Source organism: Phalangium opilio, unplaced genomic scaffold, assembly GCF_054372755.1.
Source record: "Phalangium opilio isolate 3A_F unplaced genomic scaffold, DU_Popi_V2 ptg000019l_1, whole genome shotgun sequence".
Classification (NCBI taxonomy): Eukaryota; Metazoa; Arthropoda; class Arachnida; order Opiliones; family Phalangiidae; genus Phalangium; species Phalangium opilio.
Genome location: NW_028324152.1, coordinates 5,880,226 through 5,950,689, shown reverse-complemented (window position 1 = coordinate 5,950,689; position 70,464 = coordinate 5,880,226). Strand labels below are relative to the sequence as shown.

Below are 70,464 nucleotides of genomic sequence, written 5' to 3'. Positions count from 1 at the left end.
TCACATGCAGAACCATATCCCAATACTGGGAGTACAGTTCTTATATGGTGAATTACACCCCTTACAGCGAGGGAAATTCTCGCATGCAGTGTGAAATTGCTTATAAAGTCAGACTTTTAAACATCCGTAAACGGCGGAAAGTTTAAACCTTGTGCAATTGTATAGGGTACTAAGTGGGTTTTGGAGGCTTTAATGGCCAAGCAGTAGATCCATACGTTGTTGTTAAATTTAATGATGTATATTCATTGAGAGTTTTTTGAGTACCAGAAACGCGTTTAACCTAATTATCTCTACAATATTTCTAAAAAAATATTTATTTTGGACTCTAATTACGCTCGAAATAAAGATGAAACATGCCATAAGAGAATTAAGCAACAATTCCGACTGCCAGCTTAGATTCCATGTAAATCTAAACAACGATTTTAATTACTCTTACTTTACTTTTAATCTATTTTATCCTTTAAATAAACACCTCACGGATTATTAAAGGCAAAAAAAAAAGAAAAAATATGTAAATATAACATTTCATTTCAGCACATGCTGAGCCTTAGCTACGGAACAAGTCTTCGTTAAACGTTTTTAATAGGGGTGTGCGAATACCACTTTTTGGGTATCGAACCGGTTATCGAATACCAAAAAATTTTCCTTATCAAATACCGAATCGAATAGTTTATTCCAAATCGAATACCGAATAGTTGGGCCTTGGTAATTTTTTTCCTTCCCGATTAATCGCGAATAGTTAAGCCTAGTAACCGCGAATATTTAACCCTAATATTCGCGAATACTAGGCCAACTATTCGCGGTTAATCGGGTAGTAACCCTAATATTCGCCAATAGTCAATACAAAGTAAGGAGAAGAACATTAGAAGCTCCTAAATTTCAAAATACCCCTCCTCATTGGTGGTCAAGTATTTCTTAAAATTTTCCTATGCACTTGCTGGTAGTTTTTGATGGGAGACAAATAAAATTGGATGAAATTTTTTTAAATAAGGTGGGTCTCTCTAGAGCCAAGGACCTAAATTTATGGTAGTCGAACTTTAACCGAATAGTCAGTTCGGTATTCGATATTCGAATCGAATAGTGAAAATGGGCTTATCGAATACCGAATCGAATTATTCGGTTCGGTATTCGATTGAATTATTCAATTGAAACGGTTAACCGCACACCTCTAGTTTTTAAATTTTTTAACCATTAAGTTAAGGAAAACTTTAGCTAAACAATTTGGGTAAAAATATTTTGAGATAATTATACGTAAAGCATAATTGCAATATATCTGGCCCTTTGAAATTCATCTCTAAAATTCTTAACTAATTTCGTTGGAAAATAAACCCTAGACCTTCTTTGGAAATATATCTCTTGAATTCCAAACGAATTTCTTTGGAAAATAAACCCTAGATCTTCTTTGGAAATTTAGCTCTAGAGTTCCTAAAGAATTCCTTTAGAAAATAATCCCTAGACATTCTTAGGAAATTTAGTCTAAAATTCCTTAAGAATTTCTTTGGAAAACTAATTCCAAGACATTCTTAGGAAATTTATCTCTAGAATTACTTAGGAATTTCTTTAGAAAATAAACCTTTTACATTCTTTGGAGATTTATCTTTAGAATTTCTAAAGAATTTCTTTAGAAAATAATCCCAAGACATTCTTAAGAAATATATCTCTAGAATTCCTAAAGATTTCTTTAGAAAATAATCCCAAGACATTCTTTGGAAATTTATCTCTAGAATTCCTAAAGAATTTCTTTAGAAAATAAACCTTATACATTCTTTGGAAATTTATCTTTAGAATTCCTAAAGAATTTCTTTGGAAAATAAACCCAAGACATTCTTTGGAAATTTATCTTTAGAATTCCTAAAGAATGTCTTTGGAAAATAATCCCAAGACATTCTTTGGAAATTTAACTTTAGAATTCTTAAAAAATTTCTTTGGAAAATAATCCCAAGACATTCTTTGGAAATTTATCTCAAGAATTCTTTAGGAAATTCCAAGGAAGTCTTTGGAAATAGTTTCTTTAGAAAATGATCCCAAGGGCTCCGTAGGGTTCCAAAGAAATTCCTTTAGAACTCTTAAGAAGATTTTTGTAAGGGAAGGTTGGTGGTTCGAGCCCATCCGGGAGCGGTGTTGTGAGGTCTTAGATGTAACGTAAAATTCAGAGTTTTTTTAAAAATAACTGACGACCATTTAATTTTTGGGCTTCCGTGGCGCAATGGTTAGCGCGTTCGACTGTTAACCGAAAGGCTGGTGGTTCGAGCCCACCCGGAAGAGGTGTTGTGGGGTCTCAGATGTAGCGTAAAATGTCAAAACTTTTCCACAATACGTGACAACCATTTAATTCCTGAGCTTCCGTAGCTCAATGGTTAGCGCGTTCGGCTGTTAACCGAAAGATTGGTGGTTCGAGCCCATCCGGGAGCGGTGTTGTGAGGTCTTAGATGTAACGTAAAATTCAGAGTTTTTTTAAAAATAACTGACGACCATTTAATTTTTGGGCTTCCGTGGCGCAATGGTTAGCGCGTTCGACTGTTAACCGAAAGGCTGGTGGTTCGAGCCCACCCGGAAGAGGTGTTGTGGGGTCTCAGATGTAGCTTAAAATGTCAAAACGTTTCCACAATACGTGACAACCATTTAATTTCTGAACTTCCGTAGCTCAATGGTTAGCGCGTTCGGCTGTTAACCAATAGGTTGGGTGTTCGAGCCCACCCGGGAGCGGTGTTGTGGGATCTCAAATGTATCGTAAAAAGCCAAAGTTTCTCCACAATACCTGACGACCATTTCATTTCTGAGCTTCCTTGGCTCCATGGTTAGCGCGTTCGGATATAAAACCAAAAGGTTGGTGGTACGAGCCCATCCGGGGGCGGTGTTGTGAGGTCTCAGATGTAACGTAAAAAGTCAAAGTTTTTCCACAATACCTAACGACTATTTCATTTCTGAGCTTCCTTGGCTCCATGGTTAGCGCGTTCGGATGTTAACCAAAAGGTTGGTGGTTCGAGCCCACCCGGGAGCGGTTTTGTGAAGACTCAAAAGTAACGTAAAAAGCCAAAGTTTTTCCACAATACCTGACGACCGTTTAATTTTTGGGCTTCCGTGGTGCAATGGTTAGCGCGTTCGGCTGTTAACCATAAGGTTGGTGGTTGGAGCCCACCCGGGAGCGGTGTTGTGAAGTATCAAATGTAACGTAAAAAGCCAAAGTTTTTCCACAATACCTGACGACCATTTAATTTTTGGGCTTCCGTGGCGCAATGGTTAGCGCGTTCGGCTGTTAACCAATAGGTTGGGTGTTCGAGCCCACCCGGGAGCGGTGTTGTGGGATCTCAAATGTATCGTAAAAAGCCAAAGTTTCTCCACAATACCTGACGACCATTTAATTCTTGGGCTTCGGTGGCGCAATGGTTTGCGCGTTCGGCTGTTAACCGAAAGGTTGGTGGTTCGAGCCCATCCGTGAGCGGTGTTGTGAGGTCTCAGATATGACGTAAAAAGTCAAAGTTTTTCCACAATACCTGACGAACATTTAATCTTTGGGCTTCCGTGTAGCAATGGTTAGCGCGTTCGGCTGTTAGCCGAAAGGCTTGGTGGTTCGAGCCCACCCGGGAGAGGTGTTGTGCGGTCTCAGATGTAGCGTAAAATGTCAAAACTTTTCCACAATACGTGACAACCATTTAATTTCTGAGCTTCCGTGGCGCAATGGTTAGCGCGTTCGGCTGTTAACCGAAAGTTTGGTGGTTCGAACCCATCCGTGAGCGGTGTTGTGAGGTCTTAGATGTAACGTAAAATTCAGAGTTTTTTTAAAAATAACTGACGACCATTTAATTTTTGGGCTTCCGTGGCGCAATGGTTAGCGCGTTCGACTGTTAACCGAAAGGCTGGTGGTTCGAGCCCACCCGGAAGAGGTGTTGTGGGGTCTCAGATGTAGCGTAAAATGTCAAAACTTTTCCACAATACGTGACAACCATTTAATTCCTGAGCTTCCGTAGCTCAATGGTTAGCGCGTTCGGCTGTTAACCGAAAGATTGGTGGTTCGAGCCCATCCGGGAGCGGTGTTGTGAGGTCTTAGATGTAACGTAAAATTCAGAGTTTTTTTAAAAATAACTGACGACCATTTAATTTTTGGGCTTCCGTGGCGCAATGGTTAGCGCGTTCGACTGTTAACCGAAAGGCTGGTGGTTCGAGCCCACCCGGAAGAGGTGTTGTGGGGTCTCAGATGTAGCTTAAAATGTCAAAACGTTTCCACAATACGTGACAACCATTTAATTTCTGAACTTCCGTAGCTCAATGGTTAGCGCGTTCGGCTGTTAACCAATAGGTTGGGTGTTCGAGCCCACTCGGGAGCGGTGTTGTGGGATCTCAAATGTATCGTAAAAAGCCAAAGTTTCTCCACAATACCTGACGACCATTTCATTTCTGAGCTTCCTTGGCTCCATGGTTAGCGCGTTCGGATATAAAACCAAAAGGTTGGTGGTACGAGCCCATCCGGGGGCGGTGTTGTGAGGTCTCAGATGTAACGTAAAAAGTCAAAGTTTTTCCACAATACCTAACGACTATTTCATTTCTGAGCTTCCTTGGCTCCATGGTTAGCGCGTTCGGATGTTAACCAAAAGGTTGGTGGTTCGAGCCCACCCGGGAGCGGTTTTGTGAAGTCTCAAAAGTAACGTAAAAAGCCAAAGTTTTTCCACAATACCTGACGACCGTTTAATTTTTGGGCTTCCGTGGTGCAATGGTTAGCGCGTTCGGCTGTTAACCATAAGGTTGGTGGTTGGAGCCCACCCGGGAGCGGTGTTGTGAAGTATCAAATGTAACGTAAAAAGCCAAAGTTTTTCCACAATACCTGACGACCATTTAATTTTTGGGCTTCCGTGGCGCAATGGTTAGCGCGTTCGGCTGTTAACCAATAGGTTGGGTGTTCGAGCCCACCCGGGAGCGGTGTTGTGGGATCTCAAATGTATCGTAAAAAGCCAAAGTTTCTCCACAATACCTGACGACCATTTAATTCTTGGGCTTCGGTGGCGCAATGGTTTGCGCGTTCGGCTGTTAACCGAAAGGTTGGTGGTTCGAGCCCATCCGTGAGCGGTGTTGTGAGGTCTCAGATATGACGTAAAAAGTCAAAGTTTTTCCACAATACCTGACGAACATTTAATCTTTGGGCTTCCGTGTAGCAATGGTTAGCGCGTTCGGCTGTTAGCCGAAAGGCTTGGTGGTTCGAGCCCACCCGGGAGAGGTGTTGTGCGGTCTCAGATGTAGCGTAAAATGTCAAAACTTTTCCACAATACGTGACAACCATTTAATTTCTGAACTTCCGTAGCTCAATGGTTAGCGCGTTCGGCTGTTAACCAATAGGTTGGGTGTTCGAGCCCACCCGGGAGCGGTGTTGTGGGATCTCAAATGTATCGTAAAAAGCCAAAGTTTCTCCACAATACCTGACGACCATTTCATTTCTGAGCTTCCTTGGCTCCATGGTTAGCGCGTTCGGATATAAAACCAAAAGGTTGGTGGTACGAGCCCATCCGGGGGCGGTGTTGTGAGGTCTCAGATGTAACGTAAAAAGTCAAAGTTTTTCCACAATACCTAACGACTATTTCATTTCTGAGCTTCCTTGGCTCCATGGTTAGCGCGTTCGGATGTTAACCAAAAGGTTGGTGGTTCGAGCCCACCCGGGAGCGGTTTTGTGAAGTCTCAAAAGTAACGTAAAAAGCCAAAGTTTTTCCACAATACCTGACGACCGTTTAATTTTTGGGCTTCCGTGGTGCAATGGTTAGCGCGTTCGGCTGTTAACCATAAGGTTGGTGGTTGGAGCCCACCCGGGAGCGGTGTTGTGAAGTATCAAATGTAACGTAAAAAGCCAAAGTTTTTCCACAATACCTGACGACCATTTAATTTTTGGGCTTCCGTGGCGCAATGGTTAGCGCGTTCGGCTGTTAACCAATAGGTTGGGTGTTCGAGCCCACCCGGGAGCGGTGTTGTGGGATCTCAAATGTATCGTAAAAAGCCAAAGTTTCTCCACAATACCTGACGACCATTTAATTCATGGGCTTCGGTGGCGCAATGGTTTGCGCGTTCGGCTGTTAACCGAAAGGTTGGTGGTTCGAGCCCATCCGTGAGCGGTGTTGTGAGGTCTCAGATATGACGTAAAAAGTCAAAGTTTTTCCACAATACCTGACGAACATTTAATCTTTGGGCTTCCGTGTAGCAATGGTTAGCGCGTTCGGCTGTTAGCCGAAAGGCTTGGTGGTTCGAGCCCACCCGGGAGAGGTGTTGTGCGGTCTCAGATGTAGCGTAAAATGTCAAAACTTTTCCACAATACGTGACAACCATTTAATTTCTGAGCTTCCGTGGCGCAATGGTTAGCGCGTTCGGCTGTTAACCGAAAGTTTGGTGGTTCGAGCCCATCCGTGAGCGGTGTTGTGAGCTCTCAAATGTGACGTAAAAAGCTAAAGTTTTTCCACAATACCTGACGACCATTTAATTTTTGGGCTTCCGTGGCGCAATGGTTAGCGCCGTCGGCTGTTAACCGAAAGGTTGGTGGTTCGAGCCCATCCGGGAGCGGTGTTGTGAGGTCTTTGATGTAACGTAAAATTCAGAGTTTTTTTAAAAATAACTGACGAACATTTAGTTTTTGGGCTTCCGTGGCGCAATGGTTAGCGCGTTCGGCTTTTATTCAAAAGGTTTGTGGTTCGAGCCCATCCGGGAGCGGTGTTGTGAAGTCTCAGATGTGACGTAAAAAGCCAAAGTTTTCCCACAATACCTGACGACCGTTTAATTTTCGGGCTTCCGTGGTGCAATGGTTAGCGCGTTCGGCTGTTAACCAAAAGGTTGGTGGTTCGAGCCCACCCGGGAGCGGTGTTGTGAAGTCTCAATTGTAACGTAAAAAGCCAAGGTTTTTCCACAATACCTGACGACCATTAAATTTTTGGGCTTCCGTGGCGCAATGGTTAGCGCGTTCGGCTGTTAACCAATAGGTTGGTGGTTCGAACCCACCCGGGAGCGGTGTTGTGGGATCTCAAATGTAATGCAAAATGCCAAAGTTTTTCCACAATACCTGACGACCATTTAATTTTTGGGCTTCCGTGGCGCAATGGTTAGCGCGTTCGGCTGTTAACTGAAAGGTTGGTGGTTTGAGCCCATCCGGGAGCGGTGTTGTGGGATCTCAAATGTATCGAAAAAAGCCTAAGTTTCTCCACAATACCTGACGACCATTTAATTTTTGGGCTTCCGTGGCGCAATGGTTAGCGCGTTCGACTGTTAACCGAAAGGCTGGTGGTTCGAGCCCACCCGGGAGAGGTGTTGTGGGGTCTCAGATGTAGCGTAAAATGTCAAACCTTTTCCACAATACGTGACAACCATTTATTTTCTGAGCTTCCGTAGCTTAATGGTTAGCGCGTTCGGCTGTTAACCAATAGGTTGGGTGTTCGAGCCCACCCGGGGGCGGTGTTGTGAGGTCTCAGATGTGACGTAAAAAGTCAAAGTTTTTCCACAATACCTGACGACCATTTCATATCTGAGCTTCCTTGGCTCCATTGTTAGCGCGTTCGGATGTTAACCAAAAGGTTGGTGGTTCGAGTCCACCCGGGAGCGGTGTTGTGAAGTCTAAAATGTAACGTAAAAAGCCAAAGTTTTTCCACAATACCTGACGACCGTTTAATTTTGGGCTTCCGTGGTTCAATGGTTAGCGCGTTCGGCTGTTAACCAAAAGGTTAGTTGTTGGAGCCCACCCGGGAGCGGTGTTGTGAAGTCTCAAATGTAACGTAAAAAGCCAAAGTTTTTCCACAATACCTGACGACCACTTAGTTTTTGGGCTTCCGTGGCGCAATGGTTAGCGCGTTCGGCTGTTAACTGAAAGGTTGGTGATTCGAGCCCAACCGGGAGCGGTGTTGTGGGATCTCAAATGTATCGAAAAAAGCCTACGTTTTTCCACAATACGTGACGACCATTGAATTTTTGGGCTTCCGTGGCGCAAAGGTTAGCGCGTTCGGCTGTTAACCGAAAGGTTGGGGGTTCGAGCCCATCCGTGAGCGGTGTTGTGAGCTCTCAGATGTGACGTAAAAATCCAAAGTTTTTCCACAATACCTGACGAAAATTTAATCTTTGGGCTTCCGTGGCGCAATGGTTAGCGCGTTCGGCTGTTAGCCGAAAGGCTTGGTGGTTCGAGCCCACCCGGAAGAGGTGTTGTGTGGTCTCAGATGAAGCGTAAAATGTCAAAACTTTTCCACAGTACGTGACAACCATTTAATTTCTGAGCTTTCGTGGCTCAATGGTTAGCGCGTTCGGCTGTTAACCAATAGGTTTGTGGTTCGAGCCCACCCGGGAGCGGTGTTGTGGGATCTCAAATGTAACGTAGAAAGCCAAAGTTTTTCCACAATACCTGACGACCGTTTAATTTTTGAGCTTCCGTGGCGCAATGGTTAGCGCGTTCGGCTGTTAACCAAAGGGTTGATGGTGTTCGCAGTGGAACATTTTAATTATTCTAAATCAAATGGCGCCAAATTCAAAAGGGAAAGTAAGATTTTTACTCGCGGTTTTGCAAAATGATGTAATATCAAGTGTACTTTAGTCAACCGTCGTATTGTACTTTCTCATAGTTCAGGGCATGATCAGTGTTACTGCCCAATTTCTCTCTCTAGTTTCTAACAATGGTTAGAGACTATTTGATATGGCACGGACAACGTTATATACATTTGTAAATTCTAAGTAGCACAAATGGAAAAAAATCCAATTTTTTTATATTTTGGTTTGAATATAATAAACTCATGATAGTAGTTATAACGAATAGAAAGTCAAGGAAATGGCACCGGTAATGAACAGCAAAAAGAGAGGAAAGTTTGCTTCAAGTTAGCAGAGGGACATGGTAGTGAAAATGGTAATCTAGAATTTTGTTCGTTCAAACCTTAAAATATCATGAAAAATTCAAGTGAGGAGACAGCACTACCAAGAAAGATTGATTTTGGCAGATAACAGCGAGTTTCAAGGCCGAGGTCGCGCATGATGAAATTTCAACTCCAGTTTACATCAATTCTCCCTGGTCGTACTAAGAGCAGGTTAAGCTATAGTTTGCTCAGGTCCTGTTAGTCTCGAAAGGGTTATATAGTGCTTGAAACTTTTAAAAGGTTCTTGTCATGGCTAAACAGACCGCTATTACAGTTTTTTATTGTTTTATAGGTTATTTTGACACGTTATCTCCCAAAAGTAATTAATTTAATGATAAAATGTTTTCGGGGAATGGAATTGTGGTCGAAAAGCCGAGATAAGTAAATTTTGGAAATTGATTACCAGTAAAATAATTTATTTCAACGGAAAACGGTAATGGAACGTTGTTTTTTCTTAAGCATGCATTTAAGTTTCAATTAAAAAGAAAGATTAATATCTGATCCTTCAGACAAGTGATAACCTCAGTCTTATCGATACTTTTTAGGTCTTGATTCTAATCAAGACATTTTTGATAAATATCTGTTCCTTCAGTCTCCATTTTAATTAAGAATGTTAAGAAACTGTTTTACATTTTCAAAATCTGCACTAAGCAGAAACATATATAAAGGGGACCATAAATTTAGCTCAATCAGACATTTATTTATAATGATACTCAAAAAAAACTTAAATCAATAAAAGTTTGTATTTATATTGTAATTAACATAATACATTTTTTACCCCAGAAATAGGACCAAATTGACAATTTTACAAAATTTTTAAAAATGCTGATTTATGTCCGTTTAACATTTAGCTCAAAATTGTCATAAGGCCAATATGAAATTCGGATATCCTTAAAACTTCACACAGACGATCCGAGATTGTCAATTTCAAACTTTTATGTAGCAAAAGTACCTACAAGAACCCGGAGCAAGTACCTACAAGCACCCGGAGCAAGTACCTACAAGCACCCGGGGCAAGTACCTACAAGCACCCACAAGTACCTACAAGCACCCGGGGCAAGTACCTACAAGCACCCACAAGTACCTACAAGCACCCACAAGTACCTACAAGCACCCGGGGCAAGTACCTACAAGCACCCACAAGTACCCACAAGCAACCACAAGTACCCACAAGCAACCACAAGTACCCACAAGTACCTAAAAGCACCCACAAGTACCTACAAGCACCCACAAGTACCCACAAGCACCCACAAGCACCCACAAGCAACCACAAGTACCCACAAGCAACCACAAGTACCCACAAGTACCTACAAGCACCCACAAGCACCCACAAGTACCTACAAGCACCCACAAGTACCTAGAAGCACCCACAAGTACGTAGAAATACCTAGAAGCACCCACAAGTACCTACAAGCACCCACAAGTACCTACAAGCACCCACAAGTACCTACAAGCACCCATAAGTACCTTCAAGTACCCATAAGTACCCACAAGTACCCATAAGTACCCACAAGCACCCTCAAGCACCCACAAGTACCCATAAGTACCCACAAGCACCCACAAGTACCTAGAAGCACCCACAAGTACCTACAAGCACCCACAAGTACCTACAAGCACCCATAAGTACCTTCAAGTACCCATAAGTACCCACAAGTACCCATAAGTACCCACAAGCACCCTCAAGCACCCACAAGTACCCATAAGTACCCACAAGCACCCACAAGTACCTAGAAGCACCCACAAGTACCCACAAGCACCCACAAGCACCCACAAGTAGCCACAGGTACCTACAAGCACCTACAGGTACCTACAAGCACCCACAATTACCCACAAGCACCCACAAGTACCCACAAGCACCAACAAGTACCCATGAGCACCCACAAGTACCCACAAGCACCCACAAGTACCTACAAGTACCCACAAGTACCTACAAGTACCCACAAGTACCCACTACCCACAAGCACCCACAAGTACCTACAAGTACCCACAAGTACCTACAAGTACCCACAAGTACCCACAAGTACCTACAAGCACCCACAAGTACCTACAAGCACCCACAAGTACCTACAAGCACCCACAAGTACCTACAAGCACCCACAAGTACCTACAAGCACCCACAAGTACCTACAAGCACCCACAAGTACCTACATGCACCCACAAGTACCTACAACCACCCACAAGTACCTAAAAGCACCCACAATTACCTACAAGCACCCACAAGTACCTACAAGCACCCACAAGTACCTACAAGCATCCATTAGTACCTACAAGCACCCACAAGTACCTACAAGCATCCATAAGTACCTAAAAGCACCCACAAGTACCTACAAGCACCCACAAGCACCTACAAGCACCCACAAGTACCTACAAGCACCCACAAGTACCAAAGGCAGTTTAGTGTGGTGGACCTTTTCCATTTTAACTTGTCAGCTCACACAAAGCTAGGTCCCCTTGTTTTTCAACCGCCACGAAATATGAACCAAATAGCTTTAAAAGTCCTAACATCATAAACTGACTCTTTACACTGCTTAAATATCGCAGATTGGAATGGTTTTGAAAATTTAATTTTAAACATACTTAGACTTAATTATAGTCAATGAAAATTGCTTAGCGGAATGTTAGGTGTTGTACCTTCCGTTTAAAACCGTTTTTAAGTATAGTTTTTCTAAAATCGGATTAACCGGAATGTTTCTTTCTTAAAATTTCCCATGTTATTTCTATGGGAAAAATTCCTGTTTTTCATAAAAAAAGGTGTTAAAAATTTTATGGAAATGAAAACCACCCTTAGCAACTTTATTTTTTATAAAATTAACTAATTAATGGATCTCTTTGAAATTGTAACCACATGTTGTGGGCCAGAATTGTAGTTCTGTGAAATTTTTTCAAAACATTTAATGCAATACAAAAAAATCTACATCCAAACAAAAAACCCTCCTTATACATTAAGAGCAGTATGAAGTCATATCTAAGAGAGCTACCGCTCTCTCAGAATATTAAAAGATATTAATGTATAATTGCAAAATTTTATTAACCTTGTATTATTTATTGTAAGATTTATTGTTCCTAGATCTATTATTGTGTATATGATTGAAACATGTAAAATTACGAAAGAAGGATGTTATAAGAGGGTCAAAGGACAAATTGATAATAACTAAAATTAAGATTAAAAATGTAACTTCTTTATATGAAATGTAAAAAGACCGAACTTAACACCGACGCGGCACTAGTTATCGGATCGTGAGCTGATTAACTGAATGCCTAATAAAATGCTTTTTAACTTTAATAAGTCTCTTTTGTAAAACGTAACACAGACTACGCGGGAAATCAATGGCGTTTTATCTAAGGCAGAAACCACTGGCAAAACGCCGTGCGTCGTGGGTAGTCCACGGGATTCCAACCTTGAACCTTTTGAAAATGGTAAGGATGAAACTGGTGACTTTTGAGGATTTTCCACACGAGCACGTGACCAACGCCTAATCGCTTAAACACCTGGCGGGTACTTGCTTCTGGTTCGTCCTCGAAAATAGTAAGGACTTCGTCTTCTACGGAGTCTGGGACTTCTTGTCCTCTAGGTTGAGGTCCAGCCGGTTGGATTCGTCGGTCCTGTCGTAAACGTCTGTCCACAGCCTCGAACGTCAGTCGGTTTGGTAAGCGTCTTTGCGGAAATCTTTCCTGATAAAAACCAGAAGTTGATGACTCCTTATCCTGGGAAGTATTGGACACTAAGGCATTATATAGTATCCATCCCTGCAAGTCAAAATTGCCTATGGCAATCGTGAAAGTGGGTCGAAAGTTTCCTCCCCACTAGGAAAACTATCTAATCTACTGAAAAAAATCCCACGCCGAGAGGCTGTGGCACTCAAACTGTGGGGCGTGTTCAAAACTTCTTCAGCGCCAATCGTTGAAAAGCCGTCTGGCTAGAACTCTATGAAAATCCATTACAGTCCGTGGGCCTAGGACCCCACACTGGTTTGACCGGAATTTCTAGCAGTCTATTAAAACAGCTGTTCTTGTCACCGTTTCTGATTCGTTACCTCAAACCACAGGACACACCTTAAAGTTTCGTTTCCTGCCCGCTGCTGGCGCGCAAATCAGCCTGCCAACTCAAAATGAGGGAAATGCCGTAGGTGGCGCGGTGATCGGACCTAATAAGAAGTTGGCTAACAGAGATGGTTCCGGATATGGTTAGAGTTCAATACTTCCCAGGATAAGAAGTCATAAACTTCTGTAAAAACGTACAGCTGCCGCAGCATTCCCCTCGGCTAGTCCATACATTAGGTGCATATCCGCATATTCGGCATTTGTAAATATATTCATTGCTATACGACGTCGCTTAGTTGAAATGTGAAGGTAATAATACCAGTACATGTATTAGACCCGTCTTTAAGTCCTTTCGTAAAAAACGTATCTTCATACAACTTTGTTTTTCCTTCCTTAAAAAACATGGCTTGCACTTTGTTTTAAATAGAAAAGCGTTTTATCGGAACGTTGACCTGAGGCAGACACCACTAGCAAAACGATTTTAATAAAAACCACGTACAAGCCCTGACCTCTGATAACAATGAAAGTCTTCACAATTGCCGAATATGCGGATATGCATCTTATGTATGGACTAGCCGAGGGGAATGCTGTGGCAGCTGTACGTTTCTATCAGGAAAGATTTCCGCAAAGACGCTTACCAAACCGACTGACGTTAGAGGCTGTGGACAGACGTTTAAGACAGGAATGATGAATCCCACCGGCTGGACCTCAACCTAGAGCGCAAGAAATCCCAGAGGCCGTAGAAGGCAAAGTCCTTCCTATTTTCGAGGACGAACCAGGAGCGAGTACCATATTTTCTACAGCCCAGGTTAAACGGTGAGGCGTACCTACAATTCATACAAGACGTTTTACCGGAATTACTTGACGACGTGCCCTTGGGTTTGGTGCGCAGAATGTGGTTCGTGCATGACGGTGCACCACCACATTTCAGTCTCGCTGTCAGGGCTCACCTTAACGCGACGTTCCCTTTTCGGTGGATAGGTTGAGGTGGACCAGTGGAATGGCCTGCTCGATCACCCGACCTTAACCCGTGCGATTTCTTCCTTTGGGGCCACTTGAAAGACATAGTTTATCAGAGTGAAGTACCTGATGTGGACGAGCTTCGTCGACGAATCGTTTACGCCTGTCAAACTATTCGCGATACTCCGGCCATTTTGCAACGTGTTAGGGAATCTTTTGTAAGGCGTGTTCAAGTTTGCCTTAGCGCGGGTGGTGAACACTTTGAACAATTCTTGTAGTAGTTATTTGTTACAGATTAAGAATTAAGAACTAATAAAAAATTTATATTGGGATCGTATCATGGCGTTTTCTCTGTGACACATCAAACACTAACGTAATCAACAAACTCAACCTTCAATCGAAACCATTTTACTGGGTGCTGAGGAATCTTAAAACACTATGACACTTGATATTAGCTTTACATTACCGCCGTACGCGTACTTCTACCCATTTATACCCTTCTGCTATCTAAAGTTACAGTAGTGTTTCTCAAATTCAAGGCTATTTAAATTGTCTATGACTTCGAAACAGGTTGGGTAATGGCAATAACCCTTACTCCACATTTTGGGATATTTTCTCGTTTTTGGGGCAAATGTTTGGGGTGCCATATCTCCGAAACTAAATGTTGTAGACCCCATGTTCTTTGATACGTTTCACTCAGTTTGGTCCAATAAACACGCTCCTTAATTTGTGATGGACCTTTCAAAAACACCCTGTATATTTAAGATCATAAGTTCGGTATGGGAAATGGTTTTATAAAAAACTAAGGAGCTTCGCCATCGGGTGTTGCATTGTACTTCGTGTTGTACGAGGGTGTTGTATGCAGGGGCGGACTGGCGGCGTTTTCGTTCTGTGGGCATTGTAGGCTCGCGACCTCAAAAAGGGCTCAAACAACCTAAATAATGGCGCTGTAGCCAAGGATGTTTGGCTGATCGTTTGTCAATTCTTTTCAATTACCGGGACTCCGATTGACAAACGAATTTGAAATACTAATTTCTTACGTATATTAATTCTGAGTTTAGATATTAGTGCAAAGGAAAAAACCGAGCATGGTTTAGATAAATGAAGATGATTTTACCACATACTCGTTAAAATTTCTCTTTATAATCTTTAACGCTTCCATATAATAATCTTTAGTTTGGAAATTAAGGCTCTTTCGCAACTAAAGCATACGATAGCAACATATAAGGAATCCACTACAATTAAAGGGATAGAATCGATGTTTTGGCTACTAATGAAAAGATTTCATATTTTAAAATCAGATAGAACCTAAAATTACGTTTTCAAAAATATATTCTAGGAGAGCGATAGCTCTCTTAGATAAGACCTCATACCGACTTTAATGTATAAGGATGGTTTTTTGATTGGTTATAACTTTTTTTGTATCGTATTAACTGCTTTGAAAAAATTCCACAGAACTACAATTCGGGCCCTCAATATGTGGTTAAAATTTCAAGAAGATCCACCCATTAGTTTATTGTATAAAAAATAAAGTTGCTAAGGGTGGTTTTCATTTCCATAAAATTAATCAGCCCTTTTGGTGAAAAAGTTAAATTTTCCCATAGAAATAACATGGAGTTTTTTTCAAATTTAGCCATTTTGTGGCCACCTTTTTGACATGAAATATTCGTTTGTTACGTTTGGGAACGGTTTGATATCAAAATTTAAACCTTTTTCTAGGACCATTTTTAAGGTTTTTGAGAAAAATTAATTTTAAGTATGTTTAATTTTAAATTTTAAAAACTACCCCAATCTGCGATATTTAGATGGATACACTGTTTTATTAGGAAATATCAGCGCAGCCAATATTGGCCTTTTTTAACGTATAGTTGCCTCATAATAATCCGATTGTTTCTTCTTAATGCCTTTTGGTTGGAATGGCCTATCGATAGTGAGATAAGACGGCTTTAATATTGCTGCAGTGACGTTGACGCGGCCGCTACAGCGACGCCATCAAAACACACGGGTCTAAATTGTCGCGGATATAGTCAAATTCAAACTAGCTTAATGGACATTTTAACTTTTCCCTGCTAATTATTCTGGATTACCAATAAAAGATAATTAAACTAGACTCCCAATTAAAGATAAATAAACTAGATTACGAATTTAAATAATTAAAGTAGTTTACCAATTAAACGTTCTTAAAATAAATTATCAATTAGAGTTAATTAAACTAGACTACAAATTAGAGGTTATTAAACTAGATTACGAATTAATGGTTACTAATTAAATTACGAATTAATGGTTACTAATTAAATTACGAATTAAGGGTTACTAATTAAATTATCAATTAAGGGTAATTAATCTAGATTACCAATTAAGGGTAATTAATCTAGATTACCAATTAAGGGTAATTAATCTAGATTACCAATTAAGGGTAATTAATCTAGATTACCAATTAAGGGTAATTAATCTAGATTAGAAATTAAGGGTAATTAATCTAGATTACCAATTAAGGGTAATTAATCTAGATTACCAATTAAGGGTAATTAATCTAGATTACCAATTAAGGGTAATTAATCTAGATTACCAATTAAGGGTAATTAAACTAGATTACCGACGACTGGTAATTAAACCAGATTACCGACGACTGGTAATTAATTCAGATTACCGACGAATGGTAATTAAACCAGATTACCGACGACTGGTAATTAAGCTAGATTACGGACGACTGGTAATTAAGCTAGATTACGGACGACTGGTAATTAAGCTAGATTACGGACGACTGGTAATTAAGCTAGATTACCGACGACTGGTAATTAAGCTAGATTACCGACAAATGGTAATTAAGCTACATTACCGACGAATGGTAATTAAGCTAGATTACCGACAATCGGTAATTAAGCTACATTACAGACGAATGGTAATTAAGCTAGATTACCGACGACTGGTAATACCGACGACCGGTAATTAAGCTAGATTACCGACGACCGGTAATTAAGCTAGATTAACGACGACCGGTAATTAAGCTAGATAACCGACGACCGGTAATCAAGCTAGATTACCGACGACCGGTAATTAAGCTAGATTACCGACGACCGGTAATTAAGCTAGATTACCGACGACTGGTAATACCGACGACCGGTAATTAAGCTAGATTACCGACGACCGGTAATTAAGCTAGATTAACGACGACCGGTAATTAAGCTAGATTACCGACGACCGGTAATTAAGCTAGATTACCGACGATCGGTAATTAAGCTAGATTACCGACGACCGGTAATTAAGCTAGATTACCGACGACCGGTAATTAAGCTAGATTACCGACGACCGGTAATTAAGCTAGATTACCGACGACCGGTAATTAAGCTAGATTACCGACGATCGGTAATTAAGCTAGATTACCGACGATCGGTAATTAAGCTAGATTACCGACGACCGGTAATTAAGCTAGATTAACGACGATCGGTAATTAAGCTAGATTACCGACGACCGGTAATTAAGCTAGATTACCGACGACCGGTAATTAAGCTAGATTACCGACGACCGTTAATTAAGCTAGATTACCGACGATCGGTAATTAAGCTAGATTACCGACGATCGGTAATTAAGCTAGATTACCGATAACCGGTAATTAAGCTAGATTAACGACGATCGGTAATTAAGCTAGATTACCGACGACCGGTAATTAAGCTAGATTACCGACGACCGGTAATTGAGCTAGATTACCGACGACCGGTAATTAAGCTAGATTACCGACGACCGGTAATTAAGCTAGACTAACGACGACCGGTAATTAAGCTAGATTACCAACGACCAGTAATTAAGCTAGATTACCGACGACCGGTAATTAAGCTAGATTACCGACGACCGGTAATTAAGCTAGATTACCGACGACCGGTAATTAAGCTAGATTACCGACGACCGGTAATTAAGCTAGATTACCGACGACCGGTAATTAAGCTAGATTACCGACGACTGGTAATTTAGCCGCATTACCGACGACTGGTAATTTAGCCGCATTACCGACGACTGGTAATTTAGTCGCATTACCGACGACTAGTAATTTAGCCGTATTACCGACGACCGGTAATTAAGCTAGATTAACGACGACCGGTAATTAAGCTAGATTACCGACGACCGGTAATTAAGCTAGATTACTGACGACCGGTAATTAAGCTAGATTACCGACGACCGGTAATTAAGCTACATTACAGACGAATGGTAATTAAGCTAGATTACCGACGACTGGTAATACCGACGACCGGTAATTAAGCTAGATTACCGACGACCGGTAATTAAGCTAGATTACCGACGACCGGTAATTAAGCTAGATTACCGACGACCGGTAATTAAGCTAGATTACCGACGATCGGTAATTAAGCTAGATTACCGACGACCGGTAATTAAGCTAGATTACCGACGACCGGTAATTAAGCTAGATTAACGACGACCGGTAATTAAGCTAGATTAACGACGACCGGTAATTAAGCTAGATTACCGACGACTGGTAATTAAGCTAGATTACCGACGACCGGTAATTAAGCTAGATTACCGACGACCGGTAATTAAGCTAGATTACCGACGACCGGTAATTAAGCTAGATTACCGACGACTGGTAATTTAGCCGCATTACCGACGACTGGTAATTTAGTCGCATTACCGACGACTAGTAATTTAGCCGTATTACCGACGGCTGGTATTTAAGCTAGATTACCGATGGACGCGCAACGGCCTAGGACTTTTTCTCCCATATTTTCTAAAGAATTTTAATTAATATGAAGACTGAAGTGACAGATATTAATAAAATCTGTCATTGTAGACAAAGACTGGAAAGTGTAAAAGATAAGGTTTGAAAATGAACTGCCTGAAGTAACAGATATTAAAATTTTCACTTTTGAAGACATCATTATACCTAAAACATCAATTATTTTAAAAAATTCTTATCTTACTTTTTTTCACCAAAATTTCATTTTCCCAAAATATTTTTCAGCAATATTTACCAACTATTTTGTCCTCAATAGTAGTTGTCACCAAGAAGGGTTTAAGGGATACTAGCTTGGTACTGCTTTTACTTTCAACTAACATTTGATTCTAGGAGATTCAAATGCTTGGATATCTGAAAAGATTTCTCTTGAAGAGTTTAAATTTTTATATTTTAAAATTGAAAATATTGCGAAGCGGAAAATAATATAGGCCTTTTCTTTGTGATTTAGTTATTAGTGTCGAAAAGATCTGTAGATTAATCGTGATCTTTGAGAGCAACACAGCACGTTAATATTTAATACTTTGAAAGCTTTACAATTTAAGAATATGTTTTGTAAAGTTTTAATACGGTTTATATTTTGTAAGCTCTCAACGATTTTCTCACGTTATAGGGTCAATTTTCTACCTAATTTTAAATATTTGATAAAAAATAAAATGTAAAGCCGTAGTATTTTTAAATAACGCGCATGTTCCTTTTTAAAATACTTTCCCGAAGTAATTTTGGTGAAAAAAAGTAAGATAAGAATTTTTTAAAATAATTGATGTTTTATAATGATGTCTTCAAAAGTGAAAATTTTAATATCTGTTACTTCAGGCAGTTCATTTTCAAACCTTATCTTTTACACTTTCCAGTCTTTGTCTACAATGACAGATTTTATTAATATATATTGATACTTTTAATAACTTAACTATTTTTAATTAATTTTTAAAAGTATTGTTTTTGGGACTGCTCCGATCACTACCCCCTCCTGCGTCGTTTGGCAAAAACACGGTTGAAACATCTACCCACCCCTCCATACGCTCCTCTTATATGAAGATATGGTAGCTTTACGACTAACAGTAGTTTTCATACTATTTCACTTGTGAATCACAAATAAACTTGGCCTTAACTTTTATTTCGATTTACGTGTTTTGAGAGGCGTGAAAGAAGCTAAATAGTTTCATAGCAATTAAATCGTTTAAGTAAGAGGTTTAGCACATTTAATTTGAAAAATAAATCTTAAAAGCTTGAATTTAGGGCCACTTAGAATAAAAAAAATCGATCATGGAAACTAAGCCTTTGCCAAAATGTCGTAGAAAGTGCGTTGTTTTTGACTGTACCAATACAGACTCGGACAAATCTCTGTCATTTCATAGTCTACCAAGTAACGAATTATCCGAATTTGAATTTTCCTCACTTGACTCACGAATTTCGAAAGATTCAACCGAGTCTAAACTATCGGATTCTACTACAGAGTCAGGCCCGTCTGATATTTCGGATTCCGAGCTACGACTCGACGTCGACGATGACATTTTCTATTTGGCTCCTGTAGCAGACGACGGAAAAAAAAACCTACTATCCTCAACTTGAGTTCCCCTATATACTCCTATTTCCAAACAACCAATGAATGAGTGGACGTTAGCAACGTCACTAGGGTAACAAAACAAGTTGGACGGTATTCGCGGCTAGTTTGAATTTCAAAATATCTAACGTACTTTTCTTAATTTTAAACGTTTTAATTCGATTTTTTTTTGGCACACATAATTTTAGGCACATTTTTTTACCTAAAACTGCCCTCATCTTGTACTAGTCGGAAATCCTTGATTCTATCCCTTTAACTTTGGAGCATGAAGCTACCGAGTTACTCGGCTAACTCTTCTGTTTGGCATCGAAACATGAATGTATGCTAGTTCGTACAGGTAAAAGTTCGTCTTCATGGCTTAGATTCCTTACCACGGAACTAGTATCGCTTGTGCACACATCTTCGATATACGTTTTGAATTTTTGGTTCCGGCTAAATCTTTATAAATTTTAGACCAATCCATAAATTACATCCAGAGAAACGAAAACACAATGAAAAGGTTTTTATCTCTAGGCAAGAAGCACCGTTTGAAGCAGTGTGGGTTGGCTAGCCTCTAGCGTGTTGTGAACTTGGGGTCCGTCTGTTTTTGCGTCTTAGCGCGAGATAAAAAAACCTCCCCCTTCTGTGTGTTTGCTTCTTTGGAGGAATTTATGAATTTCTATTGAAGAGCATGGTAACAAACGGTTCTGTTAGGCTAGGAGTCGTCAAAGTTTATTTCAATTAGGCTAGTATGTGCTATTTTCACCATTTCTCATAATCTCTGATCTAATTTTAAGGAATTACCTAAGGAAAGCCTCGAAATATACGTACGTCCTACCGAATTGAAGATAAAACGATTAGTATGAAGCAGTAGAGGCCTCAACACCCATTGGAACACATTATTATCCAACCTCAGGAAACACGATGACACTTTATGAACACAAAAAAATCCGGAACTTTCCATGATGTAAATATTACGAACCAACACCTAGAAATTACTCTGGGAGAAGTGAAGAACTTGAAAGTCAAATCATAAATTTTACCTATCATGTTAAAGCATGGTTTCCACTTGGCGTAACGTTAAGCGACAACGGAAAAAAAACATAGTTACGCTGGGCAAAAATTACGTTGAGTGTGGCGATATTAGCTTTCCATTTTTTCGGTCGTGTTCAACGTTAACGCGCTGCGCGAGCCAATCAGCAATAAGCTTGAGACGTGACGTCATTTCAGACCACGCTTGTTCGGAAAAGGACGTCCGCGGTCAGCCATGTTTTTATTTATTTAGTTCCTAATCGAGTCAGTTACTAGTACAAATCCCAGAGAATGCCGAAGTTCAATGCTGAAAGTTATATTGAAGAGGTTGGGAACCATCCATATCTTGATGATATTAGACACAAAGATTACAGAAAAGAAAGAAAATAGATGGGCCGCAATTGATGCAATAATCAGTTTATCTGTTAAGCCTTGGTTCCATTATTTGCGGCAACTACACTAAGTAAAAACACTATACTGCTGGGCACCAACGTAAAAACAAATCTGACGTTTGACGTCCAGATGCAAAGCAGATTTTTTCGGTCAAGTGAAAACCATGCTTAACGTGGAAAACTTTTATGCAGGCCTAACGTGCTCGAACAGTTAAATCGTTCAATTTAAGACAGACAGAGTTGTGTTCATTTTTATCAAATTTTCGCCTTCTTAAATCTCGATATTAAATGGAAAAGGTAAGTAGATGCTTTATTATGGATTAATTAGTTAACAGATGTGACCGTGTAACATCTCAAACAATCTTATTTCGATGCAGTTCTAATCTGCGGCTCATGAAGAGTTTAGTACATTCAGAGTTCAACACGAAGCTTTTCACCATCGTTCGTCCTGGAAATCTTGATCAAATCGGCAGCTTTTTCCGCAATCATGATTGCTGGAGCATTTGTATTTCCAGAAACAATTTTCGGCATAACGGAAGCGTCTACAACCCGAAGACCATTTACTTTATAAACTCTGTAATTACAAATGAGAAAAATAATTTCGTATTAAAGGAAAGCTACAACATGTTACAAAATTAATTTTTGTGAATTGTAAAAAGCAATTTAAAAATGGAATGGTACAAGGTACCCTTGCGGGCTTTTCATTAAATTGTGACGTCTGTTGATCTTGAACTGCCTAGAAGTTAATTACGAATCAACCGCACTTCTTATTTTTAAGTAATCCAATTTGGTGATTTTACCAAGACAAATAAAAAACAGAACGTAAGTAGAGCTTTCTAAGGATACTGAGTTGAAAACTCAAGTTTGAATAACACAGTCAAACCGAATTACATCTACCAGATCTGATCTGAGCTACTAGGCTTAAGTTCAACAAGAAGTAAATTATTCTAAAACCGTAAATTTCTCCTGAGCTAGAGAGGAAAAAGATGTCATTGGTCGATTTATACTTTTTCGACCAGAAAGCTAGATAGAAGAGGATAGCTCGTGTTCTCAAATCGTACTATAAACTACAGCTTTGCTTCACTTTCTGAAATTTATATTCGACATTGGTAACTCATTCGAAAATTACTTGAGTTCATGATTAACGACAGCGGTTTCGTCTTTTTCAATATCGCCTATTTTGCAAGTGCATGTCGGATGGTAACTGGGTTGACTGGCCACTTTAGCGATGCATTCAAGTTGTTCCACACTTTCTTTGGCGTAATCACAACCTTCAAACTGTACATCAGGCCAATACGCACCAAGCCTTTGAAAAGGTTCCGTTTTAACTAGATCCAGACTAACTTTCATCCCTGTAACAGAATTGAGCAGCAAATATGAATATGAATTTCAATTTTTACTCAGCTTCGATCTTTTAACGCAGAATCAATAACACAGCGTCTAGAATTGTATAAAGGCACTGAAAAAATTCATAGCCACTCTGGGTATGTAAAACCATCGTAAATAACATAATAAAAATGATTAGGAGACTTCATGTTACAAGACTACTTATTTTAATATACGGAACGGGGAGTTCCGGGCTACTCTAAAACTCTTTTGTGAAATAGTTCAGCTTCAACGGAGATCCTTTCTAAAAATGTTTCAACAATTAATATTAACAAGTCGATTGGATAAATCATGTGTTACACGGAAACAATACCATTTTTCTGTTCTGAATACTGTAAAGGTTTTTATTATTTGGTTGACTAATCTGCAGGTACTCTGAATGTCTGAAATGCAGTCCACGGTAGGAAACCTACTATTTGTAGTATGCAGGTTCGGTTCACATTTACAAATATAAGAAAGCAATTCTAAAATTCATTGCCTAACATACAGTCGAACAAAATTAGAGTCTCAACCCTGAAATCTTTTGATTAAAATGCAGTACTCTGAAATGCAGTCCTCGAAAATTATTATTTAAACTCTGAAATCTATTGACTAAAATGCAGTACTCTGAAATGCAGTCCTCGAAAACTATTAATTTCAACTCTGAAATCTATTGACTAAAATGCAGTACTCTGAAATGCAGTCCTCGAAAACTATTAATTTCAACTCTGAAATCTATTGACTAAAATGCAGTACTCTGAAATGCAGTCCTCGAAAACTATTAATTTCAACTCTGAAATCTCTTGACTAAAATGCAGTACTCTGAAATGCAGTCCTCGAAAACTATTAATTTCAACTCTGAAATCTCTTGACTAAAATGCAGTACTCTGAAATGCAGTCCTCGAAAATTATTAATTTCAACTCTGAAATCGGTTGAGTAAAATGCAGTACTCTGAAATGCAGTCCTCGAAAATTATTAATTTCAACTCTGAAATCTTTTGACTAAAACGCAGTACTCTGAAATGCAGTCCACGAAAATTATTAAATACAACTCTGAAATCTTTTGACTAAAACGCAGTACTCTGAAATGCAGTCCTCGAAAATTATTAATTTCAACTCTGAAATCGGTTGACTAAAGTTCAGTACTCTGAAAAGCAGTCCACGAAAGTAATAAATTACAACTCTGAAATCGGTTGACTAAAATGCAGTACTCTGTAATGGAGTCCTCGAAAATTATTAATTTCAACTCTGAAATCTTTTGACTAAAACGCAGTACTCTGAAATGCAGTCCTCGAAAATTATTAATTTCAACTCTGAAATCGGTTGACTAAAGTGCAGTACTCTGAAAAGCAGTCCACGAAAATAATAAATTTCAACTCTGAAATCGGTTGACTAAAATGCAGTACTCTGAAATGCAGTCCTCGAAAATTATTAATTTCAACTCTGAAATCTCTTGACTAAAACGCAATACTCTGAAATGCAGTCCTCTAAAACTATTAATTTCAACTCTGAAATCGGTTGATTAAAATGCAGTACTCTGAAATGAAGTCCTCGAAAATTATTAATTTCAACTCTGAAATCGGGTGACAAAAATGCAGTACTCTGAAAAACAGTCCAAGAAAATAATAAATTTCAACTCTGAAATCTTTTGACTAAACTGCTTTTCAGCGTACTCCATTTTAGTCAACCGATTTCAGAGTTGAAATTAGTTTTCGAGGACTGCATATCAGAGTACTGCCTTTTAGTCAAAAGATTTCAGAGATAAAATTAATAGTTTTAGAGGACTGCATTTCAGAGTACTGCGTTTTAGTCAAAAGATTTCAGAGTTGAAATTAATAATTTTCAAGGACTGCATTTCAGAGTACTGCGTTTCAGTCAAAAGATTTCAGAGTTCAAAATAATAATTTTCGAGGACTGCATTTCAGAGTACTGCCTTTTAGTCAAAAGATTTCAGAGTTGAAATTAATAGTTTTCGAGAACTGCCTTTCTGAGTACTGCATTTTAGTCAAGAGATTTCAGAGTTGAAATTAATAGTTTTCGAGGACTGCATTTCAGAGTACTGCGTTTTAGTCAAAAGATTTCAGAGTTGAAATTTATTATTTTCGTGGACTGCTTTTCAGAGCACTGCATTTTAGTCGAAAGATTTCAGAGTTAAAAATAATAATTTTCGAGGACTGCATTTCAGAGTACTGCGTTTTAGTCAAAAGATTTCAGAGTTGAAAATAATAGTTTTAGAGGACTGTATTTCAGAGTACTGCCTTTTAGTCAAAAGATTTCAGAGTTGAAATTAATAATTTTCGAGGACTGCATTTCAGAGTACTGCGTTTTAGTCAAAAGATATCAGAGTTTATATAATAATTTTCGAGGACTGCATTTCAGAGTACTGCGTTTTAGTCAAAAGATTTCAGAGTTGAAAATTATAATTTTCGAGGACTGCATTTCAGAGTACTGCGTTTTAGTCAAAAGATTTCAGAGTTGAAAATAATAATTTTCGAGGACTGCATTTCAGAGTACTGCCTTTTAGTCAAAAGATTTCAGAGTTGAAATTAATAATTTTCAAGGACTGCATTTCAGAGTACTGCGTTTCAGTCAAAAGATTTCAGAGTTCAAAATAATAATTTTCGAGGACTGCATTTCAGAGTACTGCCTTTTAGTCAAAAGATTTCAGAGTTGAAATTAATAGTTTTCGAGAACTGCCTTTCTGAGTACTGCATTTTAGTCAAGAGATTTCAGAGTTGAAATTAATAGTTTTCGAGGACTGCATTTCAGAGTACTGCGTTTTAGTCAAAAGATTTCAGAGTTGAAATTTATTATTTTCGTGGACTGCTTTTCAGAGTACTGCATTTTAGTCGACCGATTTCAGAGTTGAAATTAATAATTTTCGAGGACTGCATTTCAGAGTACTGCGTTTTAGTCAATAGATTTCAGAGTTTATATAATAATTTTCGAGGACTGCATTTCAGAGTACTGCATTTTAGTCAAAAGATTTCAGAGTTAAAAATAATAATTTTCGAGGACTGCATTTCAGAGTACCGCGTTTTAGTCAAATGATTTCAGAGTTGAAAATAATAATATTCGAGGACTGCACTGCAGAGTACTGCGTTTTAGTTAAAAGATTTCAGGGTTGAAAATTATAATTTTCGAGGACTGCATTTCAGAGTACTGCGTTTTAGTCAAAAGATTTCAGAGTTGAAAATAATAATTTTCGAGGACTGCATTTCAGAGTTCTGCCTTTTAGTCAAAAGATTTCAGAGTTGAAATTAATAATTTTCAAGGACTGCATTTCAGAGTACTGCGTTTCAGTCAAAAGATTTCAGAGTTCAAAATAATAATTTTCGAGGACTTCATTTCAGAGTACAGCCTTTTAGTCAAAAGATTTCAGAGTTGAAATTAATAGTTTTCGAGAACTGCCTTTCTGAGTACTGCATTTTAGTCAAGAGATTTCAGAGTTGAAATTAATAGTTTTCGAGGACTGCATTTCAGAGTACTGCGTTTTAGTCAAAAGATTTCAGAGTTGAATTTTATTATTTTCGTGGACTGCTTTTCAGAGTACTGCATTTTAGTCGACCGATTTCAGAGTTGAAATTAATAATTTTCGAGGACTGCATTTCAGAGTACTGCGTTTTAGTCAATAGATTTCAGAGTTTATATAATAATTTTCGAGGACTGCATTTCAGAGTACTGCATTTTAGTCAAAAGATTTCAGAGTTAAAAATAATAATTTTCGAGGACTGCATTTCAGAGTACCGCGTTTTAGTCAAATGATTTCAGAGTTGAAAATAATAATATTCGAGGACTGCACTGCAGAGTACTGCGTTTTAGTTAAAAGATTTCAGAGTTGAAATTCGGATTTTTTAGGACTGCATTTCAGAGTACTGCATTTTAGTCAACCGATTTCAGAGTTGTAATTAATAATTTTCGAGGACTGCATTTCAGAGTACTGCATTTTAGTCAAAAGATTTCAGAGTTGAAACTTTAATTTTGCTCGTCTGTATGTTAGGCAATTAATTTTAGAATTGCTTTCTTATATTTGTAAATGTGAACCGAACCTGCATACTACAAATAGTAGGTTTCCTACCGTGGACTGCATTTCAGACATTCAGAGGACCTGCAGATTAGTCGACCCCGTAATTCTTTAAAGAATTACGCAGCGGAATCAAACATGATTAATTTTGTTAAAGTTATTAAAAATCTAACTGAACATCGCGAGAGCTTGTTGGCAACTAACTTAATTTACTCGTATTATCTTATCAATCGAGAAACCGGAAGTATCAAAAAATTATATCACATGACCTATACTCCCCCTGAATGATGTTAAAAAACTAACTCACCAACAAAACTCCCCCTTTTTAACATTATACATTTAATATATTATTAGGAACATTATACACTTTGGATAATAATTTAACAATATGATATCAATGGTTTTTAAGTGTTAACAAGTCCACGCAGTTATTAAAGTTTAGTTTTGATAGTGTTTTCGTAAAAACGTCGGCTACATTGGCTTTCGATGGTATATGTCTTATCGTGAACTCGTTATCCGCTAATTTTTCCCTGATTAAATGGTATCGGATATCGATATGCTTTGTCCTATGTGTCTCTACAGCGTTCTTCTAAAAATATATCGCCGACTGATTATCGCAAAGGACTGCGATAAGGCTATAACCGAATATAGAATATCGGGTCTAGTCCGTTGAGCCAGGAATAATAATGATCCAATTATAGCTTGATACGGAAATTCATTTTTATCTAGCATGTCCCTTTCTTCTGTTGAACAATCCTGTCTTGTGAGATTGGCACCAGTCGGTAATGGTAAACTGCTTGGTTCATCGCAATTGATATTAAATTTCTTCGGTATTCGCCGTGCGAATTCTTCTTGGGTTAATTTAATCCCGCCTTCTTCCAGCACTTCACAAGTGACACCTAAGAACTTTCTTATAGGACCCAAGTTCTTAATGGTGTAAATCCCGGAGATTTGTTTTTCAGCGTATTCTAGGTTTTCTTGTGTATTTGCCAGCACCGCGAAGTCGTCGACATAGACTAAAATGACGATCTTCATAGGGACGTAATAAACGCAGTTTGTTCCTCTTAATTTGCGAAATCCTATCTTCGTAAACGTGTTTTCAAGTTCGTCGTGCCAATGTCGACCACTTTGTGGTAGTCCATACAAAGCCTTCTTCAGGCGCAAACAAAACTTGGTAGGGTCCACTGAATGAAACCCTGGTATTGGTTTCATATGCACTTCTTTATCTAATTTGCCATACAGATACGCGTTCTTGACGTCTAGGTGGCAGTGTTTCCATCCTAACATGACCACAAATAGTGCGATAAAGAATCGGATAAGAGTGAAGTTAACGACAGGAGAGAATGCTTGATCGTAATCGAGTCCCTGGATCATGTTGAAACCTTGTGCCACTAGTCGAGCTTTATATTGGATCTGATCGTTGATCTGCTTTTTTATGGTATAGATCCATCTGCATCCTATGATATGTAAATGTTCGGGTTGTTGTACCGTATCCATAACTTCACGTTTATTTAAAGTGGCGACTTCTTCCTTCATTGCTGCGTACCACTCTTCACGTTGTTCTGACTTGATTGCTTCATCAAATGTTTTAGGGACTTGAATTTCGGTATAGTGTGATTCGTAGAATACATCATCGTCTATATCGCCCTGTTCTTCGCTATTCGTGAATGATTCGGTCATATTTTCAGTCGCATTTGATGGTATCGTATTGTCAATCGTTTCTTGGGTACACAATGTTGACTCTGATTTGCTGGTCATGGGTTGTACCCTTGTCCAAATAGAAACAGTGTTGCATCGTACGGTATCTTCTTAGCTGCGCAATATTTTCTGACTTCCCGTACAGACCTTAATCGTCTACCTCCACGATAACGATAATATACGTCTTGCATTCCTGCAGATTTCCCCGTTTGACGTATTACTATTTCTTGTTTCCAGCCCGGTGGCAGTTTTGCGCTATCCTCATCATCTGTAGATGTTTGATTATCTTCATTCATACGAGGAAGTATCTCTTTGTTTATTGGATTTATTGGATTAGGTGGGTTCGAGATAGGTGCTTTTGGTTCCTGATCTGACCAGTACATCTCCATCGTATTATTTTGCTGTTCTGTACTCTTCATTCCGATCTTTCGTTCATCGATTCGGACATGTTTGGTTTCCTTTACTGTGCCTTCTTCTGGAAACCATATTCGATAGCCTAGGGTTTTTCGAGCATATCCAATTAATATTCCTCGTTTCGCTCTTGGGTGAAACTTGTTTTTTCTTTGCTGACGATGAATAAACATGTGCGCTTCACATCCTATTCTACGTAGATGCCGGCTACTTGGCTTGCGAGATGTCCATATTTCTACCGGTACTTCATGTTCGAGTTTACTATGCTTTAGACGATTTTTGATGTAAACTGACGTTAGTACATGTTCAGCCCACAGTGATTCGGGTAGTTTCGCGTCATTCATGAGGGTCCGCGTCATATCAATGATGGTTCTGTTGATACGTTCGGCGACGCCATTCATTTGAGGTGAATAAACGTCCGTTCTATCATGTTTTATCCCGTTCTTTCTACAATATTCCTCGAATTTCCTTTAACAAAATTCCATTCCACTATCCGTGCGGATGTTCTTAAGCGTTTTTCCGGTTTCTTTTTCAGCTCTTCTTCGATATGTATCAACATGTTGTAGGACCTCATCTTTTCTGTGCATGATATATACGGTAATATATCTACTATAATCGTCCACCAGTGATAAATAGTATCGAGCACCTCCCAATGAGTTTACAGGTGCCGGACCCCAAACGTCAGCTTGTACTAGTTCTAATTTTTCTCGACTTTTTATTCCTTCCGTCGGATGATAAGATTGTGCATGACTTTTGTTTATCATGCAGGCGCTACATGTCTTCAGATCTCCTGTTATTGGTTGAAGTCCTCTCAACATTTTTTGGTTCATCATCGTCTTTAGATCGGCTTCATTAACGTGACCCAAACGTTGATGCCATTTAGCCAATTCGTTCGTGTTACTGCCGGTGCAATATACTTGGGTTTCCTCTTCCCCTTGTGTTAGTGGGGATGCTTGGAGGAGGTAAAACTTGTCTTGTAAGAGCGCTTCGAAAGCCAAATCACCGTATGGAAGAATACGTTACAGCTTCGTCCTTTAAAGACGCTCTTGTATCCAGTTTCATCCATTAATCTTATGGACATCAAATTTCTTTGCATGTTGGGGCGTATATTACATCCTTCAGCTGGAATTGGTTGACCTTCTGCTTTATCTTGACTTCTATCCACACATCTCCTTTGCCTTCCGCCGTTGCACTTCCTTCTCCTAAGTTGATGTCAAATTGCATTGGCTTGTAATTTGTGAACCAGTCTCTTTGGTTGCATATATGATGAGTTGATGCTGAATCAATAATCCATGCGGCCTCATTACTATCAGTATAACAGGCTGATACGTAGAATTCCCCTCTACTACCTCGCTGTGCCCTTGAACGTGGTGTTCGATGCCTTGGCCTACCTCTAACATAGGAACGGCATTCGTAACTTCTATGCCCAATCTTGCCGCAGTTGTAACATTCTAATTTACTTGCACTTTGATAGTGAGTATCTTCGCCTTGGCATCGATCATGATTATTTCTATTAGTGGACTGTTGCCGGGTGAAAGATTGACTTCTTTCTTTTGTCTCTTGTTGCGGTCGATGTACAGCTCCTTTATATTTAACGTGTGTTGAGAAAGCCTCTGTAGTGTTCTGCTCGTTGTCCTGCCGTATTCAGCCATCAATTTTTCTTTAATCTTTGTTGACGTGAAGTCAGCGTCACTTAATTGATATATATATTGTACCAAAGAACTATAAGTATCGGGTAATGTTCCAATCAATAGATACGTTATATCGGTATCCGGTATTTTTTTCCCTGCTTCAATAAGTTGGTTCTTTGCAAAGTCGACTCTTCCCAGAAACGCGGCCATTGATTGGTAATTGACGGTGTATAATTGTCTTCTCAATACTGCTATTCTTGCTCGTGACTTCGGTATATAGATGTTCTTTAACTTGTCCCATATAACTTTTGGGTCGGTTTGTCCATCAATGAAACATCTATTGTCATCGCTAAGTGCCATCTCAATAATAGCGAAAGCTCGTCCTTTCCTTTCTTCATATTGACTAAGAGCTGTCACATCAGTTGCACTTGGAGTTGCTTCAGTTCCCATTACAATGCCCCAGAGGTTCTGGGAGCGTAAAAATAGTTCAGTCTCAAACGCCCATGCATTGTAATTCTGTCCTTCTAATTTACGTATATTTCCGAGTGAGAGCGAATATCCTGTAGCCATAATAATTATTTGTTGTCTCGTTTACGCGTAATCTTTATTAAGCCTTTGCTGTTCATTTGTCTCTAAGCCTTTGTTATACTGTCCAGGATTAACCACGCTCTGCTACCATGTAAAGGTTTATACTATATCATTAAAGAATTACGCAGCGGAATCAAACATGATTAATTTTGTTAAAGTTATTAAAAATCTAACTGAACATCGCGAGAGGTTGTTGGCAACTAACTTAATTTACTCGTATTATCTTATCAATCGAGAAACCGGAAGTAACAAAAAATTATATCACATGACCTATACTCCCCCTGAATGATGTTAAAAAACTAACTCACCAACAAATACTAAGGCAGGACAAATTCTTCCTTTAATTTGTTGGACTCAAAATAGTTCTACTCTAAAAATTACAACTTGGACTTCAGTTATCTCAAAAAATGTTTGTGATGGAGCTATGAAAGGCATCGTTTTGAAATTATTCTCAACTATGATGTATGTAACAACACGCTCTGCCAAAATTGTCAAATTCGTGAATAGTAACATTTTACTAGGTCACCATTTACTGTATCACAATTTAATTAACTGGTAACGACGTTTTAGGAAGTTTACTAAGAACTAAAAAAAGCCGAACGTGCAGGTTCGTTTGATTTCAAAATAATGTTGCGATGCTGGACCCTTATCATTTCTGCAATTTGTATAATGTGAAATCCACAAATACCGCGAACCAAATGCCTAAGAATAATAGACTTTTGAAACTTGACGCTTAAGAGCCTAAGTTTTGGCAACTAAAATGTTATTACTAAAATACTGATGTCATATAACCATATATATATTTTTTTCTGTATATGCGACTGAACTATTCTTTAAGCCGTCGTTAAAAAAGTAAGCAATTCCTAAAACAAGCAGCTTTTCCCCGAAATATCTTAAGGACGCCTCTTAAATTATTATCGATATTTACATTACAAAATAAATTTTCATAAACACCTGCAGCAATTCGACGTAAATCATCATCATGACTAAAAAACTTCGGATCAATCAATGGAGCGTCATACGGATCGGCAGAAGCTAATGTTACAGTACCAGAGCTCTTAGGACGCATAAGTGATACGAAAATAACAAACCCATCTCCAGCACCATATGAGCGGAAGGTTTTTAATAGCTGAAACGAAAAGAAATTGTCGGTTATTTGTATACATGGTGTTTTTTGATGTGTCTGCCATAAATGAAAGGTTGTTCTTTTAGGGTCCAACCATTTGAGAATTTATTTACTGGAACGTATAATCTACGTCTCATTGTTTCGGAGATATGGGCTCCCAGAAAGTTGGCCCTTTTAAACATAAATATAGTCACACATATGGACTAAATTGCTTTAGTTTAGCAGCGTATGCACACCCCTATCCATTTGATATTACAATTCTTCAAGATAAAGATAACGTTCATAGATTGAAGACTATGTGCTTGACCTTGTTTAGTGGCCAATTTGAGTGAGTACATATCTCCGTAACCAATTGTTGTAGACCCCTTGCTCTTCGATACTTTCCACTCAGTCTGACCCAAAGAACACACCCATTAATTTATGGTAGACTTCTCAGAAACAACCTGTTGTATATGTTAAATATGAATATTTAAATGGGAACAAGTATGCTTGTGTTATTTAATTCATCCTGTTTCTAAGGTTAGGTTAAACATATTGAAACAAAGTGTTAATGTATGTAGCACAACAACAATGAATATGTCACTCAATGACTAACTTTAATGGAAAGGCAAACCCCATAGCCAGGAAACAAGTTTTCATAAGAAAATTGCACATTACTTGAATGAATAATGTCATTGTTATTGTTCTTATTTATGTATATGAGTAATAGTGGTACTCTCAAAAGGCCTGACCGTAATAACAGTTACTAAAATAACTTTCAAACTAAGTAAAATAGTAAAATGAAGGAACTTTATGAAACTAATTTTGAGCTTTATTTGGTAATTTAAAGGAAAAGGTTAGGTAACACAATATTATTCCTTAAAAGAACGACCTTTTTCCAAAAGGAAACATTTAAAAACAAGAGGGACCCTGCCACATTACAGTTTTGCGCGGCTTCTAGTGTCTAGAATTATTCACTAATAAATTTATTGAAGGGTTGCCCCGGCTTAACTTTTCCGAATCCCATACACGGTCGGGGAGTAAAACAATTTCATTTTAAGAAAAATTTGTCACGCTACCTACAAACAATGTCAACTAAAAGAAAATTTAAGTGGAATATTCACGGGAAAATTAGTTTAACACCCAAATGCGACAGGTCACACCAAAAACTGGGGAAGAAAAGGGGTAAAGGCGCTAGTCGTAAGGGGACTAAACAATCGTTTTCCAGCTCTAAAGAGCGAAAAACGAAAAAATATATATTCTCTTATTACAAAATAAAATTTATAAAAAAGGAATAATATTAAAAAAAATAAGCGGTCTCTTTTAAAAACGTGGACTATTGCGCAGCCATTGGTTTAGTGACGTTAGCTAAATCGAACGACTTACCCCAAACGCGAATTCTCACAGGCTGAGGGTAAGGCTCGATTTAGCAGACGCCACTTTACAAATTGCGTCGTAGTAGTCCTCGTTTTTAAAAGAGATCACTTATTTTTTAATATTTTTCCTTTTATATTTAGAAAAAGGCTGTATTTTAATGTACAATGTTATGTTACCTGACCTTTTCCTTTAACGAAACTATAGGGACCAAAATTTCCCGATCAAATCTCTAATTTTGGGCAACATGAAACTCATTGCATTGTTTTCGAGACTATAACTGAATCACTTCAATTTAAATAGATACAAGTTATATTAAATTTACCTGAACACTACTAAAGTTCTTTCATGTACAGTACCTTTTCACCTGGATTGAACATGCTTTTAGTAGAACTTCCTTCGGACAAACTTGGACCATTTAAAAAATATAATTGAATATCTGGCCAAGCGGTCTCAGCTTCTTTGGGATCAGAAAACATAAAACCATACGCCTCAACACCAATTGAACCAAAATCACCTGAAATTATAAATAACAACCTTAAAACTGACACTATTTTAACGACAGTATATAGATTAGAATGGATAATTTAATTAGCACATTTTGACAACATGTTTGACATACGATAGGAAAAAATGGAGTAAATTACGTAAACAAATATGTCTCATTTGTTTTATACTCCCTTTAAAAGAGAACTGAATTGGTTGTTATTTCTTGTATACCCTCCTTGTAGAAAACCTGCGCTCAATTTTCACTAATGATCAAAATGAACGTTGTGATATTTACCATAATTATACTGGCACTTAAGATAGATTAATTTATTTAATATCACATATTAACGCGCCTCAGCTTCCCCAATTTCGTTTCGTGCGAATAAACGCAAGTTCTTGATATTTAGGTGCAATTCAAATGAATCCAATTTATATTAAGCGTACCCTTTCCGGTCTTTAAAAAGGCTTCAAGTTTTCCAGGATCATTGGCTACTTCTTCATAATTGGTCGCGATATTAGAAGTGTTGATTTTAAATTCAAGTGCCATGACCACGATATGATCCTGAAGGTTCTTCCCTACACCAGGTAAATCTACCACGACAGGAATCTGAAAAAATAAAACAAACAACAAAAATATTTATATGATTGGAAATTTCAAGTCGTCAACGAAGTTCGATTTATGGATAAGCGAATTCTTTCACTTTCGGTTTCACCGTCACGTTGCTAATCGGTTGGCTGAAGCAGTATGATTTTTCTTTGCTCATAATTTTGGTCGAAATTTGTAATAGCTGTACTAGTTTGTACACAAACTTCAAAATATACTTGTTTGGAACATATTTTGGGATGTTTTAAAAACAATTGAGCCCAAGTTTATGATATACTATTTCATAAGTGTTTTAGCTTAGACCATCAAACACAGATGGACGTTGCGTCGTTCTTATAGGGTAGCACTTCTCAAGCGTCACATTTCAACCATTATTAGAAGTTTTTCGACTCAAACCATAGCCATACCATTATCTACGAGTCGAAAGGTTTCGGGACTCTCCCGCTAGGGGCGACGACAGGCGATGCCATTAGAAGAACGACGGTTTTTAGCTCATCATTCCATTCCAACTGTGTAAGTCCAAGACCCTCTGAGGCCAGTTAAATTTCTATGAATATTCACGAGCTCCAGCTGACGCCATTTTCATGAAGACTCAACAACTTAGAAAAAGTTCGTCAACCGCCTTTTTTTCAAAAATGAGCTTTGGCCTTAGCATTGCAACTTTCGACGCTTAGAGCAACATCTTTGGATATTTGGTTGCCAATGATTTAGTTATTATTTTATCAATAGGTATCAATGATAGAGTTTCTGTTCATTTCAGTCCCTCATAAAAACTTTTATATTATGACAAAGAACAAATATTGTGAACTTCAACTTACATTGAGCGCCTCCAGGTCCTCCTTGGGTCCAATTCCGGAAAGCATGAGCAGTTGAGGGGTGTTAATGGCACCCGCACTTAATATTATTTCCCCCTTGGCGTTGACAATAGATTTCTTTCCCTTGTAGTCAAATTCAACGCCGGTGGCTCGTTTGTCCGAGTCAAGAACAATCTTAGTTACGTGAGCGTTTGTCAGAACATCGAAATTCTTGCTTTGACTCGCTGGACCCAAATATGCAGCGGATGTGCTGCATCGCAGTCCATTTCTGATAGTCATTTCGCTTCGAGCAAAGCCTGAAAAATTGGTTTTGAAAAACCTTAAATGAAATTGAGATAAATCTAATAAAGATAATGCTACGTATAGATAAAGAACTAGTTAACCTATTCGTACTATTATTGACCTATTCTTGTCACTGATAAGAAATGCATATAAACTCACGATTATTGTAACCCGAGATCATTCGTTACCTACTCGCTATCCTCAGATCAAAATTCACATGTAGCTTTAAACTTAAACAATAAACTGCCAGTTTTATTGGTCAATTACAAAAACGTGTCGCAATTGTGGTTCGGCGCTTTATCACAAGCTCTGAGTTACCAAAAGAATTATTGTGCCTTAATAACCAACTCAACAGATAAATTAGTCAAAAGTATTTGGCTGCTGTTAGGATTTAGTGGGTGATAGTCCTTTTTTTCGGTATGCCAACTTAACAGGGGCCCCTGTACGAAAGAGTCGTCGGCCTGAATTATACCTCTACTCTGGACGGAAGCTTGTAGGAAGTATTTGGAAATCCACACAGCACACGTCGCGTTTTTATTTTTGCACACGCCATCTAGTGGCGGAGCAAAAATGTTAGTCTCTATACGGGATAATTGACGAGGGAGAAGCCACTCTGTAATAAAGTCTTTCTGAGGGTGTAAGATGGGAAGCGTATTACGCCGTTTAACGCGGAAATACACTCGGGATTACTTTTTATAGTTTTATTTCAATATTAGAACGGATTAAAGGCATATCTCCCGAATTTACGGCAATAAAACCACCAAAAAGGTAATACCGGGGGAATACGGCAGTGCCTGATCCCTCGAATGGCGTCGTGCGTTTCTAGTTGTCGAGGGGAAAGCCGCTCCGTAATAAAGTCTATCTGAGCGTGTACGATGGGAAGCGTATTACGCTAGTTGCCTGATCCCTCGAATGCCGAGCGCTCTCGCGGGGTGCGGGTTAGTAACCTCGTATTGGCGCGGCTCTAGAGACCGCGCGCGTTATCAGGGGTATCGTAAATTATGTACGTAGGGAACCTCGTATTTTTAGCTTAAGATGATACTGAGAATAAACGAAGGAGAGATCTCTGGTCTAAACACGCCAGATTTTACGGTAGACCGGGAGTCTTATATTATGTACGCGGGACGACGGCAATGCTATAAGCCTTTGCTTAACTGAATTTATTCAGGTAGTATTTATGAAATATTTATTAAAAGACGCAGTAATTGGCCCGATTAGTGAAATCAATTGTCGGTAAGTGTATACAAATTGAGTTAAGTTCCTATATAGAAACTAGTTCAAATAAAACGAAAATTATCAAATCTTAACTGAATTTCCTACTTAGATTTAAACATAAATTTTTCAAGCTAAGTATAATTTTTGCAGACACTGCGAGTAATTGTATTATTTACTAAACATTGTGATTAATGTTTAGAGCTCGGCATTATCTATCCATTATCCACAAATTGGTGGATAACCGATTATTTATAAACAAAGTTGTGGATTATAATACGATTTAGCATGTGAGTTATATGGATAATTTTCGAGTATGGATGAAGATAAAATAACTTGGATAATGGATAGATAATGCCGGGCTCTAAACGTTGTGATTAATGTAACTTTAGTAAATAAATCATTAATAATGATTTATTTACTAAACATTGTTATTAAGGCTTAGTTTAGAGCCGAATATCAAATCTTAACTGAATCTCCTACTTAGATTTAAATATCGATTTTTCAAGCTAAGTATAAGCCCTGAAAATTTAATGACAAGTGTGTTACAATCGATTATATCCAAAAATGGTTAAAAATGTTTATAGTTAATTAGTTTTATAAAAAAAATTATTTTAGTACTTTCACTCCCTTTTCAAGATTAAACGTATTGCTTAAACATTACGCTAAAAATCTTATAATTAAACAAAATTATAGTCATAGCTCCTTAGAAGATTGCGTCAAGTGAAGTTCCGATTTAATGTTATAAACAGACTAGGATCGTTAGCCGATATCGTAAATTAACCGATGTCAATATCAAAGCTTAACTGAAACACGGATACCAATTTTTTTAACTCATTAATCTAAAATAAAAATATAATCTTTCATATTTAAAAAAATATTCAGGTAGTATTTATAAAATATTAATTAAAAGACGTAGTAATTGTCTAGATTAGTAAAATCCATTATCGGTAAGTGTACTCATACAAATGGCCATTTGTTTAAAGTTCCTTTATAGAAACTAGTTCAAAAGAAACGAAAATTATATTTATATTTCTCCTTTAATATCACAAAACGTTAACATTTCTATTTTGGAATAGAAAAACTTCGGGAATTATGCAAAGAAGCTGCCAATTTTGCTGTCAGAAAATAATAAAATTCATCTTCTTTTGAAACTTAACCTGAGAAATTTAAATTAAAGAATAGCTTGATATCTTTTCCAATGGATAATTGTTTGATATTGATATTTTCGTTTCATTGATTTTAAATAAATTGGTATTGACATCGGTTAATTTACGATATTGGCCAATTGATCATCACTAATAGTTTAAATAATTTCAATTAAACGGTTCAAAACCTTCAGGAAAAGCTTAGTTTTATAATGAATAAAATTCTAATTTTAAAGTAATAAATTAATTTATCGTAGGTAATTAATTTACTGCCTTAGTGTAATTTATGCTGAAATAAAATTATGCAATGAAAGAGGAAGTGACGTACATTTGAGTAAGTGTTTCGCGGGAGATTCAAATGTCGATTTGGGTTAAAGAAATAAGAGAATAATTTGAGATGGTGAAATGTTTGGCGGGAGATTCAAATGTCGATTTGGATTTGGGTTAGAGAATAAGGTTTTAAGCTCTCTCTCCTTATGGAACCAACCCTAATGTTTACATTTGGATTTGGGTATTTAATCATTGAAATTTTTAGAGAATAGTGTCCCTGGATACATTTCAAGTGTTCCGCTTATTTCCGCTCTCACGAATTTCCAGGAGGCCCAAATGTATTTAACTTATTTCCGCCCCAATTCAACCTTTTCTAGCTGTGATTTATTTCGTCGGTTTTATTTTAAGCAGGGACGGAAATAAGATAACTTTGAGACACTTATAGGGGTCACTGCCTCACTGGACCAATGTCCTATAAATTGATTGGGTGTGCAAAAATGTCCTGGTTGCTGGACCAGCTTTTTTTTCTTATAGGGAGGATTATTCTGGTTGGCAGTGTGGCGTGCTCCTGTAAGTAAATTTTCTGGGTGGCAAATTTTTCTGTAATGCGACACATGTCTGCGATCCTATCCTAAATTCTGACGGCTCCGTGTCTGACGAAGGTGACTTGACCCGAACACACCTTCCTTAACTTTCCAAGTAAACCTCACTTCCTTCACAAAGTTAACTACATACTAAAGACTGATTGAGCGCATCTGCTTCAAGGCCTGAAAGGCTGAAGCGTACAAAGAACAAGAAGACAACTCTGACAGTGGCAAAAAAATAATTTAAAAAAAAACAGTTTTATTTTAATTTCATGTGATCAATAGGTCAGCGCCACGCTTCGACCAATATTGAAATATTCTCGACTTAAACCATAGCCGTAACATGATCTATGAATCGAAAAGTCGAGACACTTATAGGGGTCACTGCCTCACTGGACCAATGTCCTATAAATTGATTGGGTGTGCAAAAATGTCCAGGTTGCTGGACCAGCTTGTTTTTCTTATAGGGAGGATTATTCTGGTTGGCAGTGTGGCGTGCTCCTGTAAGTAAATTTTCTGGGTGGCAAATTTTTCTGTAATGCGACACATGTCTGCGATCCTATCCTAAATTCTGACGGCTCCGTGTCTGACGAAGGTGACTTGACCCGAACACACCTTCCTTAACTTTCCAAGTAAACCTCACTTCCTTCACAAAGTTAACTACATACTAAAGACTGATTGAGCGCATCTGCTTCAAGGCCTGAAAGGCTGAAGCGTACAAAGAACAAGAAGACAACTCTGACAGTGGCAAAAAAATAATTTAAAAAAAAACAGTTTTATTTTAATTTCATGTGATCAATAGGTCAGCGCCACGCTTCGACCAATATTGAAATATTCTCGACTTAAACCATAGCCGTAACATGATCTATGAATCGAAAAGTTTCGAGACTCTCTCGCTAGAGGCGATGACAGGCGATGGAATTTGAAGAACGAGGGTTTTTAGGTTATCATTCCAGTGTATCTGTGTAGAATGGGCTTAGGTTTCATATCAAGAACCTGAGACTAGTTGGGGATTCTATCAACTAAGCTAGCCCATGATTTTTATAAATGGAGCTTCAGATAATCGCAATTTTACGTATAACAAATCTAAAGCTCTATTCAACTAATGGCGTTCGTTGTTTGTTGAATATACGGCACCACTCAATTCGGTAAATAGCAAGCACCGAAGACATTTGTTTTCTTTTAGACCATATCCACAAGGGATATGGCAAATAGCGACTATTTGGAAACCTAGAAATTTATGAATACTAGTTATGGACATAAACAGATATGATATCGGTATCGGTAACCAATATATATCGGTTGCAGCTTAATTTACCGATTTATCTATTGATATCGGTTTTATTTTTTCATAAATAATGTTGAAATAATAGGTTAAAATCGATATTGGTTCCCATAAAACTGAGATCCACGATTAATTTACGACATCGGCCATCAGTGCCCATCACAAATGAATACCGTTCGTCAATGTGGTCCAATTTTTTAAAAAGATTTGGAACTTGTAGCATTATAGAATATCAGAAATAAAACTAATTTTTTCCTTTAATTTTTGTAAATACCTGTTTGGTTTCGACCGTTAATGTCCAACTTGTCGTAACCTAGAATGGATGTCGCTTCGAAAAAAGCATCGCCAATAGCACTCTTAACCGGCGAAACGTTGACGGTCAATGGACCATCGCGTCCGCGATAATCTTCATCAATAGTTCCAGGTTCAGCTTGATTGCCTTCCGATTTGATGAAATATGGTAAAACGTCTTTCCAGGCCCAACCTTTGGCTCCAAGTTCCGCCCAGAAGTCGTAGTCTTTGCTATTCCCTCGCACATATTGCATATAATTTAGCCCTGAAGATCCACCCAACATTTTGCCTCTTGGATAGAAACATCTCTGCGGAATTAAGAAAACAAATATTTTTAATCTGCCTTTTAAGTCTAATGGTGTAATCTTCAGCCAGGACTAGAAAGTCCGTTCATGCAGTTTCATGGAAAGAAATAGAAAACAAGATGGTTTAGCCCATATTGAAGCCACATCGTTTACGTACTCTCGCTATCCCTACTACAATAAATATACTTCTAGTGAAATATCCCCTAATATACGGGTCAGGGGAAATAATTTTTCAATGGCTGCTTAGCAAAGTGAATCACATATCGCCCGTTACTAATTACTAGTACTACTACTATTAAGGTAAAACTATTAGTGCCATCGACACCATGTAGCGAAGACGAAACCAAAAGATCTATGGGCAAAATTGACAAAGCGCGCTTCTATAAAATCCTCGCCCGCTCGTACCGCTTCTATATCCTATTCCTCTCTCTCCGGAGCCTCCGAGATATCTAGGCCCGTGCGGGTCGATTTTTATGTGGGGAAATATCCAGTTTCATAGAGGAAATATTTTCACCCAATTTGTGTTCTAGGTGGCGCTTTTATTACAGTTGCGAAAGGGGTCTTCCATAAATTGTCCTTGATATTTTAGGGGCCAATTATAAAAAATTTATGAAAGAGAAAAGTTTAACTCTTAAATTAACGTAATTGTTTTAGGGGCTATTTATTTTTTATTGAATCTTTTGGTTAGATTTAGGACTGTTCACGAGCTCGAGCCAGCTCGGGCTCGTGACGAGCGAGCCGAGTTCGAGCCGAGCCGAGCCGCCACTTTTGCGGCTCGATTAATTAACGAGCGAGCTTTTTTATGGTCGAGCCGAGCCGAGCCGATAGGCATTGAGCCGAGCCGACTCGCGAGCCGGCTCGCGAGCTTAGTCACTGATATAGTGCTTTCCTTTTAGTCTTTATTCTCTCCACTAATAGCGTTCCGTTGTATTTTTACATGAAATAAAGCGTGGGAAAAATCTCTCGTCTCTAACCTTGAGCATATTTTAAAGAGCGGGTTTTACTGAACCACTACATTCCTAAACATGGGATGGCATTTATAGTCATTCTCAAGTTTGACGTTGGTAGTAGCAATTTTTTTTTAAACATGTCATGATCATTTTCGAGCCGAGCCGAGCTAGAGCCGAGCCAAGACCCAGCTTGGCTCGAGTCGAGCCGAGCCGCCGTTTTTTTGACTCGAGCCGAGCCGAGCTTTTAAAATGCTCGCTCAGCTCGGCTCGTGAACAGTCCTAGTTAGATTGTGTGGACAACAAAATTAATTATGAGATTTTAACATTGTTGTTTTTTTAGTAAAACAAAACTTCTTGGCGATGCTAATTCACAGTTTTATTATACCATAAGAGGAATATTTATACTCCTTCGTAACCTTTAATTTTTTTAACCTTTGCTTTTTATCCTCTACGTCTTTGGCATGATTGTTTAATAAAGGTCTTCTAAAATATTCTAAAACATTTTTTACTATCCGCAACCTCGGTTTCACCGCTCTACGTCTATACCTAGCCCTAATATTCTAGCAGTCGACGGAGTCACCAGGCTTAACTTATTTTTATTTTACGATACTAAAAGTGCTCCCAAGTGAGAAAACACGGCGAACTAATTTAGTTGAAAAAATATTCTCGCTTCGCGATAGTCACGGGCCTATATATCTCGAAGGCTCCGCTCTCTCTCTCTTGGAGCTCACTCAGCACAGCTCGGGCCGTTCTTATTTACTTTCGTTCTCTTTCCTACTATCTCTGCAACCCTTTTTCAACAAGCGATTGTAGAGGCGACAGTATAGTATCAGGCTGGTGTGCCGTAGATCTCGGGTTCGATTCCCGGTGGTGGTAGAGAAGAAAATAAATATTATGAATTTAAAAATCGTTGACAAGAAAAGTATGGAGCCAGCGCCACCTAGAAGTCCTTACGAAGTGCTATTTCAAAATAACGAACGAAACATCTTCTACATAATCATCTTCTTCTTCTACACATCAGGTCAAGCTAATCGTATGTGGCTAAAAAGGAGAGTGAAGGGTGGATAGAAACCTTCCGTAGAGCGTAGTATCAATATCTCTCTAGCATCTCGCGTCTGCTTTACGACAGTATCTTGAATTCCTCTCTGAAAGCAAATATCGGCTCCTGCGGCGCACCTAACATGCTGTCCAATGTTCTACACACCAACTTTACCTTTCCAAATGTAGGAACCAATCAGAGCTTATCCACGAAGGCTGAGATAAAATATAGACTTTTTTGTGCTTAGCGGTCCACGTAATTCCATCCCGCGAGTATGGTAGCATTTAGTGGCTTTTGCCTGAACTAATCCACATCCGAGATTTGCTTGAAACGGAAACAGTTACTTTTGTCTCATTAATGCAGAGAACATGCAATATCTTTCAGGAAAATTTGGCATTTTCACCATTAGTTCCAAACACGTGTAATAGTTAACCCATATTATTGTTAGAAACTAGTCTAGTTTTAATTAGCTCCACTTCTCGCTCAACCTAACCAACTTAGCATCTTATTTTATTTAAACTATCAAAAAGATTTATAATATTTTATCTAAAATTGTTTTAAAAAATTTATAGCTCATAACAAAATGACAAGTATTACGTCTATGTTCCGTGAACGCAGTTTTTTGTATAGTAAATAAACAAAAATTTCATTCATTAACAAATGTACAAAATGAGATTCTACGTATCTTCTCTTCCCGTACAAAAATTTTAAGCTGTAATTCATGTGCATACGCGCTTTTTATCGCTACCACGCTGTAATAGGTATACACAAAGGCTACATTTTCTGCAGCTCGAAAAACGCGAAATTTTCACAGCAATTCCAGAACTGCAAATTGTCTGCCGTTTCTACATTTTCTGTTTGTTAACTGTTAATCGTCTGTACTGGAAGAAATATACAGCGCGATTCTGCAAACGCGATGCAAAAGTAGAATTAACAACTGCTAGTTTAAAACCGTAATTTGACCACATTTATAGACATGTCACAGATCTGTAAATGTGATGGAAAAGTAGAAATCCAGCTGCCAATTTAAAACTGCAATTTGACTATATTTATTCACATTTTACAGGTCTGCAAAATTGATGAAAAAGTAGAAATACCAGCTGCTAGTTTAAAACTGCAACTTGACCGCATTTATAGACATATTACAGGCCTGCAAATGAGATGGAAAAGTAGAACTCCACCTGCCAGTTTAAAACTGTAACTTGAGCACATTTACAGACATTTTGCAGCTATTCAAAAGTAGAAATCCGTCTGCCAGCTATTACAAAACTGTAATTGTACATATTTCAAAGGTTTATAGAAAAGAATTTTATTTAATAAGGGTGGTTCGATAGCTGCGGAAATTGTCTAGACATTAAACCGGAGATACTCCTGTTTAATCGCTTTGATTTTTTTCTACTTATGCAACGATTTTGCAGAAATGAAAATAAAATTCTATTCTATCTATTACGTACAATTACAGTTTTAAACTAACTGGCAGACTGATTTCCACTTTTGAATACCTGCAATATGTCTATAAATGTGGTCGAATTTCAGTTTTAAATTGGCAGCTGGGTTTCTACTGTTCCATCACATTTGCAGGCCTGTAACATGTCTATAAATGTGGTCAAGTTGCAGTTTTAATCTAGCAGCTGGTATTTCTACTTTTTTATCACTTTTGCAGACCTGTCACATGTCTATAAATATAGTCTAATTGCAGTTTTAAATTGACAGCTGGATTTCTACTTTTCCATCACTTTTGCGGACCTGTAACGTGCCTATAAACGTGGTCAAATTGCAGTTTTAAATTGGCAGCTGGATTTCTACTTTTAAATCACATTTGCAGACATGTAACATATCTATAAATGTGGTCAAGTTGCAGGTTTAAATTGGCAGCTGGATTTCTACTTTTCCATCACGTTTTCAGACCTGTAACATGCCTATAAATGTGGTCAAATTGCAATTTTAATTTGGCAGCTGGATTTCTACTTTTTCATCGCTTTTGCAGAATGGCGCTGCATATTTCTGCCAGTATAGAAAATTAACAGTTAACAAACAGAAAATGTTGAAACGGCAGATAATTTGCAGTTCAGGAATTCCTGTGACAATTTCGCGTTTATCTGCCTCAGAAACTGTAGCCTTAATGTATACATATTTCAGCGTGGTAGCTATAAAAAAGCGTGTATGCAGATAAATTACAGCTTAAAATTTTTGTATGAGAAGACTCTAATTTCAACTGATTTGGAAATTTCCTAGATATTAAACAGAAGTGCAAGTTGGGAATCCTAAATAAACCTCTTCGAGTTGAGACGCAATTCAGAATCTTTCTTAAATATTTAAATAAATATAATTGATATTTATTAATTTGATCATCATTAATTTACATTAATTCTAGTTAAATCGTTTTAAGAAACTTCATTCCTAAAAGCGTTTTAAGCATAGCTATTGTTGACGTTAGAACTCAAGCGTAAGCCTTTCACAATGTTTGGAAATTTATGGTATATAAGGCGATCGACTGATTCACAATAATTGATAAGAAAACCCGCAATTGCTTGAATATTTGGTGGAAGCCTTGCCATTTGGAAGCTTAACGTTTCTCGTAACCCTAGGCGATCGCCGTGTACATCTTAACCCTAACGAGGGTAGTGGAGTAGAAACCAAAGTATCTTTCTGCGAACACGTTGGCTCCGATTTTCCAACTGCGAACGCGGTGACAGACACACAAACACACATATAATGTTATACCTCTCCGTGACGTCATCGTCACTCGGAGAGGTAAAAATTAATTTTTTAAAAATGAAATCCCAAAATTTCAACACTAAAGAATATCAGAAACGAGCCAGAAATGACCCTGCAAAGTATGTGTAACGCGCTTGCAATGATCCTGCAAAGTATCTGAAACGCTCCTGCAATTATCCTACAAAGTATCTGAAAAACGTGTGCAATTATCCTACAAAGTATCTGAAACGCACCTGCAATGATCCTACAAAGTATCTGAATCGTGCCTGCAATTATTCTACAAAGTATCTGAAACGCGCCCGCAATGACCCTGCAAAGTATCTGAAACGCGCCTGCAATGACCCTGCAAAGTATCTGAAACGAGGCTGCAATGACCCTGAAAAGTATCTGAACGTGCCTGCAATTATCATGCAAAGTATCTGAAACGCAGCTGCGATGATGATGCAAAGTATCTGAAACGCGCCTGCAATTATTCTACAAAGTATCTGAAACGCGCCCGCAATGACCCTGCAAAGTATCTGAAACCCGCCTGCAATGACCCTGCAAAGTATCTGAACGTGCCTGCAATTATCCTACAAAGTATCTGAAACGCGCCTAAAATTATCCTACGAAGTGACTGAACAGCGCCTTTTAGGATCCTGCAAAGTATCTGAATCGCGCCTGCAATGATCCTGCAAAGTATCTGAAACGCACCTGCAATGATCTTGCAAAGTATCTGAAACGCACCTGCATTTATCCTACAATTATCCTACAAAGTATCAGAAACGCGCCTGCAATTATCCTACAAAGTGACTGAAACGCGCCATTTATGATCCTGCAATGTATCTGAATCGCGCGTGCAATGATCCTGCAATGTATCTGAAACGCACCTGCAATTATCCTATAAAGTATCTGAAACGCGACTGCAATGACACTGCAAAGTATCTGAAACGCGGCTGCAATGACACTGCAAAGTATCTGAAACGCGGCTGCAATGACTTTGCAAAGTCGCGCCTGCAATGATCCTGCAAAGTATCTGAAACGCGCCTGCAATTATCCTACAAAGTATCTGAAAAACGTGTGCAATTATCCTACAAAGTATCTGAAACGCACCTGCAATGATCCTACAAAGTATCTGAATCGTGCCTGCAATTATTCTACAAAGTACACACAGAATAAAAATGCTGTAAAATAAACACTATGGTAATGGCAATAGCGTATGCCATCAAGATGATGTTAATTTAATTGCTTATCCTCCCTGTTTTTAATACCGTCAACAATACTGTTTTTCTAAACAGTGGAACTAACAGTTTTAAGTATTAATTGTTCGTGTATTCAGGGGCGTTTGTAGCTTTTAAAATAACCGCTTCAGTGGTTGTTTCAAAGACAGTCTTAACCGTTGATTATATTGTAGGGGTGAATAAAAAAACCAACACTATATGCTGTTTTACTACCAATAAATCACAGTTACATAAAATTTCTGCTGCTGTAAAACTAACAGCAAAATATGTGGTTTTAAACTCACTAAGCACTGTGGATTAAAACGTGGTTTACTGTGAAAATAAAAACACACTATGGTACACTAAAAAATAGGGTTGCTGTAAAAATAACAGCTCTTAGAACAGTTTTAAATCCCGGAGCTTATTTTGATGAAGACGCTCTTTGCTGTTAAACTAAAAGCACTCAAACCTTTATTAAAAACATTAAGCTCTGTTGGTTAAGATGCAACTTGTCATTTATATAAGACGACTAGGTGTTTTTAACGGGCTGTCCATTAGGGTAAATTTATACTGGTTGCTGTTATACACTCTTAGAAAATGCGGTGTGCTTTAACATCTTTAAAAGTAGTTTATATGGGTCCAAATTTGACACCATTACTGGTGTTCATTTACACCCCAGAAAGGGTTTATTAAAACTTATTTGAGCAATTAGTGTCAAAGATAAGAATAAAATGGTGCAACACTTCACTTTTTTAACTCTGATATCGAACTAAAAGTTAATTTTTACTCCCATATGAGTGTTGCGCAATTCCTTAAAGGGTGCAGCATAACACCTTTCCGAGTTTAAATAACGCTTTCAGAGTGTCGTATGACACCTTCCTGGCTGATTTATCAGCAAATAGCACTATGTGATTAGCAAGGTTCAACCTTGAGAGGACATACGAGGACAGTTCTAACAAGCAAGGGTAGTTCTCGCATCAATATGAAACTACCTAAAAAGTTGGTCACTTGATCGACTTAAAATCCAGCATGAAACTGCATGGTAAGTTGGTCATTTTCATCGACTAAATAACTTCTGAAAAAGGCAGAAAGTTATAAATTAGTATAAATGCATCGGGTATTAAATTGGTTTTGGAGGCCCTAATATCCCAGCAGTAGATACAGACGTATTCGTCAAATTTAAATATCTCTTTTCACGAAGAGTTTTTCGAGCACCAGAAACACGTTTGACCTAATCTACTCTACCATATTTAAAAAAAAGAAAATCCATGGAAGTGCGAGAACTTGGAACAGTTTGATACTAACGACGTTTTTGAAGCTGAAATTTCTCTAACTGTAACTAAAGTCGACGATTTAGAAGTTAGTGTTCGGATTATTTTGAGGGTTCTAACTTTGAAATTTGGGGGCGCTATAGCCCCCATAAAAGGCCTAGCGACGCCACTCCAAGAGTGTCGCATAACGCTTTTAAGAGTGTCGCATAACGCTTTTAAGAATGTCGCCTAACACGTTTCAGAGTGTCGCCTAACACGTTTTACACATTTTCGGTCAATAGAGTAATGTCAGTTCTACGTATGCAAACGTCATACCCTTCTATCTCTTAGCTCAAAGTCATCCCCCTACCAGGCACGTATAGTATCCCCTCTTACAAAAGCGCGCCTAGAGGGAGGGATACACCGTCTACTCCCCTCTCTACCGACACTACTCTATTTTAGAAATAAGTAGGTTGAAATTATAATGAAGAAGAGAAATTGCAAAGTTAAAAAATTGGTTTTAAAATTAGCGATTCACTGACTTTCCAAAATATTTTTATTTTCATATGGGTCCTTTCATAATAAACGCGGACCTTTTCCAAAAGGCTTAGCATGGTTAGGTAAGATTAGGTTATATTGCTTCAAGGTTTAAATTAAAGCGCTTCAAGGTTTAAAATAAAGTGCTTCAAGGTTTAAAATAAAGTGCTTCCAGGTTTAAAATAAAGTGCTTCAAGGTTTAAAATAAAGTGCTTCAAGGTTTAAAGTAAAGTACTTAATGTTCAATTTATAGTATGCAAAACTTTAATTTACGGTGGATTATACAGTAAAATATACGTTAAATTTATACTTAATAGTGTAACTATCTGTGTTTTTAATTTTACACTACTGTATTCTTCACGGCAGAATACTTTTTCCCCGGAAAACAGCAACGTTCTATTAATAATAACATATCCTGCACTTCCGTTTGAGAAATAAAAACTAGCTGTTTTTTCCACAGTCGTTAACATAAAAAAGAACAATGTTTTGCTGTATATTTAAAATTAAGGTAATGTAATTTCAAAAAACAGCGACTACCTGTATATATTAAGGCTTGTTAGAGGTTTTTCTGGATAACAGCATTAAACAATCAAAAAAATGGTGAAAACTATTGTTTCTTTGACATTAGTTTCTCAGTGTGTATCTGAAACGCGCCCGCAATGACCCTGCAAAGTATCTGAAACGCGCCTGCAATGACCCTGCAAAGTATCTGAAACGAGGCTGCAATGACCCTGAAAAGTATCTGAACGTGCCTGCAATTATCATGCAAAGTATCTGAAACGCAGCTGCGATGATGATGCAAAGTATCTGAACGTGCCTGCAATTATCCTACAAAGTATCTGAAACGCGCCTAAAATTATCCTACGAAGTGACTGAACAGCGCCTTTTAGGATCCTGCAAAGTATCTGAAACGCACCTGCAATGATCTTGCAAAGTATCTGAAACGCACCTGCATTTATCCTACAATTATCCTACAAAGTATCTGAAACGCGCCTGCAATCATCCTACAAAGTGACTGAAACGCGCCATTTATGATCCTGCAATGTATCTGAATCGCGCCTGCAATGATCCTGCAATGTATCTGAACCGCACCTGCAATTATCCTATAAAGTATCTGAAACGCGGCTGCAATGACACTGCAAAGTGTCTGAAACGCGGCTGCAATGACCCTGAAAAGTATCTGAAACGCGGCTGCAATGACACTGCAAAGTCGCGCCTGCAATGATCCTACAAAGTATCTGAAACGCACCTGCAATTATCCTATAAAGTATCTGAAACGCACCTGTAATTATACTACAAAGTATCTGAAACGCACCTGCAATTATCCTATAAAGTCTCTGAAACGCACCTGTAATTATACTACAAAGTATCTGAAACGCGCCTGCAATGACCCTGCAAAGTATCTGAAACGCGCCTTTTATGATCCTGTAAAGTATCTGAAACGCGCCTTTTATGATCCTGCAAAGTATCTGAATCGCGCCTGCAATTATCCTACAAAGTATCTGAAACGCGCCTTTTATGATCCTGCAAATATCTGAATCGCGCCTGCAATTATCCTACAAAGTATCTGAATCGCGCCTTTAAATATCTTACAAAGTATCTGAAACACGCATGCAGTTATCCTGCAAAGCATCTGAATCACGCCTGAAATTATCCTACAAAGTATCTGAATCGCGCCTGCAATTATCCTACAAAGTATCTGAACCGCACCTGCAATTATCCTACCAAGTATCTGAATCGCGCCTGCAAATATCTTACAAAGTATCTGAAACACGCATGCAGTTATCCTGCAAAGCATCTGAATCGCGCCAGAAATTATCCTACAAAGTATCTGAAACGCGCCTGCAATTATCCTACAAAGTATCTGAAACGCGCCTGCAATTATCCTACAAAGTATCTGAAACGCACCTGCAATTATCCTGCAAAGTATCTGAAACGTGTCTGCAATTATCCTACAAAGTATCTGAAACGCGCCTGCAATTATCCTAAAAAGTATATGAAGCGTGTCTGCAATTATCCTACAAAGTATCTGAAACGCGCCTGCAATTACCCTACAAAGTATCTGAAACGCGCCTACAATGATCCTACAAAGTATCTCAAATGCACCTGCAATGATCCTACAAACTTAGCTATTTCTGACTGTAACATGCATACAATATAACTGGAAGTTACCTGTAGTGAGCCACGAACAACTTGATTTCTAACGGGAATTGCTGTCTCACCTCTGTTTTCGACGTGTAAGGAAGCTATTTAAGACTCTAGAGTAGCTAAATTTTGTTTGTATATTAGCTGTACTGAGTTAGCCAGCGGAAGCTATTTTTTCTGCCAAAAAAAAGTGCTCTCTGGAATTCATCTAAATTTTCTCTGAAGTTGAACCTTTTTCAGGTATATTCCAGAATATTCCAGTATATTTGCAATATTTTGCAGATTCTGAATAAGCTACATAAAAGCAAAATGCAGCCATAAATGTTTGTACGGGTTACTATTCAGCATTCTTCGAACCATCGGTAAACTCTTTTGAATTCCCGCCCTTGGCACGATTTATCAGATGTTATATTGTCCATTTTAAGTGAGGAAGCAGTGTAAACTCACAAGTGTAGGGCAAACCTAATTGGCAGCCTTCAAGATAAATGTTTTTTCATCCGTACCGTTAGCAAACATGAACGGAAGATTAGGTAGACCACCGTAGGACTGACAACTCCGCTAGAACTATTCTGGCCATAAATGTTTTGAATAATCTAAATCAGCGCTTCCTAAACTGCACTCTGCGAAACAATAGTTGATAAGTATAAATTAATATACTTTTCAACCAAGTGCTAAATTTAGTCATTAAATTGGACTTAGACACTTAAAGAAACATTGGAAGAGTCAAGGAATTTTGCAAAGGAAAATATGTAACAGCAGTCTGCACACAAGTCTAACATAACCACCTAGAGATGTGAAATTACGGTAATTTTTAAAAATGGCAATTTACCGGGTAAATTACCGAAAAATTACCGATTAAAATTTTGAAATTACAAAAATTATCGTAATTTATGGTATTTTATGTTTTAATAGGCTTATTACAGCGGTAATTTTGTAATTTACCGGTAAATAACCATTCTAAAATTACGGTAAGATATAAATCCGTAATTTACGCGGTATTTGGTAAACTACCGGTAGTTTAGGGACGGTAAATTGCCGACTCACATCTCTATATCCACCGGTCTAGATTACAGTAAATCACCTTTTCTTTTTGTCCTAGACAACCGTTTTCTTGCGGAACGCTGTTGTAACCCCAGTCTAGGTTTGAACGTAGATTTGCCAAGGTTAACAATGGTATCTCGGCTTGAACGTTTGGTTGTCCTCCGGCTTCAATTAGGAGAACTTTTATGTCATGGTCTTCGGATAACCTGCTGGCCACAGTAGCACCGGCTGATCCTGCACCAACTTAAATTAAAACGCTACGTTATATTCATTCTCGTTTTAAACTTTTCCAAATAAAACTTTTCATCAATTTGGTAATAGCGAATGCGTGTTGGATTGCCTATTTTTTAAATTCAACCATAATTACTTACCAACAACATAGTCGTAGTATTTCTCAAAGTTATCTACTACCCTTGGTGTAATATGTCGTTCTTTCCTTACATTGTAATACGAAATAGCTGAAATGATCGCTCCGACTAAAAGAGCAGAAGATGATGGCAAAAGCATCCTGATATTTCGATTTTGAACCTGCTGTTAGGAACCCTTTCTTACGGACTGCCAACTATCTATATGCGATGTTACCTTTAATATTTATTTTTTCAAGGTTAGATAACTTTTTACTTCAGATATCACTATCTCGATTTTTATTTTTAATCATAAGTAACAAATCAATCAGTATGTAGGGCACTAAATGATAAAAATTAGTGATGGTTTTTTTGTGTGTTTCCGAATAAGATATAATTTCTTTATAATAGAAACTTTCATAGAAGCGACCCTTTTTGTGAGACAAAAAATAAACCGTGAATTAATACGATTTTACAGCTATGTGTATAACATAAGACAATCCCTTCGTGAAGAAATGTAGCGTCATGTCAGTGTCAAGTGTCATACTTATTGCTCTTACGGTGTTTTTGATACAATAAGGTTAATAGAAATAAGTTTGGAATCCAAATAAACCTCTCCGAGTCGAGACGCAATTAAGAGGTTTTTCTTAATTAAATATAATTGATATTAATTATTTTAATCGTCACTAATTTACCTTAATTCTAGTTAAATCGTTTTAAGAAACATTTTTTCTGAAATAATTTTAAACATAGCTATTGTTAACGTTTGAATTCGATCGTATGCCACTTTAACAATTTTTGGAAATTTATGATATTTATGGGGATTGATTCACAATTTTAGGAAAACCCGCAATTGTGATGACCTTTGTGGAAGCCCTGCCATTGGGAGACTAGACGTTTCTCGTAACCCTAGACTGTTGTCGCGTACTTCTTAACCCTAACGACGGGAGTAGAAACTAAAATATTTTTTCCGCGAACGTGGTGACAGACACACTCACATAGACAAGTCCAGTGTAATACCTCTCCGTGACCTCATCGTCACCCGGAGAGGTAAAAAAAGGGCGAGAACGATAATCGTCTGTATCAATATTTTATTCGTATGTGTCTCCATTTAGAATGGCGCTATCCATCAATAACACAAGCATTGTAGCCCTTACTTACGATGTTCGTCGGGCTAGGGAAATATTCGATCGGAACTCCCTGAATACCAAATGCATAGTTTACAGTCGGATTTCTTGTGTTTCCAACATGCTATCTGGTTCACTCCACTGTACTACAGCTTTTAACACGTAATTTCGGAGGGTTGGTAAAACCATCTTGGTATTATAATACAATTTTAAATTGGACGACTTGTTAGAAAGGTGCTAACGTCGCTAACTTAGAAGAGTAACTTCAACTTGCATTACAGCGAGGTTGTTCTTAAGTACTCGCTTGATTTTCAACTGCTTGAAACTTCTTAAGCCTTGCCATGGATTTCAATTTCCAAACGTTAAAACGCGTTTATCTCATTTTGGTTACAATAAATTAACACACTAATTCCGCACGTATCCCATGGTATACTAGGGGAAAACTTGCGTCTGAATACATGTCCGGCTATGCAGATAAACCAAAAATCTTTTCCAGGTTTGCAACAAAGAAAGAAAAATATTCAAACGAGAGAAGGCCAGATTTAACATTATAATAGGTACTACCAGGAATGTATGGAGGGGGGTTGAAATGGCCAAAGGGGCTCCTGGTGTTCCCTTGATGGTGGAAACATATCGCGAGGCCTTATTTATTTATTTATTTATTTATTTATTTATTTATTTATTTATTTGAAATGTGTAGCTCCTCCCCAATCGTCGGCTTAGCCATCTCCTGAAGGCAGTAAATTTCTAGTCGTTTCAAACTAGGAGCCGAGCGGATAGAGGGTGGAGTAAGCAAAAGAATTTTCACTTTTTTGGCAGCCAATGAAAATATTTAAGGGGGAAATAATCGTATTTCGTCAGTCTATGACGTCGCTAACATAAAATAAGCCACACCAGATGTTTCCAAGATCATTTCACGCCTATTATGATTTGACCTTAGCCATTCCAACTCCCCTCCATTCATTCGTGGTACTACGAAAACATAAATCTTAGTGTCTCACTTTATATTATCTTTACTTGCCTTTTATGCTACTTTAGCTAATCGCAAAAAGAATTAGTACAATCAGGATGTTACGCCTTCTCGAATAAAAGGAATATATTTCGCCGATATGGTTATCTATAAACATTAAATTTTTATCTCAACTTATATTGAACCTTGGAGGAGGAAAGATTGATTCTAGAGTAGCATAGTCATGACTGTTTGAAAATTTCTGTACGTTTTTCAAGGTTATAGTATCGTAGAGTGAAGCCACTTTTCGGTGAATATATTAGTAGGCCTACTACAAGGTTTTAGCAAAGGCACATAGATAAAGAAAGTGAAGAGCTAGAAGCCTGGAGTCTAACCCGCAACGGGGAAAATGAGTCCTCCCATATTCAAGTCAAGATTTCCGTCCCCTTACAAAGCGACGGGAAGAGTTGGTCTTATTCCGCGGCGGAGAGTTACTTTCGCGTAGTTTTACACAAGGTACATGTGTAAGTTGGCACGAAAATATAGTTCACTTATTTCTTTATTTTCAGGTCGTCTGCTATAGTTTAATGCCAATGCCTAATGTAATGTAGGTTAAGGTAGTCGGGATTCTTTGGAATCTGGACAGTCTTGTCCGAATGTCAGATTTGAATGTAGGGCGCGTTCAGTAACGCTCAATGGAGGCTGCGTTGAATGCGCATTCGCCACTGAACGATTTTCGGAGCTTCCGGTTTGACGTCACGATTGTAAGCGAACAGGCATGGAAGTCATCGGCTATAAAGGCCGATTACTTCGTTGAGCAACGCAATTAGTGACGTATCAGCGATGGCGGCAAGTTATCTCCCGGAGGGATTTCGTGTAGTTAACTTAACAGATAGCTTCGGAAATGTATATAAAATCGGTGTTGCAGAGAATGAATGTGAAAGAATATGTCTGGTAAGTATTTTATGAAATTTTTTCGATATTACTATGGAGCTTAAAAGGTTATTGGGTTTTAAAGCTTAAGCCTTGGCTAAGTTACTGGTCAGTTTTGTATGTGTTATCTATTTTCAGACCCAACTTTTGCCATGTCGAATGAAGCTATTAAGCTTGGAATTATACCTGAGAAAAACTTAAATGAGCAAGGCATACAGTCAGAAAAGGAAATTGAAAAAGAACAACATAGTGAATTAGCTAAGGAAAGTTTCAGAATAGAATAGAATAGAATAGTTTGTTTATTGTGCATAAAAAGAATCGCGTAGGATTCACGGGATTATACACAGTAATGTTGTAAATACATGTATTAGAATCTACTTACAATAAAAATGGAAACAATTCGTATATATAGTAGTTTGAAAAACAGTAAAATTTAAACAATACTCCGTTCCATTTATTCCATAATTTGCTTTCCCCCACTCTATTCGGGAAAGTAGGGCTTTTATACAACCGGGCTGCCAGGCCTTTAGTGCGGTTTCTGATAGGAAACCGATCTATATGATTATGAGCACTGAGCGCATTTAGTCTTAGAGCTCGGCATTATCTACCCATGTTCCACGTTATTTTATCTTTAGCCATACTCGAAAATTATCCACAGATCTTACATGTTAAATCGTATTATAATCCACAACTTTGTTTATAAATAATCGGTTATCCACCAATTTGTGGATAATGGATAGAAAATGCCTAGCTCTATTTAGTCTTGGCTTTTAAAGTTGCGAAACGGCAAGCTGAAACTTCACTTAAGCGGTTAACCCTTGGCTAAACTTTTCCAAACAAAACCGTCTGCTACTGCCGATAGCCGAAACGCGGTGCACGTTACAGGGCTGCCGGACTAACAAAATGTAAAATACACAAAATAGCGAAAACTTGACTAGTCCATTTAGATATTTTTATTTGGTCTTTGCCGACAATTACGGTTTTCCTACCCCCATTAATGGAAAGGTGTATTCAAACTTCAGTTCCCAAAAAATTAGTAGAAAGCTGACAAAGTTGTCAGAATTTAAATCCAAGGTAGGATTTTACTTTACCTACCTAACCCAACCAACACTTGATTCTGATTAATTAGGCCACGGGGAGTTCGAAAAAAATAGTGAAAAAATTCTAAACCCGCCGCAAGTTGGTGAAAAAATTTTTTGAAAATTTTAAAATTGCATGTACTTACCGCCATTAAGACCGCTACGCGCCTAAACGCATTTTGCCCTCGATCTTGAAAAACTACTCGGGGGGGGGGGGTAAATATAATAACAAGGACTCGCGACCGAAATCAAGGAGCACATACTGCGGAAATACAGCTATGAAATTTTAAACACCCGCTGAAACATTTACAATTCTCATACCAGGGTAGAAAAATATTTCAAGGAAGCTCCAATTTTAAAAATAAACAGCGATATTTTGCTAAATTGCGTAGATTATTTCGGAAGTAAATGAAGATAAACCACAATATTTTGGAAAAGGCGTAACATTATTTGGGAAGTAAATGAAGATAAACAATAATATTTTGGAAAAGGCGTAACATTATTTGGGAAGTAAATGAAGATAAACAATGATATTTTGGAAAAGGCGTAACATTATTTGGGAAGTAAATGAAGATAAACAATGATATTTTTGAAAAAGCGTAACATTATTTGGGAAGTAAATGAAGATAAACAACAATCGTTCGTTGGAAAGATTGTTCAAGGCAGGACGAACGTAAGGTTGCAGATCTTTTCATCTACATGAAAAAACCGGAAAATCAGGGTAGATTTTATTCATATGATATTCATTCAGGACTTATAAAATATTTGGATGGAGCTACTAGATATTTTGGTTCTCGAATTGAGTCATTTTAATTAATTTATTATTTACCGATTTTTAGGAGATTTGGTGGAATTTCAGTAAATATATACGGCAGTAGGCAAGGGGACCTGCCTAAACAAAACTCCCCATGAGAAACGACGTGTGGCCACCTCCATGTGGTGTTTCTCGGGTAACGCTAAGTGCCACATTTTAAGCAAATTTTTTATAATTTTCCAAATAAGTGACCGCCTTTCCAAAATATGTTGTTTATCATCCCAAATAATGTTACGCCTTTTCCAAAATATTGTGGTTTATCTTCATTTACTTCCCAAATAATGTTACGCCTTTTCCAAAATATTGTTGTTTATCTTCATTTACTTCCCAAATAATGTTACGCCTTTTCCAAAATATTGTTGTTTATCTTCATTTATTTCCCAAATAATGTTACGCCTTTTCCAAAATATTGTGGTTTATCTTCATTTACTTCCCAAATAATGTTACGCCTTTTCCAAAATATTGTGGTTTATCTTCATTTATTTCCCAAATAATGTTACGCCTTTTCCAAAATATTGTTGTTTATCTTCATTTACTTCCCAAATAATGTTACGCCTTTTCCAAAATATTGTTGTTTATCTTCATTTATTTCCCAAATAATGTTACGCCTTTTCCAAAATATTGTGGTTTATCTTCATTTACTTCCCAAATAATGTTACACCTTTTCCAAAATATTATTGTTTATCTTTATTTACTTCCGAAATAATCTACGCAATTTAGCAAAATATCGTTGTTTATTTTTAAAATTGGAGCTCGCTTCAAATATATTTCTATCCTGGTATGAGAATTCTAAATGTTTCAGTGGGTGTTTAAAATTTCATAGCTATATTTCCGCAGTATGTGCTCCTTGATTTCCGTCGCGAGTCATTATTATATTTACCCCTCCGGGTAGTTTTTCAAGATCGAGGGCAGTATGTTTAGGCGCGTAGCGGTCTTAATGGCGGTAAGTACAGACTGTTAAAAAAGTCTTTGCGCGTTGCGTTTTTCGCACATATTTTACTATATTTCAAAAACTATTCAAGCTAGCGCTCTGGAATAAAGTGCGTTATAAAAGTTTTGCATTCCTCTTTCATATTTTACCCGTTCCAAAGTTGTCCTTTGCATACTTATACCGGAAACCGGAAATGTCAAAATTATCAACTTTGAAAATATTGGATTCTCGAGGATATAAATGCAATTTTCGGATTCCTTGGGGTCGATTCATATTTGAAAAGTGTTCACCAAATTCAATTCGGATGAATAGGTCACGAGTAATCAGCCTTTATTCAAAATCTGGCAAACTTGGTTCGAGTGGCGATAATTCATAATCGAGTATCGAATCTTTGTCGTAATAATGCTTGTTTGATGTTATGACACTTTATGCATATATATATGATTGGTCTTGTGGCGCAATACTTTGAAACAAATCAGACGTTCATTAAAGGGATGGTGAAGTGGAAAATAAAGTAATTTTTTATTGATTCTTCTATAAGACCAATCTGCATCGTGAAACATCCAGGAAATAACACCGAACGATTTTTAAACGACAATTAGTTTGAAATTTCATGGATAATTTTAAATAGGCATCTCCGACCAATCGCGTAGCGCCCCGCCTTTTTATCAACAATTTATCGCGAGATTTGAAAAAATTTGCACGATGTGACAATTGTGGCGCAAGACATGGAGTGTGCCACATTTTTTATTCAGAGTGTATGGTGGGGTAATAATATATATTTCATTATTAACTTTATTAATATCAGGGGTGGGGGCATGTATAGAAATAGATTTTAAAAGGGTCATTGCTTTATCAACTTTAAGTCAGTTAGCCTTAATAATGTTTAGTTTATCTTTAGGTCTTTGGGAGTGAGCTTATTTTCATATATTGACTCATGCAATTTTTAAGGCTTTATTATTTTTATGTGCTGGTTCAATGATTCATGGGGGTAATGGATTACAAGATATTCGGATATTAGGGGGTTTGTTAAATTTTTCTCCTATGCTAGGTTATGGTATATTGTTAAGTTTTTTAAGATTAGGGGGTATCCCTTTTAGTTGTGGTTTTTATTCAAAGGATTTAATTATTGAGTTATTTTTAATAGAGGGGTGTGGGTTATTATATATCTTTATTTTTTTAGGGGTTTTTTCAACAATTATTTATAGATCCCGTTTAATCTATAATTTGTTATTAAATGGGTATATAGGGGTAAATTTTTTTAATTACTCTGAAAGAAAAGAGATAAACTTTTCTATTTTTTTCCTTTCAGTACTAGGGGTAATTTTTGGTGGTGTAATGAGTTGGTTATTATTTGATTATAGTGCTTTAGTTGTTTTGTCTCTTGGTGATAAAATATTTACGTTAATTGGTGTTTTTTTAATTTTTTGGTTTTGATTACCAATTAGAGAAATGTCCATAAATCTTTATCGTAGAATTATTTTTTATTATTTTATTTCTATGTGGTTTTTATTAAGTCTGGCTTCGTTTTTTATAAGTAATTTTTTTAAGCTTAATAGAGTTTTTTTTGTAAAAGGAGATTTAGGTTGGGGAAAAATTTTTATGTTTATGAGGGGGTGTTTTTTAGCGGATATATTATAATACCTTGTTTGTTCAAATTCTTTTACTTTTATTAGGTTTAATTTTTTTATTAAGTTTTTATTTAAGTAGTTAAATTTATAATATGATTTTGAAGCAGTCAAGATAGAAGGGATTCTCTTAAATAAATTAAATTTTTTGTATTTCTAACTTTAGAGTATTTTGATTATGAAAAAATCAGGTGTTTTAATTACACTATAGAAAAATTAGAAGTTATGTTTTTGATTAATAAACAGAGTTAAAGTTAGCGGCTTTAAAAATTTTAACTTCTTTAGAAGGACTTTATTAGTCTTTATTCTTATTAACATTAAGACACCTCCTTATTGGTTTCTTCTAAAATAAGAATGTTAATTCAAATTTTCAGGTCGAAACTGAATGTGATATAATTTCACTTTTATTAAAAGGCTAGGTGGGGCACAATTTCTAAGTGCAAATCAGATTTTATAAATTTTAAATACTAACCTAAACTCAATTTAATCTCCCTTCTTTTCATTCATGAAGTAATCCTAGAGTGACAATAAAGATTAATCTAAACACTGAGATTCTTATAATATAAGATTTAAATAGGAATAAAGGTGAAGGTATAATTAAGATGATTTCTACATCAAAAATAATAAAGATTAAAGCAATTAAGAAAAACTGTAAAGAGAAAGGTACTCGCGTTTTATAAGAAGGGTTAAATCCACATTCGAATGGAGAATTTTTTTCTAGGGAAGGGTTTTGTAATTTGGCTAGATTTGAGGATAGTAGTATGACTATTATTCTTAGAATAAGAGCTGTTGTAAGCATTAATATAAATATTATTTATTTTTAAATAAAACTTTTTAGTTGGAAGCTAAATGTACTTTTTATACTAAATAAATACCCTCCTCATCAATAGATTAAAGAATATAATAATAGTCATACTACATCAACAAAATGTCAGTATCATGCTGCTGCTTCAAACCCAAAATGGTGAGTTTTAGATAAGTGGAGGTTAGCTAATCGGATTATTGTAATTAGAAGAAAGGTGGTCCTAATTAACACATGTAATCCATGAAATCCTGTTGCCACAAAAAATGTAGTGCCATAAATTGAATCAGCAATAGTAAAAGGGGCTTCAATATATTCTCAGGCTTGTAGAATAGTAAAATAGCCCCCTAGTAAAATAGTCACTAAAAGTGATTTTTTAGCTTGGCTTAAGTTATTATTTAGAATACTATGATGTGTCCATGTAATTGATATCCCAGAAGATAGGAGGATAGTTGTATTTAATAGTGGAATTTGTAAGGGATTAAAAGGTTCAATTCCTTTTGGGGGTCATATCATTCCAATTTCTACATTTGGTGATAGACTTCTATGTAAAAATGCCCAAAAAAATGAAACAAAAAAAAAATACTTCAGAGATAATAAATAGGATTATTCCTCATTGTAATCCAATAATAACTTTAGATGTATGGTTCCCTTGAAGTGTAGCTTCTCGGTGAATGTCTCGTCATCATTGGAATCTTGTAATGATAATTAGGAAAAATCCTAGGGTTATAAGTAGAGGAGATTTAATGTGAATTCAACTAATTGTTCCAGATGTCATAAATAGTGCTCCTAGGGCAGCGGTGAGAGGTCAAGGGCTTTGGTCAACAATATGGAATGGGTGGAAATTTTTCATAAAGTAGTTAATGTACTTCTGTTGTGTACAATGAGATTAAGATAATAAATACATAACCTTGGATAATAGCTACGGCTAGTTCTAAAGTTAGTAATACTAATTGTGTATTAATAATTAAAAAGTTATTTTTTATATTTATAATTGTACCTTGGTTCCCCAATAAAGTTAATAAAAGATGTCCAGCAATTATGTTAGCTGACAGCCGAATTGAAAGGGTAATGGGTCGGATGATGTTTCTTACAGTTTCAATTAAAATTATAAATATTATTAAAGCTGGGGGTGTACCATTAGGTAGAAGATGGGCAAATATTTTATTTGTATTATTAATCCAGCCGAATAGTATTAGAGTTAGCCATAAGGGTAAGGCTAAGGTCAATGAAATTACTATATGGCTTGTAGCTGTAAAAATGTAGGGTATTAAACCTATTAGATTATTAATTGCTAGGAGTCAAATTAATCTTAAAATTAGACTTGTGATCCCATTAGTAAATGTCCAATTTAAAAGATTTTTAAATTCTAGGTGTAAAGTGTAAAAAATTTTTTTTGTAATAATTGAGAAACGATTATTTTTGGTCCAAAAAATGTGGGGTAGTATAAGAGATGGGATAAATAGGAATAATCAGTTTATTGATAAATTAGATGAAGTTGAGGGGTCGAATGTAGAAAAAAGATTTGTTATCATTTTCAGTTTAATGTTTTTTTAATATTTTTTTTTCTAAGATGTTTTTCTGATCTTAGGGATTTATTAAAAGTTATGTTAATTAGATTTAATATGGTTAGAGTGAGAGGGAGAAGTGATAGTAATCATCAGTTTATAGGGAATATTTGAGGTATTAAGAAAAACTTAAAGTAATTATATCTTGACAAGATATTGTTATAAGGTTTTAACTATTTTCTTTCATTAAGGGGGGAAATTCCCATAGTATGGTTTAAGAGACCATTGCTTAAAAGTTTCAGCCACTTAATGAGTCAGAATTGTTAATTCAGTTGATAAAATGTTTAACAGGGATTCTTTCAATGATAATAGGTATAAAACTATGGTTAGCCCCACAAATTTCTGAACATTGCCCAAAGAATAAACCTGAACGATTAGAGATTATAGGCACTTGATTAATTCGTCCTGGTATAGCATCTGCTTTAATTCCTAGGGAAGGTATTGCTCAAGAGTGGATTACATCAGCTGCAGTAATTAGTATTCGGATGTTAATATTTGTAGGAATGATTGTTCGATTATCCACATCTAATAATCGGAATGTTGATATTGGTATTTCTTCATCTAAAGGAGTTATGTAAGAATCAAATGAAATTTGTTTGAAATCTGAATATTCATATGATCAGTATCATTGGTGCCCAATTGTTTTAATTGTTAAATTAGGTCTTCTGGTTTCATCTATTAAGTATAAGATTTGTAATGATGGGAAAGCGATAAAAATTAGTATAAAAGCTGGCACGATTGTTCAGAATGTTTCAATTTCTTGCCCTTCTAAAAGATATCGATTAAAGGATTTATTAAATAAAGTATTTGTTAGTATGTAAGCTACTAAAATAGTAATTAATGTAAGGATAACTATTGTATGATCATGAAAAAATATTATTTGTTCTATGATAGGGGAAGCAGCATCTGGGAATAAAATTTTGTTTCAGGTTGCCATTATGTTGTAAGTAGTAGTAATAGCTAATTGGCTATAGGTATGGTCCTCTGGAGGAAGGGGGTTATTCCACTCAATAGAAGAGGGTATATGGGATGAAAATAAGATTAATCGTTGGGATACTAAGCTTTCTCAAATGATAAAAATGAAGAAAATTAAGGCGATAGTTGAAAGTATAGAGCCCAGGGAAGAAATTACGTTCCATGAAGTATAGGCATCTGGGTAATCTGAGTATCGTCGAGGTATCCCATTTAAACCTAAGAAATGTTGGGGAAAAAATGTTAAATTAACTCCCAAAAATATAATTATAAAATGTGTTTTTAGTCATCGGGGGTTTATTGCAACTCCTAAAAATAAGGGGAATCAAAGTACCTAGTACCTACAAGCACCCACAAGTACTTACAATCATCCAAAAGTACCTACAAGCATCCAAAAGTACCTACAAGCATCCAAAAGTACCTACAAGCACCCACAAGTACCTACAAGTACCCACAAGTACCAAAGGCAGTTGGTTACATAGTTTATTAGTGTGGGGGACCTTTTCCAACTTAACTTGTTAGCTCACACAAAGCTAGGTCCCCTTGTTTTTCAACCACCCCGAAATATGAACCAAATAGCTTTAAAAGTGCTAACATCATAAACTGACTCTTTTCACTGCTTAAATATTGCAGATTGGAATGGTTTTGAAAATATAAATTTAAACATACTTAGACTTAATTATAGTCAATGAAAATTGCTTAGCGCCACGTTAAGTGTTGTACCTTCCATTTAAAACCGTTTTCAAGTCTAACAAACGTATAGTTTTTCTAAAATCGGATTAACCGGAATGTTTTTTTCTTAAAATTTCCCATGTTATATCTATGGGAAAAATTCCTGTTTTTCAAAAAAGGTGTGAAAAATTTTATGGAAATGAAAACCACCCTTAGCAACTTTATTTTTTATAAAATTAACTAATTAATGGATATCTTTGAAATTTTAACCACATATTGTGGGCCAGAATTGTAGTTCTGTGGAATTTTTTCAAAGCAGTTAATGCAATACAAAAAAATCTACATCCAAACAAAAAACCCTCCTTATACATTAAGAGCATAATAATAATAATTGTAGTAATAAAATTGATAGCCCCTAAAATTGAGGATACACCTGCTAAGTGTAATGAAAAAATAGTTAGATCGACAGATGCTCCTGTATGAGCAATATTTCTTGATAAGGGGGGGGGGGTATACTGTTCACCCTGTTCCTGCCCCGTTTTCTACTATTGTTGATGATAGTAATAGTAAAAAAGAAGGGGGAAGCAATCAAAATCTTATATTATTAAGTCGGGGGAAGGCTATATCAGGGGCTCCTAGTATTAGTGGGACTAATCAGTTTCCAAATCCCCCAATTATAATAGGTATTACTATAAAGAAAATTATAACAAAGGCATGGGCAGTTACAATAACATTATAAATTTGATCATCATTTATTATTGACCCAGGTTGTCCTAATTCAGCTCGGATTAGTATACTAAGGGCTGTCCCAATTATTGCAGCCCATATCCCAAAAATTATGTATATTGTACCAATATCTTTGTGGTTTGTAGAAAATATTCATCGCGGTAAAATGTCTGAAAAATAAGAGATAAATTGTAAATTTATTTATGGCTTTAAAAGCCTTTTACTAAAAGTTTTGGCTTTATATTTTATTTAGAATTTAAAATTGCAAATTTTAAGGAGAGTTTTCTAAAGCTTAAAAAAATTTATTTTCAACTTTGAAGGTTTATAGTTTAGTTTAACTTAAAGCTTTAGTAAAATATGTTGATTACTGGCCCTCTTAATAAAATAATAATAAAATAAGGGGAGTATCTTGAGGAAATTTGAAAAATATTTTTTTTTGAGAAAGAATTTAGTATTAGGGCTACATAGCTCAAGCGAATGTAGAAGAATAAATTTATTATAGCTCTTATGATAAGAATTATACTTAGGATTATTCAATTTAATTTGATTAATATTGATAGGACTATTAGCTTCGGGTAAAACCCTAGTAAGGGGGGTATCCCCCCTATATTCAATATTAGAGTATAAATTAAGATTTTATTTTTTTTTGTTGTAAATAAAGTAGTATTGATTGAGTTTATTTTTAAGGCCTTTATGGTTATAGAAGCAAAGATTAAGGATAAAGAATAAATTAAGAAATATATTATAACTATATTAGTTCTACATATTGTAGCACTAATTAGTCATCCTTTATGTGCAATTGAAGAGAAAGCTAATATTTTCTTTGTTCTTGTTTGAAACAGCCCCCCAAATGACCCCCAAATAGTAGAGCTAATTAAGGTTAAGATAATTAGGCTGGATATTTTATTATGAATATTAAGAATTATTAAGGGTGCAAACTTTTGCCATGTTAAAAGTAATGTTATTATGTTCCAAGAAATATTTTCAGTGATAGAGGGCACTCAAAAATGAAAAGGTGCTGCCCCTAGTTTAGTTAAGGTGAAGCCTCATAGATTTCAGAATTTTCAAGCGCCCATAACTCGGGTTCTACACATCGCAGCTTCATTTCGTTTTGTTTTTCTTAATCTAGAGTGCCATTGCCAGGGCATCATCGAGTTCAAACGGTGATACCTATTTTAGTTATTTTTATATTTAGTTTTAAACATGATGCCAGAAGCGAAAACATGCTTCGGGAAAACATCCGCTATTCGCCAACGGGTTTTCCCCGAGGGTCGGGCTCTTTTTTAATATACTTTAAAATGTTCAAACTAGGGCATCATCGTGCAAAATTTTAATCGCGCTAACGGTTAATTTGTTACTGACGTTTCTAAATGACTCTCAAACATGCGGCCTAAACGTTTCGATTTAGATTTTCTAATTTTGTAAATTTGCTCACACTTCATAGAACGAACCTTCCTATACCCGGGGAAAAAAGAATTATCACTCTAAGTGAAATAGCCTTCGAGATATAACCATTAATGTGAACCACTAATTTCGCTCTTTTTGAAGCAAAATTTTAAAAATACGCGCAATTTCACTAGCGGTGCCATGCGGCTAAAGAGGGGAACTAATAAAATTTTGAAACTTATGTTATTAAACGGAGTAAAGATGTCACTCTAAACCTTTTCAAAAATTCTCGGTAGCGAAAGGTTTTGTTGGGCCCTTTCGACCCCCCCCCCTACAACATGAAAGAATGTAACCAAGGAGAATTGATGTAACCGCTATCACTGCTGACTGCTGAGTTTACGATTGACGTACCTGCCCTCTCCTTTCATAACAATATCCTCTGAAATACACACGACTCTACTATGACTGACTCTAGTTCGAAGCATCCTTATAACATGTGGATCCAATTTTGAGACAAGCCCTATACCCCACATTATAACCTAAGAAACAGACAATCTCCACACGGGGGACAGATCTTTCCTCAGGCAAAATAGACCCACTCTAAGACTGCTTTATACAATGCTAAAAGCCAACTTGGTCGCTCTAATTTTATTGCCCCGCCGTTCTTTGGCGACAATTAGGATGCCTCGAAAACTCTCTTTCGGCACCATAAAAGGGATGTAGCTTCTGTATTGTTAAGCTTATCTTAAAAGGGGTGAAAAAGGTCTTTCTTGTCCGAAAATGTTGAAAATACTTTTTGCAGACAGTCATATATAGTACTGAAATAGAAGGAAAAAGCAAACTTCAAGAATATAGGATTTACTTGGAATCCCAACAAATGTTTGACATTGCGCGCTCGCAAGCTTATGAATAGTACGAAAAGATAGTTCCTTGAAAGCGGAGTTCTTGCTCATTTCATTTTTGTTTTCACGAGACCCTGTAAACATCGACTCTTTACTTTAGTCTATCCAAACCACTGTCAATTCTCAATTTGAAAGTAGAATAGTTAGATTTTAAAATATCAATTATTATTATGCCTAAAACTAAGGGAACACGGCGCAAGAGTGCGGGATCCGTGAAATCGGCTTATCGGAAAAATTATTTTAATACACTTGGAACCCTAAATAGCGGGAGGTAAGAGTTCAACGAATAATATAAAAATCCTAGCCTGCTAATCTAATGAAAATCTTAATTTCTAAGTTATGATGCTAATAATGCGAAAACGAATACAAGTAGTATTCTCACTACGTCTACGCCAAGAATAATTCATAATTTGGAATTACACCGAAGTGACCAAGCTATGGATAAAGTTGCACCAAGGCGAATTGATTTCGGTGTTGAAACAGCAAATCTTGGTATCGTTAGTGAAAATCCTTTATTTGACGAAAATACTGAATCGGAAGAACACGGTTTTATTGAAACTTTTCATGACCCCGGTCTTAATGAAAATGTTGTTGAGGGTAAACGAATAGTTGATCCAGTGTATTTTATTGAACAAATTCGGAGAATGGATTCTCACTATCAAAAATGTAAAAAAGTGAAAGAAAATGGAACCAACCAACAGAGTAATTTCCTATTTCAAAAGGAACAAAAGATAGGGCTATACTCTAAGTTTATTTATAGTTGCCCAAATTGCGATGAGAAATTAGCAATTTGCTCTGATAAAGTTTCGGGAAATATAAAAGGAAATAAGAAAGACAATGAACTATCTGTGAACGATATGGCTGTTTGGGGATTTATGACCATCGGTTCAGGTTTCGCCAACTTGGAAGAAGTTTTCTCAGTGATGGGTGTTCCTATTATGTCAGAGGGTTCCTGGAACCATTTAGAAAAGCGTTTGGGAAAGCTTTGGGAAGACATTCTAACTGAAAATATTTTGGAAAACGGAGCCGAAGAATACCGACTAGCGGCTGAAGCCGGAGATTTTTGCGAAGTCCCGTATGAAAAGACTTGTTTTATCACTGTTGTGGGGGATGGGTCGTGGCTCACACGCAGTCACGGACATAATTACAATGCGAGGTCGGGCATGGCTGTTATAATAGGGCTAAGAACAGGAAAGATAATTTTTGCTGGTGTTAGGAACAAATACTGTTACAAATGTTCGTACAGAGCTAAAAGAAATTTAAATCCCGTGTCTCACGAATGTTATAAAAACTGGACTGGATCGTCGAGAGCGATGGAATCTGATATAATTGTCAGCGGATTCAATCAAAGCATGTCCATGCATAATTTGCAATATAGGGAATTCGTTGGTGACGGGGACGCATCGGTTTTCTTCGATTTGAGAAATAAGGTTCAAGAGTACGGGCACAAAATCACAAAGGTTGAATGCGCCAACCATGTCGTAAAAAATCTAACCAAAGCGCTTTATAAATTGAAAGGGGACAAAGATAAAGGAGGAAGGCTTTTAAAAAATAAATTCATAAATGACTTAACAAAGGGTACCAGAGCGGCCATCGCCCACCATGCTTCCACTGACAAATCCGTTCTTGCCCTAAAGAAAGATATACTGAACGCTCCTAAACACTGTTTTGGTAGTCATATTGAATGTGGGGATTTTTGCAACAAAATTGGAGAAAATTCGGGAAAATGGCAAAAAATACCATCGCCTTTAAAATCAGCTATAACGGCCACTGCCGTCAAGGTTGCTGATAAAGCAGAGAAGCTAATTAGCGGTCTCACAAGCAACATGGCCGAATCTACCATGTCCCTGGTTGCCAAACATGTGGGAGGGAAACAGATAGACAGGTCGAAAAGATGGAGTTATAAATTCCGAACAACGGCGGCGTGTTTGAACAAAAATGAAGGAAAAGGTTGGGTCTACAAAGCTCATAAAGCTATTACGGGAAAGAGCCCGAACTCTATACTGAAAAAATACGTAGCGAGAACCAAGAGGATGAGATGGATTGCGAGAACTTCGAGAGACACAGCCTACCTCAGAAACAAAAAATTGATACCTGAAAGTCCAAAGGCGAAAGACAATGGTATGGCCCAATATGGCGATAACGCGATGCAGGATGACTGCTCGGATGAAGCTCTTGAAGAATTGGCCAAATTAAAACTAGCAGATCTTAGGGTTGATTCAAAAAAACAGAAGCAAATCGAGGAGCAAACGCGTGGTCAAAGTCACTCCGATGCGTGGTTTGAAGAGCGACGTCATAGGCTTACCGCATCAAATTTCGGAAAAGTATGCAAACTAAAACCCTATACATCGACCATTAAAACAGTCCAAAGCATACTTTATAGTAGAAATGTATCAGCAGCTATGCAGAAAAATTTTGACCATGGACATGCCGGGGAAGAAAAGGCCAAACAAATCTTGCGAGAGAAGTTTAATATTCATGTTCGTGATTGTGGTATGTTCGTGGATTTAGATCACGAATTTTTAAGCGCATCTCCTGATGGTTTAGTTGGGGAAAATGCCATTTTGGAAGTAAAATCGCCTATAGCATATAAAAACATTTGCCCACTTGATATTCCCGCTCATTTAAAAAATATAAATCTTACACAGAAATGCAAAAAGACATTTTACTGCAAACTAGATTCATCAACTAATAAATTGACACTAAATCGAAATGATAATTATTATTATCAAGTGCAAGGACAGCTTCATATAACGAGAAGACAAATATGTCACTTTGTTATTTATACTGAAGGGGGGATTCACGTTGAAGACATTGAACGCGATTATGAGTTTTGGAAATCAAAAATGGAACCCTATCTCATAAAATTCTACCGTAACGCGTTGCTGCCAGAAATAGTGGACTCAAGATTTCAGAGATCTAGATCGCTTAGAGAACCGTCTTACGTAGAAGCGGCTATTTCCAAGAGAAAAGCGGAAAAAGAACTCAAAACTACATCGGCTTGATTTTTTTTTTTTTTTTTTTTTACTAAAAATGTCTTTTTACGTTTCCATATTATATGCCATATTGAATTTTCGTTTACTTGTATTTGTAATTATTTAAGATTCCATGATATTTTTAGTCTAAGAAAAATTACTTATTCAACAAATTTTAAAAGTTGTTACAGAGCTGCTTTATAACCAAAATGGGCTTTTTGGAAATTTATTTTCTGTGGGGATATTTACTTTTTTCGTCAATTTTAAAAAGAAGGTATTTACTTTTGTTCCGGTTAATGACAACACTTTCAACCTCCAGCAACCTTAGAGTGGGTCTCTTTTGCCAGAGGAAAGGTCTGTTCCCTGCGTGGAGACTACCTGTTTTTTTAGGTTATAATCTTGTTAAAACTCCTTTAGAACATTTGATAATTAAGCCTATGTTTTTTAATTAGTTTAATTTTAATTTTGTAATTTTCTGTATATTTGTAAAATTTAATTAATGCGCGCATATTTTATTCTTTGTTATTTTTACCAATTTTAGTGTATTTTTGCCTCTATTATTATTTTGTTGTTATTATTGAAAATTTAAAGAAAAATAAGATGTTTTTAAAAAGTTTGAATAGAAAAAGTGAAAGTGGCTCTGGCCCTTCATATTAGCACAGAAAATATTATGACAATCAAGGAAATTCCCCCAAGATAGAAAAACAGCTAATTCGACTAAACAGAAATTTG

At 37.1% G+C, this 70,464-nt stretch overlaps 2 protein-coding genes and 2 long non-coding RNA genes across 4 annotated transcripts; 3 read left to right on the top strand and 1 right to left on the bottom strand.

Moving 5' to 3' along the window:
- The first annotated feature begins 15,185 nt into the window (after positions 1 to 15,185).
- On the top strand, positions 15,186 to 16,022 carry LOC149700793 (uncharacterized). The gene is made up of 2 exons (XR_016382066.1): positions 15,186 to 15,609; positions 15,680 to 16,022. It is a non-coding gene; the product is annotated as an uncharacterized LOC149700793 (long non-coding RNA).
- A 5,782-nt stretch (positions 16,023 to 21,804) lies between these two features.
- LOC149700792 (glucose dehydrogenase [FAD, quinone]-like) lies at positions 21,805 to 52,431 on the bottom strand. Its single transcript, XM_089867270.1, has 9 exons — positions 52,296 to 52,431; positions 51,965 to 52,167; positions 40,724 to 41,048; positions 35,672 to 35,964; positions 34,694 to 34,856; positions 34,120 to 34,277; positions 32,236 to 32,410; positions 22,694 to 22,916; positions 21,805 to 22,138 (listed from the first exon to the last, which is right to left on the bottom strand). Exons 1-9 carry the CDS (start codon positions 52,429 to 52,431, stop codon positions 21,976 to 21,978), a joined length of 1,839 nt encoding a protein of 612 aa, XP_089723396.1. The 3' UTR covers positions 21,805 to 21,975.
- Positions 52,432 to 54,753: 2,322 nt separating this feature from the next.
- LOC149700791 (uncharacterized) lies at positions 54,754 to 55,682 on the top strand. The gene is made up of 2 exons (XR_016382065.1): positions 54,754 to 55,298; positions 55,416 to 55,682. It is a non-coding gene; the product is annotated as an uncharacterized LOC149700791 (long non-coding RNA).
- Positions 55,683 to 66,927: 11,245 nt separating this feature from the next.
- Positions 66,928 to 69,762, top strand: LOC149700790 (uncharacterized). Its single transcript, XM_089867220.1, has 2 exons — positions 66,928 to 67,028; positions 67,095 to 69,762. The coding sequence occupies exons 1-2, from the start codon at positions 66,928 to 66,930 to the stop codon at positions 69,760 to 69,762; spliced, it is 2,769 nt and encodes a 922-aa protein (XP_089723346.1).
- Positions 69,763 to 70,464: the final 702 nt, after the last annotated feature.

Bases quoted from the DNA above. Each gene is read 5' to 3' on its own strand.
- LOC149700790 (XM_089867220.1), top strand. From the start codon at position 66,928: ATGCCTAAAACTAAGGGAACACGGCGCAAGAGTGCGGGATCCGTGAAA. The intron at 67,029-67,094 runs GTAAGAGTTCAA...TTAATTTCTAAG, and splicing joins GGAACCCTAAATAGCGGGAG to TTATGATGCTAATAATGCGA.
- LOC149700792 (XM_089867270.1), bottom strand. From the start codon at position 52,431: ATGCTTTTGCCATCATCTTCTGCTCTTTTAGTCGGAGCGATCATTTCA. The intron at 41,049-51,964 runs GTGATTTACTGT...TTAATTCCGCAG, and splicing joins GTCTAGGACAAAAAGAAAAG to AGATGTTTCTATCCAAGAGG. The intron at 35,965-40,723 runs GTATTTACAAAA...CCAATTTTTCAG, and splicing joins TAACGGTCGAAACCAAACAG to GCTTTGCTCGAAGCGAAATG.